Below are 72089 nucleotides of genomic sequence, written 5' to 3' on the forward strand. Positions count from 1 at the left end.
AGAAGAACATGTCATAATTTGGTTGGAGGGTTTTTTTGACTTTTAAAAAAAACAGTTTGGTGTGTTTTAGTAAATAAATATTTCAGTCAGTTTTGACTGTTTTATTAAGCAAAATATTTTACCACTTGTAAAATAATTTTTAAAATGCAACCATGATTGATTTATTAAGAATATTTTCCACGATTAGAGACATACTGCTCCATATTTAGTAAAGCAGCAATGATAACCTGATTGCAAACGTAGTCATGCTCTGAAATCTAATGTGAGTCTTAGCTTCAAAATGGACAAATAAATATTTTATACAGTGATTAGGTGAGGACCATCCACCCAGTGAAAGCATAGGCTGAATCCCAACACCTCCAGGCACTGCTAAGGTTTGGGTGTGGACAAAGATGCCAGGAAATGCAATTTCCAAGTTTTTAGCTGCAGCCTTTTATCTGAATCAAATATTTTTTTCCAACTTGCTCATGTGCTTCATACTTACAAGCATCTCAGTTATGACTCTTGGTTACAAAAATAGGATGGTTTTAGCACCTGTATTCAATCATGTTAGAGTTACAGCAGGGTTGGGGAGTGGAGGATTTACCTATTTTTTTCCAAACAATTTGCAAGGCATAAAGCACTTTGCATGTGAAAAAATAGTTCTTTCATTCTAATTATTTCCTTTAGCATTACGTTCTGGATGCAGGTGGGTAGTGATCTGTCTGTAAAGCATTCAGCATTATCAAAAGGTAATTTGATAAGTCTCTGGGATTTTAAGTATCTTGGATCACTGATGTGATGTAGCCTAAGGACATCTTCTTTGTAGCTAGCTCTGAAAACACATGAAGAGCAACAAAGCATCTCAGCTATATTGTAAATGTGTAACTATATTCTTATTTTAGAATAAAAACAATTTCTCTCATCTTTTTCTCTCAAACCCTGTTGAATGTTTTGGTAAAGGATGCACTCAAAATAGCTTTCTTTCTGGCAATTATTTTATTCTTTAAGATGAATAATTCTTTCATAGTGTATCAGATATACCACATTAATAATTTCTTGGTATTTTTCTTCTAATTGACTCTGTGTCTCTGTGTGTGCGTGTGTGTGTTTGTGTGCGAGCGCGCGCATGTGTGTGTGTGCGTGCACATCCGCATGTGCTCTTCCATTGTTTCCAGAATTTTAAGGAGGTGAGAAGCACACAAACTGAAGAGTCTCTAATGGTTTGCTTGCTGTAGAAAACAGATTTATTTTTATAAAAATACACACTGTTTTCTGACCTAGTGTGAAAGATGCTGTATTTATACAAACGCTAATGTCAGAAACGCAGCTGTTATGTTACTTTGTGCTTTTATTGGTGTGGTTTCCAGCTCCTAAACCCCTTGGATCACTCCTAAATGAAAGCCAAAGTTGCAGGCACAGCTTGGATGCATGCCCTTGAGTGTCCTGGACTGCAGTGGATTTTTGATGATTGCAGCCATGATTGATAGGTGGATTTTTGGGTTTGGTTTGGTTTTGTGCAATTGGTTTTGAGTAGTGAAGGGAAAATGCAGAAATTGCATATTGAGATTTCAGTGCCACAGAAGAGGAGCAAGGAGACCGCTGACATATCACAGTAATTTTGGATGATGACAAATCCTTCAATTAGGTGTGTGCAGTGTGAGAAACCCCATGGATAAGGCTGTTTAGAGTTTGCAGATTTCTAGAGAGAAAAAAATAATAAATCAGCCTTGGAGAATTGCTTTATTTTAAGGTGGAAAAGGGACATGGGATTTTCTTACCTGGTGCTTTAGTTTTCCTCTACTTGTTCTTTTTTTTTTTTCCCCCAACACTGATCTTATCTTTGTGAATCTCTCCCCTTGTGTTTTTCAGCACCTGATAGCTCTGCCTCGATGCTGATGGCTGTGTTCAGACCCCTGCAGTAAAATCTGAAGAGGTAGGATACATGGGATATTACAGTATTAGAACAAATGGTCTTTTTCCTCATTGTTTCGTTATGCAATTTGTAGACATCCAGAAAAGCTTGGGACTTGACAAGTATTTACATGCCCTGATACTACCAACAGCCTACTGAGTTTCACCTTCCCAGGGAGGTTATCCCTGTGCCAGAAGAGGCCTTATTCCAAGGCAGCTTGTCCTTCCTCCTCCTCCATGTCCCAGGAGCTGACAGCCTGTCAGTGTCTGCCTCTTGGGCTGTGGCAGTGGCAGCTCACTGACATGGATGTTGGCTGATCCCAGGATTGCCTTTTTATGCTGTGTTCTTTGCTTTTCCTCCCCAGCTGAAGTCCGAAACCAAGCAGTGTGCCTAGGCACTGGAGTTTGCAAAGGCTGATCACTGCCAGGAGTGCTCTGTGATGGAAGGTAGAGGAGGGAGAGAGAGACTATTGGAGTCAGTTGTTGAGAAGCCTCATCTCTGTTCACCTCTTGCTCTGACTAAGGCACAGTGGGAAACTGAAAAGACCAATTCAGTTGACAAACAGAACTTGGATCCCTGCATAAGACCCATATTTTCCTCCTGTCAATTCTTTGAAAGATCAGAAAAAAGTTTGCTCTTATTGCCTTTAATGCATCCCATTCATCCCCAACTTCAGGACAAGTATATGTAATCTTCACTCATACTGAGGAAATGGTGTTGGAAAAGCCAAGAACATGCCTGATGTAATGAAGAATGCCCTTGAAATGGTGACCATTTCTCATTATGAAAAGTTCTGGTTGTGCTTTCTGTCCCATGGGCCTCAGCACAAAGATGTACTGTCCCACTAAGCATAGCTTTACTCCTCATCTTGCCCCATGCTTTTATTTTATCTCAGTATTTTTTCATTGATCCATTAAAATAGGAAATACTTCTGAACAGTTCCTCTCATTGAATTCAGATTCTCAGAAAAGTAGATGCTGATTTTAGTTTTTGCAATGAAAGTTTTTAAGAACATAACCAATTAAGTTTAAAATAGTTACTCTTTAGAAAGTATTTAGCAATCTAAAACCTAAACTTCTGTAGAATTTTGCATAGTACTTCACTATTTGGTGCAAATCCATGTGGACTAACTGCACAATGAAATGTCTAAGCAGATAGGTTACTTTATACAACACTACCTGAAATTATTTTAATTACATTAATGCATAAATCATGGCACTGCCTGATAATACTTTTTCATTTCTGCTACACACAGGAGTTTAAAGATATTTCTAATGTGAACACAAGTAGTTCTTTCAGCAAGGGTTCTTTGAGGAATTGGGGTGAAGAACAGGACTCCTTTTGATTGCTGTTTGTTTGTCCCTTCACTGTAGTTCAGGTCGAAGGCACACACAAAACAGCTGCACCTGACAAAGGACATTTTGAATTCCTTGGCCCTTCCAGAGGTAGTGGAAAGGAACACAGGAACCCCGGGCCTATGCCCTATAAGAAGTATCTCCCTTACCAATATTGTTGTGCTGTATTTCACACCGGTCACCCCCTGTAAGAAGGGGGTGTTTTGTACACTTAACAATACCAAACCTAAACACAAGTGGGTTTAATTGTGACCGTGGTTCTCCTGTACCAGTTCACTGTTCTGTGGCACTCAGAGCTGGATTGTGTGCAGGAGCTGAAAGCCACTGGAGTGGAAGATGGAAGGGGTGCAATAGCATATGGGGGCCTGGAGATTAATTCAGGGTAGGAAACTGGTGAGACACAGGAGAAAAATTGTTTCTTTCCTTGTATCAAGGTCTAGGTCAGCCTGACCCCTCCATGCCCTTCCTGCTGTCGCCACATTAGCACCAGCTTTGACACTTAGAGCTGACCTGTGAGATGGTGCAACCACAGACTGAGAATGAGTAAATAAAAGTGTGGCATAGAAATATGTGGGAAAGGCAGTGAGGGGATTGCCAGCCATGTGCATTTCATACATAAATTGTTTTTCCTTAGATGGGAGGTTTGCACTCGTTGCGTTTAGTGGACTTGTATTTGCCTGACATGCAACTGAGTTAGGTGTTGTATATAGTCCCTCTGGGACTTCTTTGACATAACCAAAGGATTTTTACTTTGCAGGGAATGTTAGCCTGGAATGTAGCCCGGTCTAACCACTCTGTGTAAATTTTGGATGTCTGAAGGGGGAGATGCCATGCTTGGTTGGGCTCCTTCTGGCATGTCTCGTGGGGAGTGTTCTCTTCCCTTGGTGAGGTCAGAGGGCTGCTGCTGGAAGGAAAGCTCTAGCTAGGCACTTCTTATAGTATGGAGGGATCATTCAAAGAATAATTGCCATGAAAGATTAATACAGTGTTTTAATTACTTTTAATGGTGGTGACTCTGGTTCTGCAGTCACTTTCTTTCTCTGCGTGCATCTGGTGCTAGAAAAATTTAAGTTGCACAAGAAATACAAGTGAATAATTAGCTCTCAAATGCATTTTACAATTCTTCACCTAAAAATAGGTACTTCTAAACAATGCAAAAAAGAGCCAAAACCAAGAACCAAATGTAATTGGCTTTTTCCTGATGAACATGGTTCCTTTATATAAGCTTCTAGTTGTACATACTGATGTTGTCTACATGCTATGGATTTACTGTTGCTATCCGTTTAGCAGTATGGTGATATTGGCCAGAGAAACTGCTTTTCATGCATTTTTTGCATTAATCTAGCTCTCTTGTGACTTTCTCTAACTTGCAAAATTTTCTGTTTCCTCAGAAGGGAAGGAATCTAACAGAAAAGTAATTATCTACCACAAATACGGGTGTTTTTTCTAAATAAAGAAGTACAGTAGTTGCAGTATTCAGTCCAGAATCAGTGGCACAGTTTGAGGATCAGGTGATTTGGCAGAATAGCAACAGGGAGTCCTCAGGTGGCACTCACTTGAGTGCAGGTTACAGCTTCAAGTCTGTGTAAGTGTTGAGATACCAGACTTTGGAAAATTGCAGCTTTTCATTGCGTAAGAAACGTAAAATATTTTTAGGGAGTTTAACACTTACTAGCACTCTGATCTTTGAGCCGCAAAACCTTTGGTAACAAAAGTAACTGGTGCTAAAATGTTGAGACTAAAGTAGGTTGTATCAGCATTTCTGTCAGCATTGCATAACTCAAGGTGATTCATAAATCTGGCTATGCCACTAGCGCCTTGTACTTAAATGTACCATGGGTTTAAGTATCTGGAAGATCATTTCACAGGTATAATTCCCACTGGAAGTGAGTCAGGGCCAGCTGCACGCCTGGAGTTCTGGTACTGGCAGGGGAAAACTCTGGAGACTGTGTGATCCCATTCCTGCGGAGAAGTTCTCACCTGCCTCTACAGACAGCATGTCCTTCCAAGTAGTTCCCAGCTGCAGGGGCTGGTGAGAGATGGTGCCACACTTCACTGGAACATGTCAGATGTCCAAACACTGGTCTGAGTAAGAGTGTCAAAGGTTCTATTATTACTGTAGTTTATTAATTCTTGAAAGAATTTTAAAACAGAAAAATTAATTCATTTGCTAGCTGCTAACATTTTCTGAGCACTTCTGAATAGCTGCTGGCTACTGTCTTTGGATATAATGATGGAGTTCAGGCAAGTTCACCAAGTGTATTGGAAAACTTTATGGATGTATAAATAATGTGTGCTGTCCTTTGCTGATGGTGTGTACTGGCCTTTGAAGCCTTCTGAAAGCAGAAGATACTTTAGTAATGTTATTTTATAGATAATACACACAATAGACATCCTCTGGCACTTCAAAGTTGATAAATCTACACCCTGAATGGCAAGTTACAAATGTGTATTGTGCTTTTAGCGTCCTGATGTGCCTTAAAACTTCTATATCTTGGCTAATTTCTTCCTTCCAACTAGTAACTGGCAGGGAAGACTGGGAGCTGCTCTTCAGAAGCAATGCTTGATGGATCTATCACTATCAGGCTGCTCTGCAAAAATTGCATGTGAACTGGGCATGCAGGCCACCACCCTTCAGTACATCTGAGTTCTGCTTAGCAGAGGGCAAGTGGAAAAGGAGTTTGAAATGGCTCAGCTATCGCGGTGTCACCCCTGGTTCAGCCTCCCAAGAAGATAAAGAAACCAGAGGCTTGGGGAACTCTGTTCTGTAGAGTATAGGGTATCTCAGCAGCAACTCTTCTAAAGTAAAATTTTTCAAATTAACACTGTAAGTTGCAACCTCAGAAAGACATAACACATGATAAGGTAATGGGTTGCAGAACATAGAAAAAATAACCTGCATAAAAATTAACTTTCGTTCCGTAGTTTTGGGTGCACCAAAGAGCAAGGAGCGTGAGCCTAAACTGACCAAAAAGTGAGGTGGGAGAAAGCTTGGTTAGTAGCCAGGTGGTCACTAACAGTCTAATCCTTCTGGCTGATGATACTCTGGCCAAGGCCTCAAGGACTTTCATGGGCCTGAGCAGGTGGAGAAAGCTCTAGGACAGACCTACATATTGTGTTTATAGGCAGAAAACAGAGATCTTTGCAGGTTAAACATCATAACTTCCTTTTGTGAAATAATGCTATTTATATTAACAATCCTGAATTTTGGGGAGGGGATGTTTGAGGCAATAATGTGTTTTTTTTCAGAGACATTCTGTCACTTGGAAAATACAGTACCTTTCAAAAGCTGTTTTTATCAATTTATAAATGGTTACATTCAGGCCTTTCTGATAAGAAAATCATCTGATATATGAAAAAAATGACCCTGCTGCACTTTCCTTTCTAAATAATAGATGAACATTTATAGATTAAAGCCCCTCCCATTAGTTAAATGATAAAGAGTTGCACGTTTTCTTTCAAATGCAACATTTTAATTGTTCCTGATCATCCCAAGCAAATGCAACTGTTACAGTGATAGCTCCAAATATCAGCCTCACACAATCAACATAAAAGGGCATTATTTGCTCAACTGTGCTGAAAGTACCACTTACTTAAAAAGAATACATTAAAGAATAGAAAATATTTTTAACTGTTTTTATTTTATGTTATGTTCCAGCACTAATCTTATGATTAGTTATGACTTATATTTTAAAAAGAAAATATTCATATTTTCAGGGAGCACTCTTTCATTAGCTGCATGGTTGTTACAGCTCTGTTCTCCTTCCTCCCCTGTTTATATTTGCCAATATTTGGATACTTTAAGGTTGAAATAACAACAGGTAACACTAAGTCACACACCTCTTGAATTGAAGGGACTTCTGAAGTCAGAGATACTACAGCGATACTACTACCACATTGAGTTACTAAGCTTGTTTTAAAGGCATCATTTAAATTTATTTCTTAGCCTCTCCTTCTTCCCCAAAGATTAAATACATCTCCCAAACCACTGCTCTTGCTCCCAGCCTTGCCCTGTATTGTATTTCTCCTCATTAATACTTGTACATATTCCAAAGTCCACAGTACTACAGCAGTGCCCAAAAATTCAGAAGAGATCTAAAGTATTCCTGTAGTACTAATGAATATCAGTAAATTCTGGAGAGCAGGTAACAGACAACTAAAGACAAATAAACCCATTTTTAAAAATAGTGACTCGAAGTTGAAAATAAGGCACTGTACTTTGCAGTCTTTCATATCTGGACCACTGCCTTGGCCAGGTTTTTGTTGAAGTGGAAGATGTTTACCTCACAATTGATACACACAGCGATTTTTCCATTAAAAAGTTTATTTCTTTTGCACAATCTGTGTGAGTGTTCAAATATTCACCATGGAGCTTGGAACTAGTTATTGGCTGTTGATGACTTAGAAACAAGTATGAGCTTGCGATCCTGAACCACATGCTCTGCTTTTCCATACCAGATGGTTAAACTGAATGACAGCTCAAGCCTGGACACTGTCTTCCCTCCAGCAAGATAACCAGACTGTATCAGACCTGTCCTCAGAGGGGTATTTGACTCCAGCCTTGTCCCTGCACAGCCCAGGTTGCAGGGTGATGTGAAACAGCCTGATCCTCATAGAGTTACCAGTGTTTAGACCAGCCAAGCACAGGACCTCCTCTGAAACCTGGAAAGAAAAGGATGGGGAAGCTTCTTCTGTAGTTTGCTTTATACAGATTCTGCTTTGTCACTTTAGTAGCCTTTCCCTCTGCAGCTGAATGAAGGGTTTCATTGTATGAGAAACTCTGTCATGGTTTAACCCCAGATGGAAATTCAGCTCCATGCAGCCGCTTGCACCCTCATGACTGTAGGACACAGGAGAGAATTAGAAAAAAAAAGTGGGAAAAAGTGAGAAAACTCATGAGATGAACACAGTTTAATCGGGAAAGCAAAAGTGTGTGCACAATGAAACAAGGGATTCATTCCCCACTTCCCTTGGACAGGCAGGTGCTCAGCCATCCCAGGAAAGCTGGGCTCCATCGCAGGGCACAGTGACTTGGGAAAACAAACACCGTAACTCCAAATGTCTCCTCCTCCTCCCCCCAGCTTTGTATAATGGAGTGACACCTTATGGTCCTGGATGTCTCTGTGGCCAGTTGGGGTCAGATGTCCTGGATGTGTACCCTCCCAACACCTTGTGCCCCCCAAGGCCCTCACTGGGGGTGGGAGAGGAGCAGCAAAGTCCCTGGCTCTGTGCATGCCCTGCTCAGCAGTAACTAAAACATCCCTGTGTTATCAGCACTGTTCAGCACAAATCCAAAACACTGCCACTGCCAGCTGCTGGGAGGAAATTTAATTACCAGCCAAAACCAGCACAAATCCTGAGTCTTTTCAAGTCCTGAGGAGTATGGTCTGTGAGTGGGGAGAAGATCAGACCTGTGGCCCCGTGACATGCACATCCTGACACATCTTTTCCCTATATCCTCTTGGCAGCCCTGGGTATCCTGCTGAGCCTCAGGTGGTTAGTGCAGTGTCCTCATAGTGTGTGGACTGCTCTGGCAGGGTGTTCCTGGGCAGAGTTGGAGCTGACCCCTCTCTCACCTACTGCTCCTGGCACTGGAGTGGTTGGCAGAGGGGACAGAGCCATTTCTCAGGTGCTTCTTGAGCCACTGAGGTCACTTCAGGTGAAAGAAAACAACCTAAATTGCATGCAGCCTATGGAGTGGTGTGAGAGCTTGGAAAGGGAAAGGGAGAGGGAGAGGGAGAGGGAGTGACTTGAAACTCCCAAGGGACTGTCACACTCCTCATGACATCAGGTCTTCCCGTGCCCTTTATTAGGGAGGGTGCTGGAGGGTGGGAAATATTTCAGAGACTTTTTTATTTTACGTTTATTTATGCTTGTTTTCCTCCATGTATAACTTTGAGCCTTTTTGTACCAAAGCTCCCATGAAGTGCTGATCAAGGGAAGAGGTGACTGCACCCCACTGTAATGTTGAAAATACACTTATTCAGCTAAACATACTTTGAAATACTGGCAAAGCAGCAGCCTGCACAGTTCAGGTGGGAAGCAGTTCAGGTAGTATCTGAGGCTGTACGGTTCAATAAATCAACAGCTCATAGTGCAATTAATATTCTTTTGCCACTAAAAAACACTTCAAAAACAGAAGTTGTTGTTCCAAAGGAATGCAGACTTGCTTACCATGTACTCTGATGTAATGGAATAACTGACCAATAACTGGAATACTTTTATTAAACAAACCTCACACACATGGATTGTTTTAATCTTAAACTTTTCTATTTACAAAATGCTGAGCTCAATATGGTGAGAATAAGAAGATGATTTTTTTTAATTATAGGGAATTAGCAATGTAAGAAGAAATACTTTTAAATAATTTTATGTTTTAAACATTTTCATTGCAGTAAAGGCATACTGAGATTTTCCATTAGAAATAATCATGCATTAACTCAGAAGTTTGAGGGAAAATTCAGATTGAACTGTTATATGTATTTTTTTAAGGAAAATGTTTAATTTAGTCATTAAGGTGATGAAGTTAGTGTGGGTTTTTAAAATTAATACTTGTTAACTACTCTGCAGAGTAATAACTTTTAAATGGTATTTCTTCAACTAAAACTTGAGATTGTATATTACAAATATGTGAGATCTTTACTTATTTTGCAAAAAGGGCTGTTGCTCAAAAGGCATTAGAATCAAAGTCCTTGTTTTTGCTAAGCACTCATCATGATCAGGCCCAAGTTCAGAGTCCCTGTCCACTGCTGCCACCTCAAAGTTCAGGAATTCAGATAGCTTCAAACCACATAGTATGCTCCAGGTTCTTTACATGACCAAGGAAATAATTTCTAGGAATTTTTAAATGAGGAGTGGGATTTTATCTGAAGTGAACAGAAAGTATGGGCTATAAAAGCTTCAATGGACTTCTTCAGTTCTTGCCCTGGTCTTCCCCAAATAATGGCAATTTTCCGTTCATTTTGCTAATTGCATGTGCAGACAGATTTTTGAGCCATCTGTGGTGGCTCCAAATCAGAGAATTTCCTGCAAAGCAGTCAAGTTCCAGAGGATCTGGTCTGTGTTTCAGGCATGTCCTGGTTTGAGCTCGCTCCCACCCTGAGATCTGGGTCCCTGTCAGCATGTCTACAGAAGTGACACGTCCTGTGTTCTGTATGTGGAATAAATAATGAATGAATGTATGAAAACTGCAAGGCTTTCTGCTGTGAGGAACCTGCTGAACACAAATTAGTGTGTCTCCCATTGCTTTTCCTCAGTTAAGAAAAAAATCCCTCCCATTTTATAGCTTCGCATCTTGATGTTATAAAATGTAAAGGTGTGCAAGGCATTTTTGGGTTATGCTAAGCTGTGGTTGGTGTGTTCCCTCAGGCTGTGCTGTGAAAGAGCCATAATTCTCACTAGTCTTCATTGAATGAGATTTAATCATAGAAAATTCTAAATAGGTTTAGATAGGATGGCAGTTTTTGGATTAAAGATAACGCATCTTAAAATAGCGAGGCAGAAATACAAAAGCAAATCTAGAAAAGCCAATAAGGCATGAATCATTCAATAAAATAAGATATAATGGTAGGAGTGTATTACAGTAAAGTAATCTTTGATGGATTTTTTTCCATCACCTGTTAGATTTTGTATGTAAATTCAATAAGTTTGAGCTCCTGTAAACATACTTTGATTTGCTAGATCTCTTATCTGCATATGAGAGCTTTAGTCACAAATGTATTTAGATTGGGAGAAGACCAATACAGATTTATTTTACAACACACACAATCCTGAGAGTCCCATACAAGCTTTTGCACGAATTTCTGACAGATGTATCTGTATCAAAACAAGCAGGCAGAATGTGCTTGGCCACTTTTTCAAATGTCAGGATACCCTTAAAGGTGCAATTGCATTAACCCTAATTTCACCACTCCAGGTCATTTTTCACTCTATATTTTAAAATAATTCAAAATTTCATCTATTGAAACTAAAAGAAAAAAAAAAAAGAAGGTATCTTTGAGTGACAGCCTGCATGGTTTATGGGGAGGAAATGAATGACATACAACAAAATGCAGAAACATTACTCATCATACAGTCCTATGCTATAAGTAAATTCATCAACCAAAATCTGCGTTTCAGTAACAAAGTTGTGACAAAAAGAAACCAAAGCTAGGAAATAACATTTGGCTAGGTTGGTTTACATTTGGGGGTGGTTGATTTTGACTTTTTTAATCCATTGAACAGAGGAATGTCTGGGAGTTTATCCCACTTCTTCCCTTATTTTTCTGCTTGGTATCAGCCTTATTTTCTAAGAGTGTATGCCTTGTTCTGGAAGATATGAATACTGCTGTTACAAGGTTTACATGAGAAGAGTATGACTTTTATGCAGAGGATTACCTGCAGCTGAGTGTTGGAAATGACATTAAGAAGGAAACTCCAGTACTTTCTCAACTTCTAAGCTCCTTTTTCCCACTTGCCTTTTCTTTCAAAATTGTGAACATAGTAAGTTTAACTCTTAGTTTCCCTACTTTTAAAATCAATAAATCACTTACGAGGTTCATTTTTCTCTTAATTATGAGAGTAATAAGAGGTGAGTTGTACTTTCTCCAAAGAAACAGATTTCTGTAAATTACGAGTTTTATCAGAAGTAATCCATCATTCTGTAGGAAAACGAAAGAGCTGCTATCAGGTTCTTCTGTTTGTTCTTGTTGGTTTTTTTCATTGAAAATGCTCACACATTAGCCAACAGTTCCAGTTGATTAAGGACATTTCTTCTACCTAGGTCATTTAGGATTCCATAATGTGATTATAGCAGTTTTTTATAAGTATATTTCTAGTGAAATAGAAGTCCTGAGCTGAGGCAAGAATGAAAAAAAAAAACTTTGTAGGGAGGAACTTGAATTTTCCTTTCTCCAGATCAGAAGAATACCTTCAAAATACTATTTGAGTCCTTTACAGATTTTATGTGGAGTATTTTAACTGCTTTTCTCCTGGAATCATTTCTTCAGCCTTGGTCAAGCTTGCCCCAAGTGAGGCTGGTTTCAGGTTATAACAGTGTGCCAAGAATATTTCACCCCAAAAGGCCACCCCCATTCCGTTGAGAAGATGCTGGTCTTTGTGTCTGAAATAGCAACGTTATCATCAGAGTTTCAGTAATTTGTGTCTAGCATGTATTCAGGCAACTGTTTGCTCTTCACCAAAACATACCACGTGTCCTCCTGGAAGGTGCCAAGTGACCACACTTAGTGCAAGATCATTGCTGTTGGCATCATTATGATGCAATGTAGAAGCTTATTGTGCCAAAGACTCAGCTGTCCTTTGGGGCTCAAGGTCTCCTGTACTGGGCAAAAAGGAATTTATGGTGCAGTCTCTTTGCAGTGAAGTCTTGCCAGACTCATTCATCTTGAAAAACTATTTTCTTTCTAAATACTCTCCCATTTAACTATGCAAGGCGTGTTGCCTGTGATTTCTGGACTTATCCCATTCAGAGGTTTGCTTCCAGAGGTGTCTGAAGGATCCTGTAAAAGTTAGCATAAGCATTCATGTTATTGCAGGTTTCTTTGAGTTATGAGTTTCAGCTCTAGGCACATTCAAAACACTGAAAATACTCAAGAGGGATGAAAATTCAGAAGAAGCTGAAAATAGTGTTACTGGAACAATAATCCAAAATAACCTCAGACTCAGACAGACAGTAAATGCACTGTAGCCTTCCCTGCTGCCCTGACCTGGGCAGTGTGAAAGGAATGCGCATTCCCTGCAGCCTCCCAGTCTTACTTTTGTGCCAAAGAAAAAAGGAACCTGACTTTGGCCAGGCAGGTGGTTTCAGTGGTCACTTGGTAGTCCTTGCCCTCAGTTCAGCACACACAAGTGAGCCCATGTGGACCCTGAGCTGTTACCAGTTATGGGAGCTGTGGATCTCAGCTAGTGCCCACTCTGTCTGCTTGGAAACAAACCAGCAATGCTCAGCAGCCCATTACACCCCTCCAAAGCATTGATGGAATTGCCAGCTGTACAAAATTGATGTGTCAAACCTTCTCCAATCTTGATTCGTGCTTAAAAAGAAGATATTAAAGGATAGAAAATAGTTTTTTTAACTGATTTTATTTTATATTGTGTTCTAGCACTATAACTGAGAAAACAGTTTTATTAACCTGGGATAATGGGAATGCTCCCTAACCTCCTAGTGCGTCTTAGTGCTTGCTTTAGAACTGTGCCTTGTATAGAATAAAGGGCGTGCATTTGGCAGAAATCCACGAGGGCAGGTATTTGACTTTTTGTTTTTAACACACTGAAATTATAAGTCAGTTAATGTTGGTTCCTCACATGCTCCTTGGTTGTGAACTCTGACAAGGGTTTACCCCTGCCAGTGGGATCCAGGGGAAGGGTGCTTCCAGCATACATTGCCAGTATCTGTGGTGCTTTACTAGGAGTTTGGGCTCCCAGAATGGAGGGTATGCTTGTGCCAAAATACCACTCTTAAAATGGGAGTAGTATCTCTCCTTTAGCTCATGGGATTTTGTGAATATGAATTAGAGGATCTCGGAGAAGCATCCAAGGACCAGAGTGGTAAATAGTGCCACAGGAAAACCTTGTAATTCAGGCTCCAATGGGTAGTTTGAGAAACATCCAGCAAACAAGACATGGAACTGCACCTTGTTAGTGAGGAAAATACAAAATAGGGTAGCCACCAATATTGGTGTTGTTTTGTTTCATCCAGGTCCTGAAGCTGGGCCCCAGCAGGAAAGATGGAAGGCCCGCGAGTGAGAATTGTACCATACAAAGAAGGGCTGTATACAAGAAATGCTGCTTGCTTCACAGCAGATTTTATTCCTGTTTTTCTCTACTTGTTTCTATACACTTTAATCCTCTTCGAACAAGATTAACCCTTGTTTCAATATAGTTTTGATGTGTGTATGCATGTGTCTGTGTGTCAGTGCACATGCTTGAGCAAGTTGTTTTTTTCAAGTTAGGTGAGGGGGTTAATAGCAAATGGCATGAACAGAGATTTTATCCTGTAGCAGTCTACAAAGATCCAAATAAGTCATCAGGAGGAGTGGAATATTCTGAACCATCCCACAGTGCTATTTGAGCCATCTGATGGCAGTAAGAAGATAATTCTCTATATCAAGCGTCTCCATAAACGACACAGTTGTCAGTGATTCCCTCTTTTCCCTTGACAGTGCCCTGCCTTGTCAGCACTGTCTATTCTCTACCTGCTCCCATTTGCTTCCCCACCAGACAAGATACCCAGTTTCTTTTTGCAAATAGTTTTAGGTTCCCTGTTCAGAAAGAGTCTATTCCCACATTCTGCACACAGCTTGCCTCCCTTGCTCTGCCAGTCTCCATCACTTTACTGATGTCCTTCTCTCTTCTTTTCCTTCTCTTCTGGTTTAATAGTTTTAGTTCTTCCATACTGAAATCAAACAACTCGCACTAGGCTGTCTGGATGCCCCAGGAGAGACATTAAGAGCAGTGGATAGTGGTTTTGTAGTGCCCACGTGGGCAGATCTACCATCCCAGACAGAATGGCAGAGCTCTGGTGTCAGGCAGGTTTGTCTCATCTCACCAGCAGCATGGTTTGTGAAACTGAGGGCTTTCAGGTTTACTCTGTCAATACACAAGCTGAGGTTTTCTCACCTTGGCAGCCTGGCCAGAGTGAAGCAGCAAACTCTACCTTCTTACCAAGCCATTCCCATCCTAACCCCTGCTCCAAACATGGGCAAGCAGGAGCTTATCAAAGAAGAGGTTTCCGTCATTTAGCAGCATGTCCAAACAGTGTTTGATAGGCTCCTTCTCAGAAAGGCCTAAGATGTTTGGCTGAAGATTTTCAAATAAGTCATCCCTGAGGCGCACACCTGGTTTGAGCCAAACAGTTGAAGTTTGGCAAACTCTTTAACCAACTGAAAACGTAGTCTTCCAATAGGAAGTATCTGGCAATCATTCCACCTGGCGGTTATGCCAGCCCCACCTTTCATTTTTTGGATCATTTAATAAAGCAGTCAAGAATTTTAAAGGGAGTATTTTTTCTATTAGAATTTAATAATTTACAACCATGCTGCTTCCTCATACTCCTTTGAGTTACAAACAGTAGAGAGAATTTCAAACCAGCATGTGGAGTTTGGAATCACTAGCCAATTCCCATAGGCTTTTACAATAGGAAGTTTGTAATTGAACATGCAGAGAAGAAATGATAAAATATATGCTAAAATTTTTACTTACTCTTCCATCTTGAATACCTTCAGTATATGTTTAATTATTTTAAAAGCATGTTTTTATGAAAATTATTTTATAAATGAGAAATTAAAGTCTTACTGCTGTGTTCCATCATTGAGTTTGACTGTTTATTGTATTAGCTCTGACAATGCCTTGCTGCTTTAAACCAGAGAAAAGCAGTAAAGGACACTGAAAATTAGGAACATTTTGGTGTATGCAGCTTTCACTTTTTTTTTTGTATTTGGTCTTGTGACAACACTGAGCAAACTTTGTAACAAAGGAGAAGGCTTTTACTCACTTTGACTTGGGTATTTACTAGTAGTTTTGTAGCTAAAGGATTATATCCTCCAAGGAATTCTCCAGCCTTTAAAGCCAAACATGTATCTAAAGAACTGGGGCCTGCCTTTCCAAGTCTTTTTGGGCTGTGGTTTGTTTGGTCTGCACTTTTCTTCTTTGTTGGACACCAACTCAAATGCAAAACCTCCAGGTGTAACAAGTTGTTCTTCATCCTGCACTGAAGAGTATGCTTTATACTGATCTGTGAAGGGATGAAAATGTTCCTGACAGTGGTAGTCACAGCATGACTTCATTGAGTTGCCCAGTATGGCTTCACCTATTACAAGGATAAACAGATTATAGCCAGTAAAAACTTTTATAGAATGTCAACCATAGGAAGAAAAAACACAAAACTTTGTCAACCCTGATCAGCCCACTGGTCTTTTCTACTTCTCCAAGTCACCAAATGTTTTAGAGGAATGGGGAGGACTCTGACAAACACATATCTGTTAATGTGCAGATGGGGAAAATTGCTAATACAAATTATTATCTAGCAGGTCCTAAAAGTGGGGCTCTATAAAGGAATTTGTGTCTGTTTACAGCCTGTCCTTTCTGTTGTTGGGCAGAAGTTTCAATGGATGTGCTGATTAGTGCCAGTGGGATTACATCTGCTCAGGATGAATTTGGTACCATGCTGCAGACTGAGCATGCTGAGGAGATGGAGCATACCTGGCCTGATTCATGCCTGGATAAATTTGGGAGCCACCCAGCAGGTGACAGTCAGAATTCATAGTCTGCAAAAAAGGGGAGTTAATAAGTCAAATGAATGTGTGCTTGGCTTTGCAAAAGAAGGTGCTTTAATTTAGTGCTCAGTCCATCTATTCCACACCCTCCCCATCCAAATAAAGGCCCTGTATGCAGAAAAGACTGTAAGTAATAATCTAGGGAATTAAAGGTTAAATGGGAATAAATGGCCAAACAGTCACAGGAGAAATTTTGGAGCAGCTGGATGTAAAACAAGGGAAGGATTACAAAAGGACCAGGGTTAAGAAGGTGAGTTGGGCTAGCGGAAGGGAAAGGAAGGGAAGGGAAGGGAAGGGAAGGGAAGGGAAGGGAAGGGAAGGGAAGGGAAGGGAAGGGAAGGGAAGGGAAGGGAAGGGAAGGGAAGGGAAGGGAAGGGAAGGGAAGGGAAGGGAAGGGAAGGGAAGGGAAGGGAAGGGAAGGGAAGGGAAGGGAAGGGAAGGGAAGGGAAGGGAAGGGAAGGGAAGGGAAGGGAAGGGAAGGGAAGGGAAGGGAAGGGAAGGGAAGGAGGCCGGGGATGGTGCCGGGCTACGAGTCGGGGGCAGCGCCAGAGGAGCGCGGATCCGGCTCGCGCGTGCCCGCCGCGCGCCTCCGCGTCTTTGTGCGTGCCCCCGGGCCCCGCGTGAGCGCGCCCGCTCCCCGCTCGGCCCCGCCGCGCGCGTGCCCCGAGCCAGGGCCCCTCGGGCGCGGGCGCGGCCCCGCCGAGCGGAGGGTGCCGTGCGAGCGCTTCGCAGCTTCACTTCCCAGCCAGCGCCTCCGGGAGCGCTCAGACATCCCGGCTCTGCCCGAGACAAACCCCGGCCCTGTGACAGGGGGAGCCGGGTGACCGAGTCCTCGGGGGAGACACAACCGTCTGAAGTTGGAGCGCTCTGAAAAATGGTTGCTAAATATTTAGATTACTGTATAGAGCGTATGTATTACTCCCATTTCTGTATGAGGATCTGCAATTCCGCGTGCGAGTTAATCACAGCATTGCAATGGGAAATATTTTCATGATTTGGAGCACTCGGATGAGTTTAAATTACACATCTCGTAGGATTTTAATTGTAATATCTCTTTATGTTAATAACCTTGTAAATACTCCTGTAACCTCACTGTATGAGAATACTTTAATTTACAATCGCGGTAATATTTACAGATTTTTTGGGGGGTATGGTTTTTTTCCCAAATGAAAAGCTGATGATGAGCGGATTGCAGGAAATTCTGTTCATTAGTCGGCGGCTCTGGAGTGCCTGTGCCAGAGGCCTCACGTGGTCGCCTAACGACACGCAAACAGCAGAATTAATTAATATTCCCGGCGAGTTGCCGGGCGCGAAGGGGTTAAAGCGGCCGGGCCCGCGCGAGCCTCCCTCACTCGCCCCTTTCTTTTTTCCCCTCCTTAATTAATCATGCGCTGCTCCGCAATTTCAATATGGAGATGGCGAGCAATTATTAATGAGCCCGCGGGCTGTCCCGCGGCGCCTCTGGACGAGCCGCGGCCGCTGCGCCCCGGTGGGTGTGAAACCAGCGCGCACAAAGGCTCCTCCTCACCGGGAACACGCCCCAAATCCATAAATAAATTACGAGGGAAGGGCTTTTGTTCGTCGGGCCGATGGCACATGACCTTGGGGCTGAGCCGCGCTGTGCCCGGAGAGGGGAAAGCAGGGGGTGCGAAGCCTCTGAGCCAGCGTTCCCTGGCAGGAGGAGGGGAGGAGGGGGAGTCGGATTTAACGGGGAATAATACAAATAACCCCCAGATCCAGCCCTGCCGGGCGGTAATGTGCGGGGGGGCGGGGGTGGAGGATTTAGCAGGGAAATAACACGAGTCGCCCGCAGATGCAGCGCTCCGCCGCACAGAGCCGTGCCCCGCGCTGACCCCGCGCACAACATGGCCGTGTTCGCCCGGCCCCGCTCCTCCCCGGCCGGAGCGGCGGCTCGGGGGCTCCAGCGGCACCATCCCGCTCTCCTTATGTATTTTTTTATTTATTTATTTTTTTACTCCACCCACCCTTTTTTTTTTTTTTTTTTTTTTTTTAATCTTCTTTCCTCCTCGTGCCGGTATGCCCGCTATCCACACCATGCAGTGCACGACTAGGTAAAAGCCCCTCACGGGCAGATACTTCAATTAGTCAGGTTGGTTTTTTTACAGAGCCTTGATAAACGAGGAGCAGCCCAAGGTGGGAGGAGGAAGCGCGGAGCGGAAGGGAGCGGGGATGAGCGGTGAGGGATAACAAAGAGTCAGGTGCAGCGCCGCACGGCGCCCTCACGGCCGCTCGTGGACGGCTCTGGTCTTTAAGCACTCCCCACACAATTAAATATGAAAACGGGAAAGCCGCGGAGGCAAAAGCCGCGTTTGTGCCGGCAGCTGCAGCGCTGGGAGAGGCGAGTGCATTGTGCGGGGAGCGGGTGATGGGCGGCCGTCCCAGCGCAGCGCAGCGCAGCGCAGCCCGTCCCACGGGACAGCCGCGGGAAGGTGCGCCTGGCGCGGCCCCGCACGGCCGCATCCCGCGCTCGGACCGCGTCCTGCAGGTTTGCCGCATCGGAGCGGGACTCCCCGGCATGGATGTCGCCGCGGAGCGAAACGAACCGGGCGCAGAGACGGGGATTTCAGCGATGGCGAAGGGGGGGCGGCGGGAGGAGGGGGTAAAAAAAAAAAAGGCGGGGGGGGGAAATCAGGATATGATAAACAGCACTGAAAAATGGCAGGAGGATAATGTTTACTTTTGAATCCCTGGCCCGCTGCCAGGCTGGCGCTGGTTTTTAGGTTAGCAGAGGTTGGGAGGAAGGGCCAGACTGAGGCGGGGCTTGCTGCTGTCAAGGAAAAAAAAAAAAAAAAAAAAAAAAAGACTGCAAATTGCTGTTCTCAGCTTTTTTTCCCTCTCCTCCATCCCCCGCCCTCCCCCGAAAAAAGGCAGTGCTTTCTCTTAGGCTCTTAAAAATTATGCAGAATTTTAACCATCTGCTGTACCCTGAGCTCTTCCCTGGTGCTGCACAGCTGAATTTTTGCAAAGGGAAGAAATTGGAAAGCTTTCAGAAATAGAAAGCTATTTATAAGCCTGTAAAATATTTTAGATCTGTAATATTTACATCTTTAAAGAAAGAGTCTATTTAATTCCGGATTGAGTATTAACAGAACCGAAACGTTTTTAGCCTATTGTGGATTTTTTTGCCGGAAGAGACACAGGTTTACTGCTCCATCAGTAAACAGCTTTGCAAACAGCATGAGCAGCCAGAGACTCGGGAAGTGTACAGTGATGGGAGCTGATCATTTCTGTAACACTGTGATTTTTTTATTTCGAGGCTTGCTCTGGAAGTTTAGATGTAGCTGAATGCAGCGAAGTCATCCCTTTACCAGCTGCGTGTGTATATATGGGAGTAAAATTATTTAATGAGCAATATGGAGACTGGCAAAGGAACCATGTAACTGCCACAGCCTCCTGAACTACCATAGTATGCCCAGTGCACAAAGGGACACTATTCCTAAATAGTAAGGGATGGGGAAAAGTCTTTTGAATTGGTGAAGCTTAAAGGAGAAAGTAGAAGGAGTCTTTAATGTGGAATCCTTACTTCCCATAAATGAGATTAACCGTTTAAATGCCATGAACAGCAAATTAAATATTTCAGATGTTCATAAATCAGAATATGATATTTGTCTGGAGTAAGAGCTAAGAAAATTGAAGATTATTGGCTCATAATTCGTCAACATATCTAAGACCAATTAGCAAGAAAAGGGAAAAGAGTTTGTAGTGAAATATTTGAGTTCCTTTGAAAATGCAGTTTGGATTTTCTCTTTTAAGATCTGTCAATACCAGATTGTTACCTCAAGTCACTAGTTATTGTTCGTAACTGTGAGGACTGTATTTTCTTTAAATGAAACCTCTACAAATAAATATTAAGAAAAGCATTTCTTTTCTGAAGCCAGTGTAGAGGCCTGGCTAAGTCTCTTCATTCAGTTTAAATTTATTTTAAAAGGCTGTATTACAGTGCAGATGTCTTATAGACTACATATATTTGGGGATGTATTTTGTCACCTGTTGCCTACACAGGACAAAAGGGGTGGGGGGGCGGGGGGAAAGAAGATTTACTGATCGTGCAAGCTTTTGCAGGGAACTTGTTCATCATTTCATTACCAGCTGGTAAAAAACAGACACTTTTTTCCCCTCTGCTTTTAGGTGCCCCAGAAAATCGTACAATATGTGTGCTTCAGACAGTGCCAGAGAAGCATAATGAGGTGTTTAGTCACAGTTTGGATGTGGTATTTGTAGAAAACAGTGCAGGAACTGTGGGCTGGATTTTCAAGGGAATAGTCCTTGTAATCCAAGGCTGCCTAAATCCCAAACTGGTATCCAGGCAATAGCGGCACTAAATTCTCTGTTTGCTTTTTGTTAGGCACTTGTCTGCTGACCATTTTCCTTTTCTTGCAAGGACTGCAGCATGGCTGGGCATTTTGATGGTGGGATTTGTCGGTTTGGTTTAGGGTTTGGTTTTGTTTTGTTTCTTCTGTTAACCCTTGGATTTCTGTTCACTCCCTTTATTTCAGAGCATCTTCGTAAATAGGAATGCAGTCAGTCTGGAGTAAGTGTGCTTTTCTGATATGGAATACATGGATGGGAGGGCTTGGAAGGGTTGGAATTTGTGGGACAGTCAAATACTAATGTATTAGCATTTTCCCTTTTTGTGTGTTTGGATTTAGAAGTCAGTGGTATAGTGGAGCACTCTGGTATAAATGGCAGTCTTACCTAATATTCTGCAGTTTAGAGAACAAAGATTTATCTGGGAATAATCATGTCTGAAAGACTTCAATATTGATGTACTCTGCAAATCAATGATACATATTTTACTGTATGTGCAAATGCAGCATTATGCAGGCTTTGAGAATTCAGAATTGTACATTGGAAACCTGTTAGGATGTAGGACTGTTTGAAACTGCAAACACCTCGACTAGTAGTGAAGTGTATCACTTGCTTATAGCAGTGTTTTTCTGTGGATGTACAACTGTACATGAATAAATATATAGAAGACGCTGGTCTTACAAAATCATTTTGGATTTGGCATTATTTAATATACTACCTGTAAGGTATGTTGCCATCCCCTAACACACAACATAACCTCTGTTCTTATTTTAGTACTATTTTGTTTTTTCAGCAAGAATAATAACATGAATCTGTGGATTCAGGTTATAAATTTAGTTTTAAATTAACAAGCAACTTATTTTAATATGAAATTCACAGTCCTAATGATAGTTAAGCAAAAGTATCTTTGTGCAGTTCTTTGCAAAAAAATTGTGCTTAAGTTGCTTTACCCTGAATATTGTATTTCTGCTTTGTTGTTGAATGCTGGAGCTGGTTATATGAAAATAAGTAGGGTTTTTTTGAGATATGGGGAAGTTTGCTTTCTCACTTTGAATTCATATTGACTATTTTCTGGTTAAATAGAATATTAAATGCAGTATAATTACAGTGTTGTTTAAATTACAAATTAAAGCCAACAGATGACACAATATGCAGAACAGTTTATAGCAACAATCAGTTTCCAGATAGTTCTGTGTACTGTCGAATTATGGATAAAATAAATTGTATGAAATATAATAAGAGTAAGGATGTGTTGTCTGATACTTGCAATGCAGCATCATTATTACCTGGAAGAGTTTGAGTGATACATGAGCCAGGAAAGCCTTTTTTTAACTTTTTTTTTTCTTTTTTTAAAATGAAAATTCATAGATCTGCCTAAGTGTCAATTGCATAGAATCCCTGAAGAGACAAGTTCTGGGATGTCTCTCTCAGTTTGTCTTGTGCTGGCATCTATTACTGCTACAAAATATATAAGTTCATCTGAAGATTCCTGAAAAGCCCCTGTTCTGTGAATTTTTCCAGTACCAATGGACATGTCATATAAAACTCTAAAAAGAGATAGCCAGAGGGCATAGTTCTGCTGTCAGCACAGAACATGTTTTCATTATTCTTTTCCTGTGGTTTGAATAGAGATTCAGATCGGTCCTACCAAATTTGTTTGAAATGAAACAGAAAATACAAATATGGGGGGGGGGAGGTGTGTGCAAATATATTTATTTGTTTCTTATCTGCCTAATTAAATCAGCAGCATGGTATCTGATGTCCATTAAAAATGTGGGTTTGTTTTGGGTTATTTTTTCAGTGCCTGACTTGGAAAGTATTTAATGGTCAGTGGAAAAAAATGAGGAAGAAGAGGGTGTGGATGCCACTGGGGGGGCTCTGGCCCTGCAAAAGGTCCCTGGCGTGTGTACATGTGGTCCTGCATCAGCACAAAACGAAGACTTCTTATAGGTAAAACTGAATTCAGTTATTCTTCTTTTTGTTGTTGTTAAACAGAAAACAAGCGAGCATAAAATCCTGCTATTTCGTATGCCTATTTCTGAAAGCTGGTCAGTGGTCCTCACTTGAGCTTGGTAGCTTTATTCACATATTTTTCTGCTCTAGACTTTTCAAGTCTTTCCTTAATCAGTCATGACAACAACAAAAACTACTTTCAGCTCTGCAGAGTAATAAGAAAAGTGGTTTGATGTTTTTATTCTGAATAGCCAGTGCGGGACTGATCCTGTATGTGCTAGAGTGGATCTGTACCCACATCTGAATTTTCATTTCCAGTCTGCATTGTGCAGTTAGTCCCTGAACTGGCACATATACACACAGATACTTCTTTCTATAGGTCTTTATATTATGGACACAATTACAGCATCATAAAGTCTTGAGATGAGACTGAGAATATTTTCAGGTTACAATTCTTGTGGGATTAAATTTTGACAATATTTTTAGCAAAACTGGATGCTGGCTTGCTTTTATCTTTTTTTTTTCCTTTTCTTTTTGAGATCCAGGCCCCGCTTGTTACAAGGGCAGTTTGTTAATAATGCTGATTTACAATTTCAGTTCCGACCAGTTGATGTTAAAACTATTTTTATGCAGTGGTACAGTTTTAGCATTCCTTTTTTTCCCCTTTGCTTCTGCAAGTATAATTTGAAAGCAAGTGAGTTCTACTGAGACCATAAGTGAAGACAGAGCTGATGAAACTTCAGTAGTAAAACCACTCACCGGTGTGGTTACAGAATCTGCTCCCACATCTCATGTCTTATATTTGAGCTCATCATCTCTTAATTACGTATCCTTGTCTTCCTTTGAAGAGTGGCAGTGTGTGGGTTGTGGTGAGGTGTTCTCACAGCTTGGGTGAATTGTTAACCACAAGACCAAAGGCTGAGTGTAACAAACCACTGTATGAGTGGCAATATCCCAGGATCTGACATACAACTTGGACTCTCTTATAATTATTAAATGGGTGTTGCAAATAATGATGCATGGATGGGAAAAAAGATAGTAAGATAAAAGGAAGGAAATGTATTTATATGTTTCGAAGAAGAGCGCTATATGCAACATTTATGTAGTAAATCCAAGTCTTATGATTTAGGTTCTTGCTAATTATTTGTGGTGGCAGGGGGGAGAGCAGGTGGCAATGTAAACATGTATGTTTTTACTTGGTTTTGTGACATTTGAATGATGCATTGACACCGTTGTCTCAGGCACCATAGCTAGCTTACAGGATGAGGCATTTTATATTAGATAAAGTGAACTTGTCTATTTTTTTTCCAGTTCTTTTGACCACAGAAAACAAAAGTAGAAATTACTGCACTGGAACAGGCCCACGATGTAATTAATACCAAGTCTACCCTGGCATTTTTTACAAAGGGTTGATTGGTAAGAGAGTGATGGTGATCGGCATAACATCCTTTTGGAGTACCCTGTCCTTGTCAGAAATTGGGGCAGGCATGTCTCTTGTCTTTGCACAAAGGTTCACGTGGTCTTCCCAGCAAACAATCCCATCCAATGCTGTATTTCTGTAGGCTGTGGTTAGAATCATTCTTTCTGATTCCTGCTGATGTTCCTTAAGAAGGCGTTGATTTTCACATGCTCAGGCTGCACATTGAAAAATAATACATTCCCATAGTTTGAATTTACTGTTTGTTTAATTTAGCTGAATAATTTCCCTTCCAAGACTGGAAGTAGGTGAGAAGGTTGGACTGCAGATCCTGACTTTCAGACTATGTATCTCTTGTATTCCCTGTTGCTCATGTGCTCGCTAACATAAATAGTTTGATTACTGCGTGTTTTCGTATACGGCAGTCTCTTAAAAGCAACGTTGTAGACACCTGCCCTTGCACTCCTCTTCTGTAGCTTTAATGAGGAAAGGCTCATGGGCGTTCCCCAGGAAGCTGTTTCCCTGGCAGGCAGATATTGGAAGGATAATGTTTTCTATACAGCCCTCTGTTTCCCTGCTTGACTTACCTGACATTATTGCATATCCCTGAAAGTTTCTGTTGATTTGTTATGGTTGCACCCAGGTTCTCCCCTTGGAGAATGTTGCAATATCATTTCCTTGACAATTTAAAAAAAAATATTTATTGTGTTTCAGATTCACTCAGCTTGGTTAAACCCTTCAGTAGCCCCAGTACTCTTCCCTTGCTTGTCATTTTTGCCATTCTTTATTTTACAGCTGATCTTTCTAGATATGAACTAAAGTTAAAAACAATACCAGCATGGCCTTTGTATTCGACTCTTAATGTTTCTCTTGTCAACGTGTCTTTTCATTCGTACTTTACTCATATTTTACTTTTTACTTATTGGTATTTATTCATATTTTACTTTTGGCTCTTTAGCTTGTATTTAATAATGATTCCAACTTCCAGTTGTGACTGTTGTGTTTTCTTTATGGTCTTCATTGGTCACGTTGTCAAAGCCCTTTAGAAAGGCCAAATAAATAATAATGAATTCTGTGGATGCACTCAAAGTTGAAAAGGACGTATTTTTTGTTATGTTATCAATGTTGTTTTTCTCCCCATTATGTTATCCCTGCTCAGGCATTAAAGTTATAATCTTTTAAAGTAGCCTTCCAGACAGTTTACTAAATCACAGAATTCATTGGCATGTAATCTGGATCATCATTTGTGGCTATTTTTGAGGACTGCTATCCTTTCATTCCTGATAGAAGAGTGCAGATTTTTGTTGGAAGCCCTGCCTCCAACCTTGGGCTGGTTCCGAAAGGCTATGTGTGTCCTCAGAATAGCTTGCCTTTGATTTATCCCTCTATTTCAGCACTTTCTGTTTTGCTATCTGCTGTTCTTTCAGCCTTTACTTGCAAAATAATTGATTAATGGGATTTGCTATTTGAAAGGACCATAGGGGACAATTTTGTGAGTTGAATATCATAGATTTTTCCATTTGTATTAAGCCTAAAAACTTATTTTTAGCCTAAAAGCTACCTTTTGGTCTGTCTGGATTTTTGGGTATCAGGAGATAGAGAGACATAACTTAGAATATGAGGTAGGGTCAAGATTGCTCCATCCCCCCAAAAGATGGACAATGCGAGGATTTTGTGTCACAGAATCATGTTTCGTCTGTTGGCCTGTTCAAGAGAAGGGACATCTCATTCCCTCACTTTCCTGAGCATTGTTTTTGCTTCCCATCTTGGAGGGAGAATGCTGTTGGCTGCTGTGAAAGTGAAAGAGAACTGAAAAAGAAAAGACTAGGAATTTCCACTGGAAGAAATAGTGGGTATTTTTTTAATGAATATCCCAGATTAGGAAGCCAGCTAACAAGAAATGTTAGTGTGGTCATAGAGGGTGAGAAAAGGCAAGGTTCCTCTTTTGCATAACTAAATAGCTTAAGGTCATAATCAGCCATTATTTTTTCTGTGTTTTTTTTCGTCCTCTTTCTTCAGTCCCTTTGTTTCCCAGTACTGTTTCAGACTTGCCAGACAATTGTTGTGCAGTCTTCCTGCTTCTAATGTATGTCAATAAATTGTCCTTATGCCACTGGTTCAGTCCTTATGCTCCCAATCTCCATTTTTAAATCTAAATGTCTAAGTATATTCTTTGTTCTTGCTGTTTCAGTCCAGTGCTTTTTGGGGAAGGTACCTCTTTGCTTCAGCTTGATACAAAGCTTTGCTCACATTGCTCTTGCCCACCTGCTCCTTCTGTGTCTAGAGATTTTGTTACCCTTTTTTTTCCTGACGGATATATTATGCCTGCATAATCTTTTGTGCCAGAAAGCAGAGTGTTTCCTTGGAATCAATGGGAAGATCTGGTGAACATACAACATTGTTTTAAATACCTGCTGTACATTTTTGCTTTGTCCAAGACATAGCCTTTTCTAAACCTGTTGTCAAGGCTTTGTGACTCCACTTCCTCTCCTTGACTCCTGATATGTAATAAAAAGCCCAGTACTATCATATCAGATTTCAGGGAGCAGCAGTCACAGGAAAGTGTATTACTAGATTTGGTTGTTTCAGGCACAGAACTGGACAGGTGAGTAACCTGCTACCAGGTTACCCCAACTGCCAGTCGTTCACCCACCTGCATTGGGAATGCCGCCAATCACAGTGCAGACACACAGTTTGGAAATTTTGGAAATTTCTTCTTTGCTCTTGGCTGTGTTGGAATCTGCAGTAAGTTTCTGACTCCTACTACTGTGGCAAGAAAAGATCAGAAGCCACAGGAGCAGGAACTGCAGTGGTGGGTGAAGAAGGGCCAGTGCAGGCTGGGTGTAATGAGATCCCAGCTTGCTGCACATCTTGCATTAATTCATGCTGCTAGAAACTAAAAGGGTGAATGTATTGTTATGGATCAAAAAATAGCTATTTTGCACAAAGTGTCTGACAATGGAAGGACACCATCTCAGCTCTCCCCCTGTGTGGTTCATGTACCATGGGACTCTAGGACCTTGATTTTTGGAGTGTTGGCCACTCTTGGTCCTCTTCTCAAAGTTGCTGGTGATGGGTGATCTTGTGCTGATTCCAACTTATTTACCCTGTGTGGCATTTGTCTGTGGTGCTGAGATCCCTGCACCAAAGACTTGGATCAAAACCTTGCCCCCTTGCCTCGCCTGATTCCTATTATTTTCTTCTGGAAGCTCTAACATAATGTTCAGCTTAATCAAAGGTGCCTCTGCCTGAGGACAGAGAAGGGAAAATATCTTAGTCTGGACCACTCTCTTCTATGTGTTCTTTTCCTCCTATCGTGGCTGTCTAACTGATGGTAACATCTGCATCCCAGTGAACCACATCATCACAGATGAGGAAACCAAGGTACAAAGCAAATTTGGGATCATTCAGCAGACCAGTGGATTGGAGATGAGGATGGAAAGGAGACACTCCAGCATGCTGTCTGGCTGCATGTTACCAATGCAGCATTACTTCAGCTATTTCAAGTGATGCTTCTCTTAATATCCATATTAATGATGATGTTCTAAGATATTATGAGAAGTTGGTAAGAGAAATCTTAACAGCCAAAATGAGTGCTTATTTAGCCTGATAAAGTTTAGCAATCAGCATATGTGAAATTTTACAGGCAGCATATTTTCAGTTTGTTTTCCTTGTTCTCCTCTGTGCAAGTGAGCCATCATGGAGTTAGCAAATGTCTACAGCAACAGGTAACTTCTCTGTCCATCCACAGACTACAGGATATTTTAAGAATTGTATTTATAATAGTTACTTGCACTTTTTAATAGCCACTGTAAGACACAATCAATTTTATAAATCAACTCAGAATTTTTCAAAAGGAGATACAAAATAAAAAAAGCTGTAATGAGATGATAAATTTTCACTTAGAATATTTTGATAACTTTAAAAATAAATTTCAAGCAGCTGGCTACCTCTGCAGAAATTAACCTGGTTCTGAAACGTGAATTTTTACAGACTTTTGCTCTGAAAATAATGTGCCACTGAGTCATGACAGTTTAAGGTGTCTCTTTTTTGAAGGGGGGAGTAGGTGGGGAAGTCCAGTGATTTAGTGACTGAAGAGAGTTGCCACTTGCGTGAGCTCCATCCCTAGGGATATGACCTTTTTAATCCTCTTTAGTTAATGTATTGGTGATCTTTACTTAGGCAGAGTAAACAGTGCTGTTCTGAACAAAGAGGAGGTCATGCTTCCTGCATTACACTCTGACCCCGGGGTCACGGCCTTTGTTCACTTCTCAATGGGAATTGCTCTCCGAGGGCCACCACAAAATGGAGAACTAATTTCGGCACGTGCTGGCGGAGAATGGCAGAGTATCGGGTTTGCCTCAGCCGAACCTCCGAGGGCGCCGCGCTCGCAGCCAGAGGAAAAGTCACACGATTTCAAAGAGGACTTATTAGCTCTTTAATTACCAGTGGCCGTGGCACTTAAAACCTCGTTGAACTAAATATATTGCTTGGATCTTCCCCGTGTAATTCAATTGCTCACTTTTTAGCCTTTAATTTTTTTTTTTTTTAAAGCCCTGACTGGATTCTTCCAAAGGAGGAAGCACAGACAAGTGAAAAATAGTTATTTCTTCCCTTAAAAGAAAATGAGAAAGCACATGGCAATTGCAGCATCGAACTTGGGCCTCAGGTCTCAGAATGAGCCTTGTTTCCCAGCCCCTAAGGAAACGTGGTGCTGTGTCCCAGAAGATTGTATTCAGCACCTTCTCCATAACTTCTGTGTGCTGCAGCAGTGCACACACACACAGGGCCCTCTGAGGCCAAGCATGGCAAGCACGGGGTACTGAGCCAGAGAGAACTAAAACTTCCTCAGCTTTATCACTGATTTTATGCAAAAAGGCTAGGGGTTTTTTTGGTTTTTTTTTTCTTCTTGGCTTCGAAAGCATCTGATGGCAGAATGTGGTGCATCTCATTTTTAGTTGCTGTGACTAGGGAACATATATAAACATGGAAGCTGAGATAAATTGTCTGCAAGACTTGCATACAGAAAAACACCACCTTTTACCAAAAGTTGGGGTTTTTTTCTCATCTGTATGCTCTTTTTGCTCAGCAGTAAAATCTGTGAAATACAATTTTTGATCAAAAAATAATTAAACTATAAACACATAACTTCAGTCAGCATACAGCTTTTCCACATGTCTTCCTTCTATCAAAAAAAAAACAAACCAAAAAAACCCTAATTGCTGATGACAGCCAAGTTGTGTAAAACACAGCAGGGTTAGAACTGAGCACAAGGGATCTGAGTGTATTGGGGGGAGCCTATAATGTTGCCATCACAAAAATAAATAATACTACAATGGTAAACTTTGAGACTTCTATGGCTATCAGCATGAATAGCATTAAGGTAAAAATGTATCTTTGCATTCCAGTTACTTCAAGGAAAACATTATGTCCCTCTTTTAAGTTTCCTTGCAGTTGAATTATTTAAACAAACACTTCTAATAATCTACTCTTAGACTTAAAAGTACATTCTGTAATACAGCAGAATGAGCTCTTCTAACAAAAGAAGTGGCCAAGCAGCTGAGCCATCGTGCCTTTTGAGTGAAAACTTGCATTCAGAGCTGAGCCAAATGTGAGCAGTGATGCTGACTGCAGCAATACTGAAACCAGCCCTTATGTGTCCCTTATTTGTTGCAGCAAATTCACCAAGTCCACTACCTTTAGATTTTTTTATTGAAAGATAGAGTGGAAATGTATATTTACCTGTTTTCAAGTAAAAATAATACTGTAAGGTTGACATATGTCTATTACTCCCTTGTGTTACTTAGTTATAATTAATATGTTTACTAATAAAAATACAAAGTCCATCCCCTTCCATAATTTTATTTTCTGTTTATTATTTATTCCATAATTTTATTTGTATTGCCTTTCTGCTATCTGTGGGATTTTAGAGACTAAAAGGAGTCTCAAGACAATGCTATTTGTGTTATTTTGGGGGTTTTTTTCTTGCCTTAAAGCATTGATATAGTTGTGCTTTCTTTGGTGTTAATGAGCTGTAGTAGAATTTTAAAATGTGGATAACATCTTGGAGTTCAAATGAAAAAAAGTTAAGAAAATACTCCTCCAGTATTCAAATTTTAAATTACTTCTTTTTCTTTAGAAAGATACTGGAACCTTACAAAAACTATAGGAAGTGCCTGATGAAAGGGAAAACTATTTTTTTGATGGTGTTAAACATTTCAGCATGCAGTATGATAATTTAGGATGCCATTGTAGAAATGCCTCTTCTGAAAGATCCTTAGTGAAGGAAACCTTTTGGAATGCTTTTGCTTTGAATGTTCGTGACTCAAACCTCTCAGGTTTTTTTTTTGTTTAGGTTTTTTTTTTTTACTGTTTAAAAAAGAGCTTTATCTGTGGCAATGTTTAGATTGATAGAATGAGCATAGAATAGTCTGTTTTACTGTGTGAACTTAATACCTCAGCATTACTATTTCTGGCACTGATTTTTCTAGTTAGTGTACCTGGTAAAGCTTAATGGTGGGTAAGATTTCTCTCATTTCCTAGACAAAGATGTTGCTGAAATTAAAACATGAGCTTCTAATTTTGGTATCAAAATTGTTTCCAAATGTGACCCCTGCAGTGAAAACCAAGTAGGAACCGCTCATATTTAACAGTCTTCTCCCTTTAGCTACACTTGTCTGTGTTGCTTTTAATATGAAACCATTTCTGTTTCCCTGTTGATTTGCTTGATTCTCTGGACCATTGAAATAGATCAGTTTAAGGAGGGAAAACATGAAAAAAATTTAAAATAGTCCTGTAGAACATGGGGCTTTGTCAGGCTTTAGGTGTGCTATGGAAATTACAAAGCCTGTTCTTTACATTTTGAAGACAAATGTTTTTCTAAACACTAGGATATATATTCAGGCCTAGTGTACTCCAGCAAAATTTATTTGAAGTGAATGCTTATTTTCCTTATTTGTCTTATTTCAAAATATATTCTTCTGCCTCTTTCCATTAAATACTTGAGTAAAAAGAAGTATGTGAAAGTGTAAAAAATCTACCTGAGTGCAGATAGCCACATGTCGTGCGTTCATGTGTGTGTGGTTTTTAAATTAATACTCGGGTGAGCAGAAAATACAAGACAGACGTCAGTTGCACCTGTAAAAATAAAAAGGCAGCTTCTCTGTGAAACTGCATTGCTCAGTTTTTCTGTGGTAAGAGGATCCTTGCATTTTCCACTGGCGTTAACCCCTTTGGAAGGAAAATGCAAGACAGCCTCAAAATGGTGTTCTCTGTCAGGGAAAGGCAAAGATGACCTGGAATTGTGCAGTAGTTCAGTCACAAAAGGGCCTTTTCTAACAGATTTCCAATAATTTTCTTAGACTGCTTAGTGTTTTGGCCAGTAAAACCTGAACAATAATATAATAAATGTGATACTCCTATAGAAATGTTCTCCTGTGAGCATGGGATCCCCATTTGTTACAAAAACAATCATGTAAGTGCATTTTTAAGGCAAAACTGTTTTTTCAAATGCCCACGATGAGTCTGAAGTACCCGTTTTGCTTTCCTCTGTGAGCTGAACACTCAGGGCACTGTCAGCTGAAGGCTGGAACGTTTTGGTCTGCGCACACAGTGCTTTATTCAGTGAAATCCCTGATGTTTATGTCAGTCTCCCTTGTGCTTCTAGGTGTGGGAGCAAGGTCCTGCATCCAGGCAGTCCCAGAGCCTTGTTCTCTGGACGTAGGGATGAGTTGTTACGGTAACACCGAGGGATGAAATTCCTGCTGGTGTAGTGCTGTTATGATCTACTTCTTTCATGTAGTTCTTACTCTGTATTTAAATTGTGTTAAGGTTTTTAAAGTGTTGCATTTATTTATATAACTAGAAAAACAATGGTCCTGAGCCTTGCCTTCCATTGATTTTCCTGCTGTAATTCAAATGTAACCTTTCACTAGTAATCTGAAGGCTTCATTATAAATATATTATAATTTCTACTGTGCAGAATTACATAAACAATTTTAATTTAGAGTCTTATTCTAGTAGTATTCACACTTACTGGACTGTGGTAGCATGAGACTATAACTGCATACATACACCCTGTATCCAGGTGTCCCATACTGCGTCCATGTACAGACGGGATAGAGTATGTGATTTTGTTGAAATGATTGCTGGTGGAAGGTGGAATTGTTTAATTTTATTACAGATAAATGATACAAGTAATATGAGCTTCAGACATCAACTTTAATTTTGGCATTTGATTTTAATTTTTTTCTTTAAAAGCAGCTGTATTTCTAATTGAGTCAGGGAGACTTCTCTCCACGTCAAACCCAGTCACATTCTCCTGTTGCCAAGAGACAAAAGGTCCGGGTTTTTCTCCCTGTACAGTTTTCTTACTAAGTTACTTGTTTGCATTAGGAAAAAAACTGTACAGTTTTCATGAAAATTTTGGTGGATCAAAAAAATTCATTGCATTCTATTTCTGTTGGTAACTTTTTCTGGGAATATACATTTAAGAGTTGACCTTTTAATATTTCAGTGCTTTGATCAGCCATCTAAAATATTCAGTAAAATGCTTTTAGGCCCTAAGAAAAAAAAAAGCTAAATTTGAAACTTGAAATTTCCATGGATTAGTCACAGACATCCCCAGGGATGAACTGGAGAACATAGTTTGCAGAATAAGTCTGGAAGCAGATTTTCACAATTTCACAACCCCCCCCCCCCCTTTTTTTTTTTTTTTTTGCAATGCCAGTTTTAGTATTCATGCTGCACTTTATTAGTGTAGACAACATAGCAAAAACTTCATTTGGTCTTTTCCTTATAAGGGCTTTTGTGTTGGTACTAATCTTCAGTAAAATCACCTTTATTAAATTATGGCATACATTTAATCATGTGGATGCTGGTTCATCTTTGAAACAGCAAAGCAGGAAGTTAGGGGAGGGGAAAATATATTTTTTGCATTGAATTTCTGGTTTGCTGGCAATGTCAAAATGACCCTCCTTTCTAAAACCCATTTTACTCCAGTATGGAGTGACAGCCCAGGAGGAGCACGGCCTCATCCCAAGCCTTGGAACTGGCCCTTTCTGTCCACAGGGAGAGAAAAGACCTTTAGTTATATCACTTTAGCATCTGTGCAGGACATTTTGTTCACTAAACCTGGAACGTAGCAGAATCATGTTAAAGATGAGTTTATAACTTCAGGTATCCCTTCAAAATACATGAAACTTAATAATGCACATGTGCCATGACACACAGAAAGACAAAAGACTCAAATAAGACCATTCATGGAGCACAAATTCTATGAAGTACTGTCCTTTTTTCATAGCTATATATTATACCTGTAGCTGATACCAGGAGTGTAGAAACCTGTATTTATCTGGCTGGATAAATACACGAATACTTCCAGTAGATTCATTATTCTCTTGACATGATATTTGATGATAACAATAATGTGTGGATATTGTTCGTGCTAGGAGGTTTTTTTTGTTGTTGTTGTTGTTTTTATGGAGAGGGATTTAAATTTACTGGTGCCAATATACTGTTATTGTGTGAGATTCCAGTTATCCTTTAGATAACCAATCTAAGGTACACCTTATGTACCATATATTTTACCTTTAATGGGCTCAAAACCAATGACAACTTGAACTGTAGAGCTGAAGTTGGCCACATAAATACATCTGATACTAACACTCAGCTCACAAACAGAATTCTGTATCTACAACCATTTTGGATTTTCTCTGTGTAGTAAGTAATTGCAGCTATGCTATGAAAGTGATACTGTAATGGAAGTCCCTTTTTACTTTCTTAAAATTTATTCAAATCTTTCATCTTTGCTAACATTTCACTACCAAAAAAAAATCCACAAAGGAATTTGTGCTGTATGTAAATTTTGTGTGCATTGCAATTGGCTTTGTTCAGGACTGTATCACTCTGGTTTAATTAAAACAGAGATATAAAAGAACTTGGTCACTGGACAGCTCTTGAGTAGTTTAAAAACCTTTAATGTAAAGGGATTTTAAGCCCTTTTTAGACCTGAGAAATCGCAAGTTATCCATGAAGATTTCATCATGTGTATTTGCTTATTTTTTGCAGCTTATTATTTTCTAAAACCAAACTTTTTTTTTTTTCTCGGTCTGTTACTTTTCCTTTCTTTTTCCTCCCTCCTTCCCCCCCCCCCCCCCAGAGATATAGATATATAGATATATTTTTAGATCTCCAGCAGCTCTTTCTGCGAGGCAGCCGGTTGGAAGCAGAGGTGCCCACTGGATAGAGGGAGGGCTGGCTCTGAAGCCCCCCCGGCTGTTTGAGTGCGGTGCTCCCGGGCAGAGCGGAGTGCCCGGACACACCGAGCATTCCGGGCGGGACATGTCGGGAATGCCCGCTGCCATCAGCCTCTCTCTCCTCCGTGCAGGCAAGGGCCGCCGTTCACCTGCGGTCCCGAGGCAAGAGTGCAGTAAAAAAACCCCAGAAAACAAAAAATCAACAAAACCAAAAAAATAAAACAAAACAAAAAAAAAGGGGGGAGGGAAGTTGCAAGATAAACAAAATCGTGGTCGGTAGCACCCTTAAAAACCTGCTGTTGCAACCCCACCCTTTAATGCCTCCTTCCTTGATGAAAAAGAAAAATTAGATTAAAAAAATAACCTCTTGTCCTAGTGCCATAGTTTCACTTATGTTGATACCAGTTTAATGCCAAGTTTTCTGTGCAACACTGTTGTTAAAGTACAGTGTGCTGGAGGAAGTGTTTTTGCAAAATGCTTTATTATGTTTGGAGGGGAAGGGTGTAGAAATATATCCTCGTTCAGTTTGCTTTTACAATTTAGATAATTTCAGAATTGTCTATCTGGTATTTCAATGTTTTCCCCTCATAATTTAATAGGCCACTGATCCTTTGAAATTCATGCAAGTTATCCAGCAGTAAATAGAACTTTCCTAAGTGACCTGCACAATGGTGCTATGTGTAATTGCTGCTCTTTCTCTGAAGTGTGCACCCCTATAATCCCCAGACTGGTCTTTTGAGGGAATGGTGCATGAAACTGCTTTGCTTTTCTAGATAGATTTTAATTATTTTTATTTTTAGTTCCTAGAGAGTGCTTTAAGAAATAATAAAAAAAAAAACCTGTGTAAATGTTAAGTAAAATTATTCTTGGTGTTTTTTTTAATAATCTGCACTGGATTTTTTTAATGATACAATAAAATAAAAAAAAAGGAATTTACACTTTTCTGGATAACGTAATCTTAAAAAAAAAAAGTTTAATTGGATTATTAAAAAAAAAACCCTAAACATGTACCTGATCCTCTTGTATTAAATATTTCTGAAAGCTGTTAGATTACAAACCACCCTGTATTGCAAATGAGCTGCATTATCTGGAGAGCAAAAAAATCATCTATTTAGAGGTGACCTCAGTGTGGATGTCTCTATCATACCAAACTGAGAGTAAAGAACAAGAGGTGCCACTCTGACTTAAAACACAAGCAAATTGTTTCGTGTTCAGCAGGAGTATTTATGACAAGTTTCCAATAGACAGAACAATGTGATAAAGGAAAAGAAAGGAGATATAAAATTCTGTATTAGTATAAACTGTGGTGTGAAAATACTGGCTTGCTACTATTTGCATAATTTGAATTTATTCAGGCACTATGAATCTTAAAGTAATTCTTCCACCTCCCTTTTTGGAATTCCATTTCTGTTAAGTGAAGCTTAGAAGTTGGACTTGAGGTAATTGTTTTCCTGTGTCCCGAATCCCTAATTTTTTAGTATTGCGGTAACCTAAAGTTAGACAACTTTCAGTCTTACTTCACAACTGTGGTGACAGACAGAATGCATTTATGTGTCTCCTTGAGGGAGGGTACCTTTGGGTGGATGAATACGAGCCATAATTGTGTAAAGGTGAGGCACTTTTAACCCTCCAAATGTACCAGAATTACCCCCATTAGGAGCAGGCAAAAGAAGGGATGAACCTCAGCTCCTTTCTCATTAACAAAAAATGAGAAAGGAAGGGGCAGGTATTGAGAGTAAAGACCTCTATTTTATATAGAAAGTATAAAAATAAATAGGGAGCTAAAAATCCTGTCTGAGAAACAAGGGGGAAAGTCATCCAGAAAGCTGATTAAATACAAGTAAAACACTCTGAGCTAAGCAATTTGTCCACGTAAGTCCGATCCTTCCCTAAAAAACAGGTCTGTCTTTTATATTTCATTGGCATTAAAAGCTGTTGACTGCACTATCACGTGTAATCTCTTTTTTTCCATGCAAGGTTAACATTCTCATCTGTGCATGTTCTATTAAAATAAATACTATCAGGAATGTCATGCCATTAATTTAAAACAAAAATGATAAGAGTTTTAGCTGGATATGATGGCTGTTTCCTGCTAAGGCTGTCGTCCAGAAATTTTGCTCGCTTTTACTTTTTAACCACCCAGAATTTATGCACATTGTCTGCATCCACAGTCTATATGCAATAGAGACCAGTTATTAGAAGAGGTCAGAATTACTAGGTGTCATTTTACCAAAATAAATATTTGTGGGAAAGTTACTGTTACTAAATATCTTGTCAACTGTGTCCTGATAATCTCTAGTATGCTTTTACTGTAATTCCCCTAAAAATAAATATTAGAAACATTTTGTGGTTTCACACCATTAAAACAAAAAAAAAAAGTTGGTAAGGGAAAACCATGAAACATCTATTTTGCTTACAGAAGAAATGTGTATTCTCCTCAGAATGCTGGTGGTTGAGCATTTTCTGGAGATCTGAGGCTGGATCAAAATGGGTAAGAGAGGTTCCCTGGATTTGCCACGGCAGGAGTCGTTGGGGCTGCGGCATGGCCAGGCAGCTCCGAGAAACCCACATGTGCCACCCCGTGCCCTCTGGACTTGGCTGAGACTGCATTTTGAGAGCAGGACTCGCTCCGTGTCGGGCCTGAGGCCGGAGCTGGGCTCCGTGGCCAGGCTGCTGTTCCAGCCTGGGCAGGGCTGGCCGTGCCAGGCACAGGGCATGCAGCTCCACGGCTGCCTCACCGGCCGGGATACCTGGGGCATAGAACGGAGCCTTTGTCACCGTCTTTACAGCAGCTGGGCACTGAAATGCTGCACTTGTGAGCTTGTGGAAGGAGGAAATATATCTTGGAAAGAACCTCTGACTCTGAGACCCTCTGCTCCATTTTGCAGGATAGTGCGTTAGAGAGCAGCCACTTTGGATGGGATAGAAACGGAGGTCTATGGGTTTTCTTTTTACAATGCAATTTTTCCTATTACCTCATGATCAATATTTAGTGGGATAAAATGCCAATTAATATATTCTTTTTCCTGAAGAATATTTTACAAACTTAGACATACATGGTATTGACTTTTCCAGTCAGTTGAAGCTGCTTGGCTGCTTTAAAACTACATCAGGAAAGCAGTGATAGGGTAAGCAAAATCAGTAGTAAGTGAGAGGGACAACTATGACTTTCTTTAAGTAACTATGTAATCCTTTTTTTCTTACGGTAACATATTTTCCACAAAGAAGACTCTTCAAGGTTGAATTTTGTACAGTCTCCTCCCCCTCTCCACCCTCCCTCCCCCCTTCCCCCCCCAGTGCAGGGCAAATCAAATGCTTGACAACGTTTTTTGTTAGGAAAGCACATGAAAAAAAATTTGAATATACCAATAACAGAAAAAGTCTATATATTTTTATTGCAAGAAGGAGATTTCATTGGCTGAATGAAATGGCGAGATGTGACGCAAAAGGACACTTGGACGGTGGAAATGCTGATGTATGCCAAAGCAGGCGCACCAAGAAATGCTGTTGCTATGAGAGAAACAGAGGGAGAGGGAGGGAGGGAGGGAGAGACCGTGAGAGAGCAACTTGTGGAGGCCTTAGTTTTCCTTTTCGGCTTATAGCAGAGAGACTGCAACATCTCCCATTTCTAGAAGGGAGGGTTTGGGAGCTTCCAGTGGGCATTTTCATGAGGCTGAGCATTTAGAGGAGAGGAAGGGGACGAGGGAGATGAGAGAGATGCAGGTCACCTTAGAGCATAAAAGCAATTGGAAAGTAGGAGGCTGTATGTACTGAGCCAATGATCTGTGCTATGATAGATATACAAATTAGTACGGCAGATGAAGCAGCTTAGCTCATTATCCACCTGATGGTACTGAGACCTACAATTCAAAATGACAGAGTTAAAATGCAGGCACACACAGACACACACAGACATATATTTATAATGACCCCACCTTTTCTTCTTATGAATTATCCAGCTGGGATACCGACGTCTCTTGTGTAACATTCTTAAAGAGCTGCAATAAATTCACCTTGTGAGTCCATTACCCAGAAAAGGGGGGAAATAATTTGCAGGATTTTTTTTGTCTCTCTTCTTCGGCAAGGGGGAAAAAAGTTTGTGCTATGAACTTAGTCTAGCAGCTTCTGGAACGTGAGCCAAAAGGGGCAGGAAGTTGTTTTACAATAGCGTTACAGTGATCTGCCACAAATGGAAAAAGCCAAATGTTGGACTCGGCAAAGAGAAAAAACATCCTTCTCCCCCTCGCTTCCCTCCTCTTGCCCCTTAAGAGAGAAAGAGGGAAAGGAACGCTGAGCTAGAAGTTCTTTTTTAATTACTTCTTGTAAGTAATGGAAAGATTATCTTACTTGCATATTCCATGGCAAGCAGGAGGGAAAGAAGTATCAAAGGGACGTTTAAAAAAATGCACTTGGTAACTAGCAACGGGACTTTTGGCACAATTCCTTGAGTTTGCTTGAGGTTATGGAGGGGGGATGGGAAGAAGAAAAGCAAGTCCACGCAGCACGTTTTCTTTAAAGAAGGGGAGGTTGTGTGGAGGCAAAACGATATAATCTTTTCCTTTTTTTTTTTTTTTAAGGAAATGTATGTTGATCTTCTGAAGCTGAATCCTCAGGCATTTGTGGCCCGTCCTTGCAGCCTGGTATGTTTTTTGTGAGTGTGTGCGAGCGCTCTCAATCAAACAGCAATCATGGCAGCTGTTTTTCTTCCAGCACAGCAGTTGAGCTGTCTCGCCCAAATGCTTATCAGCTTTTGACTCGGTGCCAAGAGAGTTATAAGGGCCAAGCAGCCTGAGTTTGGCTGTGCAGCTGGTTTGGAAGTAAGGGCATGAGAAAAGAAAATCACGAAGTTTTTCTGTCACATATAGTATTTGCTTCTTTAAATAGCCATTTTCAGCTCGGTAGGTTTGGGTTGGTTTTGTGCATGTGTGTGTGCTGTAGTTCGTGGTCCTTGCGGACCGCTGCGTTACGCAGAAGCGGTGTAGGTGTGTGAATGCAGAGAGGAGCCTCTTCTCCCCGTTTAATCCCGGGAGATATTTCCGTAGAAACCACCCCCCCCACACACACACCCCCACCTCCCCCAATTAAAAGCTTCATTAGCCGCACTGCCCTGTCAAGCATATTGCCATAGCGTGGGTGCATTTACATTCCAGCGCAGCGCCTCTCCTCCCATCACTGCCTCTCTGCCGGGTCCCCTCCCGGCGGCGCCGTCCCCATCGCGGCCCGCGGGGGTACCCGCCGGGGTCGCAGCGGGGCCGGGCTCGGTGCGTGTCCGTGTGCCCGTGGCTGCGGGGGATGGAAAGGAGCCTGTCCGCGCAGGGCCGTGCCGCTTTCATCATCAGCTCCAGCCCGCTGCGTTTCGCTGGCTCACGTCCTCCTCCTCCTCCTCCTCCTTCTTCTCCTCCTCCGCCAGACTGCTCCAGTCGCTCACAAGAAGGAGGTTGGACTCTGGAAAGGCGGCTGCTGCTCGCATTCCTGCTGCAAGGGCCTCCCCTTCAGACGGCCTTTGCCAGAGCAGAACTTTTAAAAATGCTGCAAATAGGATCTTCTTTTTCTTCTGCTTGCCTGAGCCTTCCTCTCCCAGCGTTCCCGAGCGGGGCTGGTTCTCGCCTTTCCTGCGCTGTACATCCTAATGCAGAGGGCAAAGCGCCGAGGGCTCGCCCCTCCGCTCATCCCTTTTCCTCACTCCCTTTTCCTTCTATTAAGGAAATGGATTCCTTTTCCTGAGCAATGATTCGGGCTTTGCAGGTTTGTGTGCTCTGAGGATGAGGGCTTTTGCTGGTGGTTTTCCTCCCCGGAGTCCCAGTGCACAGTGCTGCTCAGGGAACAAGCCTCTTGCTTTCTCCGCCTTTCTCTTTCATAGAAATATATCTTTAATGGCTGTAGGTATATGCGCCATGTGAAATAGGGCGTGTGATATCCCTCCAAACCCCTTGTAACTGGACCATGACTGCAAAGGAAATATGGGGGAGATGTCTGGGAAGGCAGGGGGTGCACAGGCAGTTTCGTCCTTGCAGACCTTCCCCCCCGCCCTTTTCTCCAGTGAGGAGGGAAAAGGGGATGTGCAGTAAAATGCCGTCTCTGGGACAGGTGCCAGCTCCCAGACAAAAGAAGTAAAATAGGCGGCAAAGAGGGAGGGGGGTGGAAATTAATAGGCAACAAAAATAGGAATCGAAAATCTCCGAGAGGCAGGGCTGGCGAAAGGGCTGGTGCCCGACCGGCCTTTTTGCTGAATATTTTCTGTGCGATGGGTGGGAAGGAGAAAAGTTGCGGCACACTTTTTATTCCCGTCTCTGCAGACGTTTGGGAAGGGAGGATGCCTTTTTTTTTTTTTTTTTTTTTTTTTTTTTTTAAAATCTTCCCCCCCACCCCCCCACCCCGCTTCTTCTTTCCCTCCTTTCTACTGAATTATTCATATTGTCAGCGGTGAAGCCAGGACTATTAGCATGCATCAGACATGCTGTTTGTCTGTTTGCTAACATTCTTCATTCAAGACTTGTTAACTACCAGACAAGCTTAACACGCTTCTCTTTTTTCCCCTCCCCTCCTCTTTCCCTCCGTCTCTCCCCCCTCGCTCCCTCCCTCGCTCCCTCCCCTCTCTTCTCCCTTCCCTTCTGCCTGCTCTGCTCCCTTCCCTTCGCCGCCGTCCCTGCCACCCCTCGCAGCCGCCCATTGTTGCCGGCGGGGCCGGTGCGGGGCGAGGCCGCCTCCCGGGCCTGCCCGGCCGCGCAGATGCGCCGCTTCGCCCGGAGCCTCCCGCCCGCCTTCCCGGGGACTGCGGAGCTGCGAGGGGAACACCCAGCGCCGCATCCATCGGCGGCTCCCGGGCCGCCGTCCCGCCCTGCCAGGGTAAGCTGCTCCCGCCGGAGCGCAGGGGATGCCAAGTGGGAAAATCAAGTTTCGGGAACTACGTGGGGATCGGCACATTGGCTCGCGTCTGCCTGATAATTTATGATTAACCAGGAGTGCGTTATCAGCCCGGCGAGGTCCAGGCTAATTCGGGAGGATAGCTTTGCTGCCTATTAAGGATGTGATAGACTAATATTTGCTATTGTTGCTGTTTTTTAGGTTCTCTTCTCCCTCTCTATCGAGTCTGCCCCTCCCTTCGCTAGCCTGTTTAAAACCAGCAAGCTTCATTTTCTTAGCAGACAAAGGTCGATCACAGCTTTTATTTCTGAATGCAAATGTTCTAGGACTTGTGCCAGTCCTGCCTTCATTGAGCACAATATAGCTGCTTTCCTGAATGGCGCTTTCCCCTTCCCTTCTAAAAAATAAAAATAGAAGGGAGCTTAAGAGAAGAAACAAAGTTGGGCGGTGCAAGTTTCTTACATTTATTTAATATTTCAGTCTGTGTGAAGCATTATTAAGCATTCCTGTGCAGAGCAGCTGTAACGTAGCCACCAGCCAGTGCATGGGGTTTATTTGTAGGGACACATACGAGAGAAGGGACCTGGTGGCATTGCTCAACTCCTGGCTTTACAGGTAACTGTCTGATGCTCTTCAGTCATTGTATCTCATCACAATTACGTCTCCTGATTTTCTTCGCAACGTGAATTTGAACATAAATATTTTCAGCATTCATGTTTAATTTTTTTAATACCTGGAATTGTTCAGGATTTATTTCTTATTACCATTTTTATAATGTATTTTTAAAATACTATTTTTCAAGGCCTTTAAAGGTCCATAAGCACCAAAAGTGTGTTTTCTTTTTATCTTTTATGTGTGCGCCCTGGCACATGCTCACGCACACTCCCACTCTCTCTTCGGGTGTTAATGAAGGAATTTATTTTAAGTAGAATACTTAAATATTAGAGTAATGCCATTTATAGACCGAAGTACTATGTGGATAGAGATGTACTGAGTTAGGCGCAATTTGACAGACAGTTAAACACTTAAGATTTATTACTACTGTGAAATTGCCAGACTTCTGATAATAGGTATTTTCAATTCTTTATATAGACTAATCTATGTGGAAATTAAAGTATCTGAAAATAAATATATTTTAGGACACTTCATGAGGAAACTAGTGCTTTCATATATATTTCTACACCAAAATGCACGCAGGAAAAAAATGGGAGGTTTGTGTAAAACACGTTAATCTTTTCCTGTTAATTTTATGTATGTCTAGAATTTAAAGTAAATAACAGACCAAATACAAATAAGTTTGGGGGTTTTCTCTAAAAAAACAAAACAAAAAAAACCAAAACCCCAAATCAAACAAATACCCCCCCCCCCCAAAAAAAAAAAAAAAAAACCAAAACCCCAAATTAATTTGAAAATACCTAGAGACTTAAGCAAAAGTAGTTTGAAATTCAGGCCATTGACAGCATTGTATCAAAACCATATCCGTATTGGCATTGCATTAGAAGTGTTTTATGGCAACATAAACTGAAATACAACTCATAACTGTAAGTAGTAAAGCAGTATTTATTGGCTGATCATGCTCAGAGTAACTAGAGAATGTTTTAGTGAAGTGTGTAGATTAAGAAAGGAATTTAGGAGCATACGGCTTGGTGATAGCTAAAATTAATTTCTTCAAAGCAGTTTTTAGAGGCCTGTAGCAGCTCCACGGTACAATCCAAATAAAATATTAGTTGAGGGTTCACAAACTGCTGAACACTCCTCACTGAGAAATTTCAGCTGATTTGACGATATTGCTCCTAATTATGCTATTTATCTAAAGAAGATTTATTTTTTTTATCCTTAGATTGTAATACTTGGGGGCTGTTTTGTAGATGAGGGCTAGCTTAAATGAATATAAAATTGTTTCTCACATATTAGTTCATTATTTTGTGGAGGCTTGCTAGAAATTACCTCTGAAAATAAAAGAAATGGAATTGCCTGGTTTATTTCACAGTGAGGGTTTTGTAAGTATGCTGAAAATTAACATAGCAGTGTATAAAGACCACGTGCATGTTAATTGATGAGGGATTAAAATCTGTTCATTGAATTGGCAATTTCCAGGGTTTAAATTTAAAATTATTTTTAGTCTGTAACTTGAAATATAACTGCTGATAGAACTATTCAGCCCCTGAGATGAATGTCTTCAGAAATTATGCATGTGAGCTGGAGCATTTACATTTTGAAAGTGTTTTGTTTTGGAGTGCCAAGATTCTCATACAAAATGTTTGGTGCATGGAATGAAAAATGAAAAGCGTAGACAATACTTGGCTTAATGAAAATATTTTTTTTATAGCTGCCTAGGATGAAGTTTGGCGTATTTTCAGATAATGATTATGAAGTTTTGCATATTTTCAGGTAATAATTGAGTGAAATTAATCTAGGATAGAGCAAGTTGAGGGCAAAATGAGTGTTTCTCCCTCATCTCAATCCTCGAAATGCAATTTTGTCCTCCAAAAAGAAATTTAAGGAGTTGCTGATAAATGGACAGTCTCTTCTTAACCTCCCATCTATCTTGGCTGAAAATCTGGCTTTTACCTACCAGTAGAACAAGGGGAACACAAGGGCAAGGTCTGTGTGTTCTAGGCCTGGGAGGGGTGCAGGGTGCTGGGCAGAGCCGCGATCTGAGCATGGCACAGCAGTGATCCCACAGGAACAGGATCTGCAGGCAGGCAGGCTACCATGGGATCCTTACTGCCAGAGATAGCAAGTGGGCCGTCTGGCTAAACTTCTTAAAATTAATTGTAATTTCGTCCAGATGAACGTTGCCAGGTTTGGATCAGGGTGAGAGAGATTTTATTGTGGGTAAAGGGAGGAGGAGGTGGAGAGAAGAAAGGGAAAGAGAATGGAGCAGGAGTTAGCTCTTTGAGATGTGGGTGCAATCCGGGGTTCTTGTCTTTGTTGAATACGTAAGATGAGTAGCACTGTGAGGCTGGATTGTATTTTATGTGGCTCTATGGGTACAGCACTGTCTTCTCATAGCACACACCGGGTATTCATACACCTTTTATACCGGCTAAGGAGAAATAAAAGGCGTGGAAGGAATGTCTTGTTTCATCCAGTTTTCTTGGGGGGGAAAAAAAACTTTTTTTTTTTTTTCGGTGGGGGGGGGGGTGGGGGGGTGGGAAATGTAATTCACATCCACTCAGTGCTTCATCAACTCCCCTGCAAGCAGAATGGGTTCTGTGCTGCACTCGGCCTCTGCCCGTGTGCCACATGTTCCATAAACCTTGGCAGGGCCTTGGTGCTCAGAGTCTGCCGTGCACATGGGTGCTCAGGGCAGGGGCAGGCCTGTGATCGTGACACCTTCCCTCAGGAAAATGGAAATGTGCTCTAATTAAGCATTTTTCCTGCTAAATGCGTCAGTCCCTCGCAGCTTGAAGCAGGTGCCGGTAATCAGCCCTCCCTCCTCCCCCCGCAGTGGTGGTGCTTGTGCAGGTCTGAGATGCACAACAAAGCCACGCTGCCACAGTTCTAATGCTGATTTATGGTGCCTGTACCTGTCCGAGAAGGGGGGAAAATAATTTAAAAATACGATTGCATGTCTTTTGTTTCTCGAATAAGACACGCTGTGGAGCATGTTTTTTCATAGCCGCATGCGTGTTCGTGCAGCATGTGCTCGCCCAGCGCGTTTGATTGTTGCAGAGATAAGTGTTCATTTATTCAGTATGCATGCAGCTAGCTAGACTCACATTTGCTGCCAGAAGACAAAAAGTTGGAATCCCTGTAGCCAGCACAATAGACATTCCCCAGCAGTGATCCCAGTAGATAGAAAATGGACGGGTAGATGTTTGGAAGTACACATGTACTTCTGCAAGTCCTGAGTTTATCTGCTGTAAACTGTACTGGGCTATGCAGATCTGTACTTGTTCATGCATCTGACTCCATATCTGAGCCACAATTCATTGAATTCTATTGAGCTGAGTTTGATGGACTTTGGAGCAATCCCCCTCCACCAGATATTCACTAACGTAGTCTGTGTGCACATTTGTAGAATCGCTAATAATTCTGGCCTGTAACTTCTCACTAGAGAGCAAACCAGCCTGTGATTCTCTTAGGAATGGTGCAGAAATCTGTCCACAGGTATTCCTCTAAACTCACAGAGGATATTTTAAATCTTCAATTCTATTTTAATATTACTTATCTCCAAAATACATTATTCTGTTCAAGATGCGCTCAGTTGTAGAGTGATATGTAGGAATAAAATGCCCAGGATCAGGCCCTTTGCTGCCTGTCTTTTAAAAGAAATATACCATCAAATATGAGACCTCATCATTTTGAGTTGTCCTTTATAAAAACTGTCTTTTTTCACAGATTAGTGTTACCATTTTTTTTAGTAGTTGTATACCCCTCATTCTTGCATACATTTGAAATTTGCTGTTCTGTACCTCTGGAAACAAAGGATCTGATCCAAAGGCCTCTGAAGGCAACGGGGTTTTTCCACCGACTTCAAATGGGATTTGGATTAAGACTATACACATAATAGTTTCAAATAAAGACCTGACTGCTACAGTGGTTTTCAGGGTCTTCCACAAAACTTTTCAAAACTCTCATAGAAATTGTCTAGGTATGATGCTCCAAAATACGCATCTAAGGATGAATCATATTTTGTTGTTTTGCTTTAAAAATAAAAAAGGGGGGGGGGGCAGGATGATCTCCGAAGAGCTTTATCTCACTGATGCTCCAAATGAGTGTTCTATGAATAAAAAAGAGGGAATGTTGGGTCAATATTTGGTATGTAGCTGATGCATTACCTTATGCATTCTTTATTTAAATTAGGGCAGCCTTTTTGGAAGGAGTCTATAGATTTGAGATGGCAATGCCTGTTTATTTTTACACACGTAAATTTAAATTAACTTCAACCGTCGTATCCTGTTATCTGCCAAGGAAAACATTTAGCTCCTGTCCAATCTGTGTGGAGTTTCGAAGTGATTTGCTCTTTTCAAATTTGTAAAGCACAAATAGAAAAGTAAATTGCTTTGCATACCGATCGAACATTTTGCAAAGGGAAAGGAAGAGGATCTAAGGAAAAATGAATTTTTTATTATTATAATAACCAATATACCTTTATCAAATATTAATTAAGTCATCATTTTCTACAGCCCTTGATTGATTGCATTTGAATTGCTGACTGATATTTTGCCACACTTTAAATGTGAGGAACACTTAGCATGTTGCCCATTTATTCAGATACCTTCACACAGATATGTTTGCTGTGGCATTCATTCAGCTCCTGAAGTTCTTTTGTCAATGTAAGCAGACATTTCCAGAGGAGAGGGCTGCTACAATTTCAATTATAAAAGAGTTCACATGGTTTTATAACTACAGTGGCAAATATTTTTGGAGTGCCAAATTAGGGAAAAAATAGTATTATTTAGACTGGTCTTGTTTTCTTTATTTTTCTCTGATTTTTTTTTCTCATTTTATGTAGTTTTGAAAGTAGGAAGACACCCTGCAAACAGTTGATCTCAGGAGATAGAAAATAAGTAGCAGCAACACCTAGTCTACTGTTTTAATGCTGAGGGGACAGGCCACTGAACTGAGTAGCTTGGAGAAATATGTGAGAGGAGAGCGTTTTTGTTTTTCACAGCTCTGCTAGGCCAAGGTGTTTTACATTGGAGTTAATTCCTCAGAGAGGAGTCAGTTTGAGGGACCTGTAAAAGTGCTCACCAAATGCTGGTTTTTGACACAAGTTACGTTATTATTTCTAAAGCACTGCTTGCAATAACTGGTCTCATGGAATCACAGTAGCATAGGTGATGGAGGAGAGGCTGTTCTGTGGGAGAGTTCATTTGCATTTTCATCTGCAGGATGTAATAACCATAAAGCAGCTACAAATATTGACAGTGTCTCAGATGGACGGTTGTTTCAGTTCAGGCAGTTCTGTGTTGGTGAACACAAAGCTTTGACATGGACTTCTAAATGCATTGGCAATCTTTTCAGAGCTGTTCTTTCTTTTTATTGGAATGCAGTCTGCAAAAGGCTAGGAAGGCTGTTTTGTTGCATCCAAGAGATTTTGATCGCTGTATTTGTTTTGCTACCCAAACACAAAGAGCTCTGGTATATTTACTTCTACATTTGTATATACAGCAAGTATAATTTAAAAAAGATTTTCCTCTTTGATAAGTCGTTCTTTATTTTCTTCTTTTTTATGTATATATATTTATTTTTCTCTGGTTGAAGATTTTTTTTCTTTCTTTTTTTTTCTTTTTTTTTTTCTTTTTTTTTTTTTTTTTAGAAAGGAGAGCTCTCATTATAGCTTTGTTACCTTTGGCAGATAAGATGTATTGTCTAATTTGTCTGTAGGAAACAAAATAGTATATCCAGTCCTGAGTCACTGGAAAGTCTCCCACAGATATCAGAGGGTTTTGGATTGTACTCTCAAACCCAACTAACAGTAATTTAAAAACCTGATGCAGGAAGCCTGAACTCAAATGACTCTTAAAGTACATTTAAAGAACACAGCATTCTGCACAACCTTCAGATTTGGGCAGCAAGCTTTTGCACCTTCTTGCTTTATCCAGTTTAATCCAAGGAGTGTCAGACTCCTGCTTTCTGGTTTTAAGGGACACGGCACCTTCCTACTCCAGCAAGCATTTATGAATTGCAGGGTCCACAGAAGGAATTGATCACATCCCAAAATGGATGGAAACTCTGTTACAGGCCCAAAGGATGTATATAATTTTGCTGCAGGAGTTCATCATGAGGTTTAGTTTTGGTTTAATGCAGTGTGACATATAGGGTTTTTTTTGCTTGCTTAGTTATTATGTGAATAAATAATTAACATTTAAAAAATTATTTTTATTAGTAACCATTTTATAAAAATAGTTTTTTAACTTGATCTGTTATGAATATAGCTAGTTACTAGTTTTTAATTGAAGGTTATATGTTTCTCATTCTATAATTATTATAGAAGGAGGAATTAACATGATCACATGGAAATTTTGTTTCTTAAATGGAGATTTACATTGATGGATTGAAGGTTTAAGGTGCAGATTTACATTTAAATTACATATTACATGACATTTACATTTTAAATTATACTAAAACAATTATTTCTACTGTCTTATTGGTGCCTTTGAATGTCTCTATAAAATTATTTCATTTAAAATATAACCTATTCTACTAGTATATGCCTCATGTGTGAGATCTGAGTATTTTTTGTATGAGTGTGCTCTTATTTGTTATAAATGAAAGTGAAGCTGCATGTACAATATTCACATGTATACATTTAAGATGCTATTTAGCACTTAGAGTAGTGATTACTTCTTCTGTAACAAAAAAATGGTTTTGGGGGTGATATTTAACAACATAAAAATGATATCTATCTGGTGCTTGCATTTTGTTTTCCCCAAAATGCTTTCAGGAATCAAAAACCAGCAATGTTGCTTAAGAGAAGAGTAAGGATTTCTATTTAATTAATTAATTAAAATCTGTTAAGGAATAGCGTATGGCTACAGGTGCAGCCAGCTGGGAGCAGGGAGTGTCGAGGGCAGGGCTGATTTGGGACAGAAAAGCCAACTGGAAGGTGGTTGTACCTGTTGTAAGGAGCAGGCCAGAATGGAAGTCAGGAATGAACGTAGAATAAGTGTTATTTTCTAAGGAGACCTTCATGTTTGTGGAAGGTACCATACATGTATGTATGTCCTTGCAGGTGCAGGTCTTTGGACCATGGCACTGCTGGCCATGTCTTGCAATCAGTTTTATCAAGTTGGAAGGAATTTAGAGTATTAGCGTAATTCTCTTCCCAAAAATAGATTTCTTTACAGTGTCAGTTGTATATGGCTGGTTTGCACACATATAAGGTTCTGGACTGGACACGGGAGCCCTAAAATCCCATCATTGTTGAAATAATTGCTGCAAGCTTTTTAACTTTTGAAGCATGCTAGGCGGAATACACCAGAGAGTCCACACAGGCCTGGTGGTGGGTTGGATTTCACCTGGAAAAGGGTGCACTGTATCCAGTTCCTGAATTTTGTAACTTTCCTTGTCATCAGTATGTTCCACCTGAGATACAATCTAACCTAAAACATCAAATGGAAGAGATTGAAGGTTCAGTAGGAAGTGCTAAGGAGCTCTGCTTAACATTAATCCGTGAAAAACAAGGCCTACACCTTAACTGTGTATATTAGTTTTAAGGTTGCAAGTAGTGGAGGAACAAATAGAAAAGTCTTACAATTCAATTAACACCTAGAGATCAAGCTGAAAAACCACTTTGGCAGTGCATTTGCAGCCCCTGTTCCGGCTCTGTATGAACATTTCTGTAGAGCGCTCAGGACAAAAAGATTTCCACAGGTGACCAGTGGCTGTCAGGTGGGTATTGCTTCTAATGCAATTTAAAAAAAAAAAAAAAAATCTGAACCGCTCTTCACAGAGCGAATTTCACCTTTGTGCTGATGGCTAGTTCAAGGCCTACATGAAGTTCAATCCCTACTTAGATAGCCCCCAACTTTTTTCTGTCTGCCGTGTACCATAAGCTACTACTGTAGAAGGCACTGGAAGAAATAATGGGTACAAAAAGTAATTAACACTCCTGGGACTGCAGATTATTTTGATCACACAGTTCATTTAGTCATTCTTCTATATTTTCTTATAATATCCTTTAATTTGTAAAATATTCATTTAGACATGCTATTGTCCAGAAATTAGGCCTTGATGAAATGGGAATTGTGGTGTCCTTGTCTGGAAAAGTGAGTGAGAAGTTGGGAGATTGTTTTTCACTCAACTTTGAGTACAAGAGTAAGAGCCTCTTCAAGTTTCCCTCAACTCTTTCTGTGCCTCAGCACCTCCTCTTATAATTTGGAGATAAATCTGGTGTTGCCCATGAGATTTCTGCCGTGAGAAACAGCTGATGTCTGAATAAACCGTGTACAGCAAATGCACAGCACAGAACACTGATCTGGGAAGGGAGAGTTGCTCGGAATGCAGAGCTTGTGGAATTTGAGGGGTGCAGTGCTGCCCTTGCACAAGGGGCGTCTCATAGTCTGGATCTGGGGTGTAGCTGCTGTTCTAGGCCTTGACTGCCTTTGAATAGAGTTTTTCTCATAGCAAGCCTGGGCCTTGCCTTCCAAAATTCATTAATATTCTTTACCAACATGGAAAGGTTATGTATGGCTTGCCATGAGGTTTCTTTCATCACCACTATCTTGTAAATTAATCACTCTGATTTATGCATTGATCAATAATAGGAGAGACTAACCCACTCAGCATCTGCATCAATATACCCAAAGTCAAAGCCCAGGTCAAATCAGAACAGCTTGGGAGAAAGATGCTGTGAAATTTCGTGGTGTCTTATCCTTCCAGTTTAGGATTCTGCTGTTCAAGTAATTAAAGTCTGGTATGTTGATAGCATTTTAAGATTTTATGGGGAGGTCAGGTAGATCATTGCATAAAACAATCCATAAAACAATCCTCCCAAACAGAATACTAAACAATGACCATGAAAACTAGAACTTACAAATCATAACATTTTATGTGCTCCCTGCAGAGCAGAAAGCTAGGAGGCAACTTTTAAAAATAAAGACCAAAGCACATTTTACTTGTATTGTTTGCCGGCTCTTTTTTTCCCTCTCTGATAATTCTATTCTTTTTATCCTACTGCTTGCCTAAATGTAATTGAGTTTAGGATTTCTTTCTCTTTGCAGCAACCTCTCCTCTGTTTGCACTAGGAGCTTGGTTTCTGGGGGCCAGAAGGCAGGTTTGTCCACACTGGCACTGTGGCTCTGCAGTGTCTAGAGCAGCAGATGTCTTGGTCACTCTGTGTCCAGTGTCCATTCCCCAAGAGCATGGCCACCCTGGAGTGCCCCAGGCACACACGGGGTGCTCAGCGAGGAGGAATTGAGTGCACAGAGCCATGCTGGTTCCACTGTGTCGACAGATCGAGCAGGCCAGGGTGTTTCAGAAACACTGGGAAAGCTGTTTGGGTTTAGTTTTCCCTTGCATTTTTAATAAATGTGCCTGTGAAAGCCAAATCCTGCTGTTGCTTATGCAGAGGACTGACCTGTGCACCCACATATAGTCCCAGACTGAGACTCTCTGTGTCCTGTCTCCATGTCCTCTCTGCCTCTCCATGGCATCCCCTCTCCCCTCACCCGCAGCTGTTGGTGCTGACTGGCAAACCAGTGCTTTGAACCAAAGGTAGGAATACAGGAGTCCTGCAGCCAGACTTCTCTGAAATGTTTCCTAGTATTCTTCTGCCCAGTTTAGCAGCTTTATAGTCTGATTATTAATGGCTCTGAAAATCTTTGAGTGAGTGCTGCTGGTCCTCTAAGTTGTGCTGCTGGTGTTTATTTTGGTGTCTCCAGCTGGCTACGGGAGTGCTTTTGGTAACTGGTCGTCCTGGACTCTCATTCCCACTTCCAGGCCCAGCTGCATATGGATGTCCTGAGCACCAGGGGAGTATAAGCTGGCTGGGGCAGGCAGCTCCACTCCCTTGTTTGCAGTATTAGTTGAAATCAAATGTGAGAAATTAATGTGATAAACCTAAACAGAAAAAGAGAAGGTGTAGATGTTCCAGTCTGGACTGTGGAGTTGGGCAGGGTTTGTAGCTATCTACATGAAGTGAGTGCTCCAGGTCTTTTTCATGCTCTTTGCATGAGACTTACAAACTTCTGTGTTTGATTTTTTGGGTTTTCCCTACTCTTTCTTTCTTTACTCTTTAGGTCAATTGACATCCAGTCTTTCCAACATTCCTAGTAGGCAAAGCTGTGTTTGCAGGCATTGTTTCTCTTGTGCACCTCCCGTGTGGTCAGTGCCTGCCTTTGAGTGATATGCAGATTGGAGGAAGGCAAAAGAAGCTCCCTGTTGTCCTCTGTAAAAGGTGTGCTCAAAGGGATGAGTAGGTTTCATCTTCCTGAAGCAAAGGCCTGGGAGCTCCTGGTGCCACAGCCAGACTGACATGGTTTCAGTGCACTTTTTTGAGAAACAGGTGTGTTGATTGCTGCAGGGGTTCATTGACGGAGATAATGACAGTTGAAAGTACGTGAGAGATCTTAGTTAGGAAGAAAATCAATGGTAAAACAATGTTTAAATCTACAGCCTCAGTAAGTAATTTACTTCTGAAATCTAGTTCTGCTCAGAGGTGAAACCGTTTCCATTCATGTTTTGTTGAATCATATTGGAGTCGTAAGTCAGTGTTGGGAAGGTTTGGTTTTGTTTGTATAAGAAGCCCTTCCAATAACTCCTCAAATTCCTCACAGCAGTTTTCTTTGTGTCTGATTTTAAAAAGTGGAATTTTTTACAAGATGCATTTGAATTTTACTTTGCAATCGGTAAAAGGCTCCTCTTAACATGGAATGTGCACATTGCGGACTATTTAACTGGAAGCCAGTTTTTGTTTTAAGCATATATTTTATGAACAAGTTACTAGTATCACTTACTCTTATTGTAGATGTACTGCTGTAAATAATGTGATGATTTGTATGACTTGTACCTCTGTAGGAGTTTTGCAAAGACTAACACCATGAGGCATTAAACCTCTCCCTAAAACATATGAAAGAAAGAAATGACATGAAAAATTTTCTTTGAGAAACAGACAGAGAAAAAAAATAGACAGCTGGGTGAAACATGTTTCTGTTGATTTGAGAATTCATATTTTATTTTGTCTAGCAATCAATATGCATTTTTTTCTTTTTAGAAAATAAAAATACATAATCTGATTTCCAATTTGAAAAAACAGATTACCTATGTTTCCATATTCCACACGGTTTCATTTTGTACTCCAGTTTTAATTTTGCACCTGTATGTCCTGTTTTCAGTATGAACTTCAGTGTTGAAATCCACTGCTTTTGTAATTTTTTCTTTTAAAAGGAGAAAGGTGCTGATTTCAGTTCAGATATGTAAAACAACAGACGTGACTCCATGGCTGCTCCTGGTGAAGGGAGAAGCATGATGGCTTCTGGAATGGCAGTGTCAGACCCCAGGTAGTTGTCTCTGCCGTAGCCCTGTGCTGGTTCTGGACTGCTAGGCATCTTCAACAGCACATGGTGCTCTCCTGTACCTCTATTTAATTTGTCTCATCTGTGGCACAGTCTCCGCTAAAGAGCTCGAGTGTCAGATGAAAATGTAATTCTCAGGCAGAAAGGAATTGCAGTAAAAGTAGTTGTACTACTAGTTTGTCCTGTGATTAATAGCAAGACTTGCTTAGAAGTTAGTCTTTGATTTTCTCTGTTTAATTGTAGCCGTAAGTGAAATGGGTTTTTGATTTATAGAAAATGCAAAATTGGGTACAGAAAGTTTTAAATTACAGTAACAGTAAAAAATTTCCCACAATAATCATCCCATATTGTTTTAATTCAAAAGAGCTAGGGCTTGATTTGTGTGGGAAAGAACCCATAGCAGCCAAGTTCCACATTTGAAACTGGGGAAAGGGGAGGATCAATTACCTTCTTTTGAGAGTACAAAAATATGCCTGAACTTCACTATGTAATACTTTTATCATATATTCCCTTTCTGGAAGAGGGTGTGTTAATTTAGAATAGCTCTTTTCTTACACAGATACCATGTAAAAGCAAGAATCAAAATTGCGTTCAAACATACAAGAACATCAGTTAAAAAAGCAAAAACTTTAGGAGCAGCAATGGCTTGTAATCATGATGGAAAACGGATCTGTTTTATAATATTTGCATTATGCAGAAAGGTTCAGTAAACTGTGAAAGTTCTAACAGCCGTAGCTCACTAGCAGTAGCTTCAGTAATAGTGGTTTAAATTCCTAAGCTACTTTTTTGGAAGTTCTGCATGGCTGATCTCACTTTTGCTGCACCGTATTTGTGTTGACGTTTTCTTTCATTGGACTGCAAAGCCTATGTGTGTTTACAACACTAATCCTAGATGCTGAAATTCTGGATAGTTAAAATATATTGAGTACCATTGTTCTGGAGTAAATGACTTTGCTTTAATGGATGAGACCAAATTCTGCTCTATTTACAGGGGTAACTGCTGAAAAACACTGATCTGACCTATGCAAGTTTGCATGCGAGTTCCTGAGAATAGGAGTTTTGGCCCTTTATATTTGTTTTTTTGTCTACCGCAACGCAGTTAGAAATAACTCTTAAAATAATGCAGTTGTTATTCTGTTGGCCATCTTGGTGGCTTTTAAAATCCCGCTTCAGTCTCCCCTCACATGCAGTTTCATTTGGAACGCACTAAGTTTACAGTTCGAATGTAAAGCGCTGCTTCTATTCCACTTGATTTGGCATGACCAAGATGTAAAATCTAAACATAAAGCATATTATTGATCCATTTATAAGCATTTTCAAATTGTGCTGCACTTCTTGGATAATTTATTGTTGTAGAATTTTAAAGTCAGGTGAGATGTGCATTTCTGCTGTAGCCTGACAGTTTAATCAAGATACAAATTTAGAAACAAATCAGCACCGTCTTTTATATAGTGCCTCTAAATCCATGGTAATTTGTACCAGACCTCAGTAACAGGAAAGGATCGCAGTTTCATGCTACCAATACCAGTGGGTGTTGCTCCCCAGCTGCATCTTGTAAGAGAAGATGCAAGAGAAATTAAAGGATCCCCACATGGATTTTTCTGTAATGTACCTTTTGCAGAGTATGAGATTGATGGAAATTTCCCTTGAATTCAGTGTGCAAGCCAGCTGTAAATAGTGCCATATGTTCTGCACGCTTTAACTCCTACCTTTTGAGAGCACTGGGCAGTTTTTAAGTCAGCTTTCTTTTCTTTGTAGTTTTGAAACGTTTAAAAAACGTGAAAGCTTGTACTCTGCAAACTCAGAGCAGGGAGGGGAGAGCTCAAGTGCTGCTGGTGCCTACCCTGGCTGCCTCGGGACTCTCCCAGAGGCCTGTTTCGGGGAGCTCTGCCGTGCCAGGACGTCCCTTGCAGCACGAGCTCGTCCCTGCACGCTCAGCTCCAGCGTATCCCAGCTATAGGCTGAGGCTGTGTGCTCTGGCAGCACAGATGGAGTGTGCTCTCATTAGGACTGTTTGTTGCCTGTTGGAACACACAGCATATTTCTACCGTGGCATCAACAGTTTCTAAGAACTGAGGTCAAAATAAACAGGTTGCAGTTGGATTCAGGAACAGTCTGGGAAACAACTTAAAATTCCCTGCTTAGGCATAACCATATTCCTAGGTAGGTGGGTAAAAAGGCATTCTTACAGCAGGGACTCCTCTGAATTGATGCTTAGTGTACGCAGATCAGTGTGGAGTTGCAGGGGCTCAGCCAGTACATTTTCTACAGATTTTCTGCATATTTACAGATTCTACAGAATTCTGCACAGGTATGCAGAATTGACCTTATTTTAAATAAATGAGCAATTTTAAGCACAGCACTCCTGCACTGTTTCTCCCGGTCTTTGTAGCACTTGGGCAAAGTGAAAATTATGTCCTCATGCCCATTTGGAAAGTGCCTGTTTTCACCAGGTCTCAGCCTCCTGTGCAGGAAAGATGTTTCTGGAGGCCCCAGCATGTGCAGGCTCTGTGCAGAAGCAAAGCTGGGGCACTGGCAGACAACCTCTGGCAAGCCTCCTGGAAGCTGCTTTGAGTTGCTACTGCCCCAGACTCACCACCCCACCCATCCCCTGGGGATTAGTGCTCCCTCAGCAGAACCTGCACCTGAGCTGACTTTTTGCAAACCCACAGGTTCAGCTCTGGACCTTGGAAGGGCATCGCTCACTGCGGAACTTGCTGCAGCACCCGAGGTCTGAGCCCGTGGATTCAGCATGGAGAGCCCTCATCTCCAGTACCCAGGTGGAAAGACTGCTGGGAAAAGGGACTTCAGTATGTGACAGCGAGATTCACCTGTGCCCCTTCCACCACTGGTAAGTATTTACAGGATCAGCCCATACAGATGCTCACATTCCAGGTGACAGCCTGGCTCGACAGGCATGAGTGAGTTTTAGCCAAGGATATCAGTGAATGCAGGGCTTAATCTGTAGTGTTTTGAAAGCCAGAAAATTTGATGAAACAGGACAAATACTTGTGATGATTTTGATTCCAGTAGAGATGTAAATAGAATTGCTTCCTGATAGAATCAGCAACAGTCACTTGTAAGGGTTTACTTATATTTACCTGGTCACAGTTCATTTGCAGCCAAAGGAACTATCCTGTTTGTTGAGCTGCAAACACACAAAGGTGTAGCAATCTGCTCTATGTTAGGAAATGTTCTCGTGGGATTTGGGGGTTTTTGGGTGGGGAGGGTTAAATCTAACCCTAGTTTTGGTGGTTAAAATTTTTCTTAAAAATATATTTTTCCTTTTCAGAAATGAAACATTATTGAGCTGTATGGTATGCGTAACAGTAAATGGCTAATACAGATATGTGTAATGGAGTAGTGTAAAGAGGTGTCAAAAGAATTATGAAAATTTTGAAGACTGATGTGGAAAGATGTGTATAATTCTCGAAAAGAAAGGGTGGAAAAGAAAGCCTTCCCATATTCTTTGCTGCTACCAATTTGTAGCTGTTGCCATTCTTCCTTCCCATGGCATGAGGCGTTCAGTGATCAGTATAACAACCACAGGAATAATATTATCATCCCTTACTTTTCCGCAGTGACGGGGAAACAGCACTCCTAGAATACCTTGTTTATGGGATTATCTTACTGTCTCCACGAGGTTTTCTTGGTTCTTGCTGCTGTTCTCCATATGCCTCTACACACAGTTTGTGTGTAACAATGTGCCTTTCCATCCTTGACCCTGGCAGGTCTTGTGCAGCCTCATTCGTCCTGACCCACCACCTCTTCCCTGCTCACAGACAGCTGCTGAGTCTCAAGCTCTTCACTGACTGTGAATGCAGTTGGGAACACTCTCCTCCCCCCACTTTTAAGTTGGCTCTCAAAGCCCATCGCAGATGGTCTGTACCTCATACATAATAAAGATTTTTTTTTCTTCTGAGGCGGGTTTCTGTGAATGTGAGAGGCAGACAGTCTGGCAAGCTTAGACCTGTGTTTTTATATTTTTTTCTAAGTGAGCCTTGAGGGATTCGTTTGCCATAATTTGAAACCCCTTAATAGCTTATGGAGCTCAGTAATATCTTGGTTCCAGAGGCTGGAACCTGATTTGTCCATTTGATATTTTCTAAGGGGAAATTATCCACATTGGCAAAATGGAGTTAGGGCCCAGCTGGACAAGACAAAGAAATGAAGCAGAAGCATTCCAGGAACTAAAGCAGTTGTTTTAGGAAAGTGGTCTTCTAATAACAGTATGGTAGATTAGTGCTGTGTGTGTGAGTTGCTTTGGGGTCACCTGTTATAGCTGTGTATTTCAAACCACTTGTAAGACTTGTTTCAGTTCCCTCTGTCCTATTTTCGGACTTGAGCAGTGAAGTCTGCAAAATGTCCCCAGGACCTCATATAAGAGCCTAAGGAGCATTTTCAAATATCAGTTTGGGTTCTAGATAGCTCAACAGTGCTGCTTTTTAGTTCCCTTGTGTATGGTTATATTGGTGGTGTTACGCTCAGCATTCCAGTAGCCATAAAAACAGGTCCATGTGTGGAAATCTGCTTCATGGGCCAGGCTGCCAGTGGGCTCTGGGTTTCTGTTCTGCATGGAAGTTGCCACAGGGCTCTTCCTGATCTCTGCACTATGCTTTAGGAGCTGAAAATGTAGAACATATGCGGGAGGAAAGTAATGGAAATACATTTATACCAATAGTTTCAGCAGTGGTTTTGACCCCAGTGAGAAAAGATATGTCACGGTGAGATATGGAATTGTGTGTTTTAAAGGATAAGGAAAAAATTGTCCTAAACTAAATTGGATTTTGTTATGATGAGGAAAAAAAATTACACATATTTCACTTCTTTGTTGTGCATGTTAAATGCTGTTTGTGTGTGTGTGTGTGTGTGTGTGTGCTGTTATTCATTGTATAGGAACAATTAAGTTCAAAACCAACCTATGAACTGTAGAGTATTTGCTAAAATACTTTGGGGTTCAATTGTCTGAAGCTCTTGGCTCTTAGAGGGAAAAAAGTCCCACAGGTGTTAGATAAGACACTTCTCCAGGGCCTGAAGGGTGTCAAGAGTAAGGGTCTCTGAGAAGTGAACAAAGCAAATAAAATCTTTTGAGAAGAGAACATTCCAGTTAGGCAGCAATGGTCAGTAGCACAGGGCAGTCATAGATTCATCCGTCAGAATGGAAGGACCTTAGAAGGCATCTAGTCCAGTGTCCTGCTCAAAGCTGGGTCAGCTGAGACCCGAGGTGGCTCAAGGTTTTGTTCAGTTAGGTCATGAAAGCCTCCAAGCATGGAGACTGCACAGCCTCTCTGTGCAGTCCCTTCCACTGCTTGACTGACTTCATGGCAGAAGGGTATCCCATTGTTTCTAACTTGAACCTTTTGTATTTCAAATTCTGTCTGTTGTCCCTTGTTCTCCCACTATGCCCCACTGTGAATAACGTGGCTCTGGCTTCTCCTAGCCTCCCATTGGGTGTGGAGAGGCTGTCAGCAGAGCCTTCTTAGGTTTCTTAGCCCCTTCTTACAGGGCTGATGGTCATCCTGGGGGTCCCTCTCATTCTGCCTATGTTGCAGTATCACTCAGCAGGCTGAGGAGTAGCACAGGAGACTCTTGGGGAAGTGCTGGGGCTGACCCATGCTGTCCCATGGGATGCTGGCACCAGGACACCACATCACTCTTGTCCAGCCCCTTAGGGGTGTGGGTATTTTTGTTGACCATCAGCTGGAAGCAATGCCAGGAGCTGATGCTGTTGGCTGGCCTTGGCCTTAACAGCAGATTCCTGGGTTAATAGTGTGGCATTACTTATTTCAGGTATTATTATAGAAAAATATTAGCTTGGATTTGAAAATCATGTCACAGTTTAAATGCTAGAAGATGTTAAAGCACTGTAGAGTTTCTTTGCAGAATGGTTTTTGAGCTGCTGAGATATAGGTTTTAAGCATAAAGCACAACAGTTAGAGAAATACTTAATCTTAAAAATTGTTAGGTGTCATGTAATTGCATAACTGCAGAACCCAAGGCTTTAAGAACAATACTGAGTATCATGAAATTGTGATTTGATTTTAAAATAAAGCAACATCGATAAGATCAAGAGTCTGCTGCTTTTGTAAAGCAAATGTTCATCTAAGAGGGTTTTTTTCAGATAGTGAACCGCGTCTGTAAAGTTCTGAAATGATAGCTGCTATTATGTGCTCATCTGCTTGGCACAGTGATTAAAGTATACATTAATGCTCTGAGACACGTGTTTAGAAGTATGGATGGAAATTATTCACCCTGTCCCTATAGAAATTGCTTGATGAATCCAACAGCATATATGTTGCTATAGAAAGCTGTGAGTTTGTGTATTGTATATGGATACAGTTACATTTAGTATTTCATATGTTTTATTAAGCATAAATACAAAAATACATTTATTTTATTAAAGATAAGGAATGGGGTTGTTTTCCCAGTGTTTATCATATTTATCCAGAGTGGGACAAGCATTTTTACAGATAAAACTTGCACTGTAATAACCACTAAAGATGAAATTGTTAAGCTGCTCAAACACTGCTTAAGGAGTCTTTGAGGTGTCTGCAAGCATTGTGTGAATGGGCAAGAAGGAATTCGTGCCTCTGTGAGATGTGACTCACCCGGGGCCAGGCTGGCACATGCACCACGGGTCCCCCATGCAGCACCAGATGCAGGACGGGCTTGTGCCGAGCTGAGCTGTGTGGAGGACGCCCTTGGCTGCTGAGAGAGAGTGAAAACTCTGCAGCCACTGATGAGTTTTATCTTAGTTTTGAGCTTGCAATGTCGATTCCGTCTCTGGCTTCCTGGACGTGGGACACAGTTGTCCTGAGGAAGTCTCCAGGGTGAGTTAACAGCCTGTGCAATTACCAAGTGAGCTGCCACCTCAGCCTGTACCATGGCTATTCTGCCTGCCAGAAAAACTTGGTGATAGGTATTCCACAAGATGCTTGAGAGACTGTGATGTCACCCCTACACCGAACAGTTCAGCGGGTCAGGTCTGCTCTGTTATTTTACGGGCTGTGTGATGTGTAAGTCAAAGAGCAGGTGCGGGTCCTTCCCGCTGCACTGAAATGCATTTGGTGTGCAGCTCCAAGCACTGCTTCTGTCCCGTTTCATAGTGCAGGGATCTGCTCTGCTTCCCCAGCCTGTGCAGGGAGCAGCTGGAGAGCTGCTGCTTTTCCTGGTGGCACAGGGCAGTGTCCCAACAAAGAGCACCGCTCCGTGCAGTGCCCTCGGGAAGCACATGGATTGAGAGAGAGGAGCAGCGAGCGGCAGGTTGGGGACACAAAAAGAACAAAATTGTTGTCTGGGGGATTGTTTGAGAATTGCGAATTTAAAAGGTGTGCACAAAGACAGTCTTGTTCTTCCCTGCTTTCAGCTCCGATATAGGACCCAGTTAATAAAAATGGTTGTTTTTACAAAACTCTGGCTTCTATACTCTCATGGGTCTACATACCTCTTTGTGTGTTCAAGATCTAAGTGTGGTATGCAGGCAGCCTTTCTCTTACAGCTAATCCTGATATCCTGCCTCAGAGTTACAAAAGCAGAGAAAAGAAAACCCTTACAGACATTTACTGCTTCAGTTGATGCATATTTGCCTACTTCTGGGTGGTGAAAGTTGTTATTTTTGTTATTTTTGCAGCATATCAGCCTGGATGTAGTCACCCTGTCAGGAATGCAAAATTTAAGGAGAAATTATTTTGACACTGGAAAAGCTCTTACTCATCTTAACCATTATTCAAAATGCATGATGAAAGTTGCCAAGCAGAAGTTTTCCATCCCACTGTCTGCAGGACTCCTGCAGTTCTTCTGAAGCTTAAGGTAATATTAAAAATAAAGAACAAACAACTTAGTTGCAAAGTAGAAGCTGGTGCAAAGTGTGAAGGTATAATTCTAGGGCAGAGTATCCTGTTTGTGCGTTTACCCCTGTCTGTGGGAGCAATGGCATTTTTAGAAAATTTCAATGCAATATTTGTTTAAATAATCAAAAGCAGAAAGAATTATAAGCTCAACTTTACTACCAGGATTAAATATATATAAATATACATATATATTAAGAAATTGCTTAGTATTAAAAAAATGAAAGAATGTATTGTGTTTTCTTTATTCTTTTGAAAATATTTGTCAAAGTACAGAAGTGTTTAACTATGAAAAATAAGTGTTAGTGTAAGCAGGGAAGGACAGTGAGTAGGACAATGTATTTTGTCTCGCATAGCTTCTGAGAAATAGCTGCAGATTTGCACTCCGTATAGTTTATGCCATTGCTTGTCCTTAATGCTTTTGGTTTGTGTTCTGTAGTGGTGTCCATGATCTTACATTTTGTGAATTAAACTCTTTCACTGTATGTCCTTATTTCTCTTACAATGTAGTACAGGCAGCTGAGGTGTCATCATGATCCCTTCTTCATGACTATAGTCATAGGATTTTATATAAAGAGCATTTTCCAGAGGCTATCAGTATGTTCTCTTATACAAGACTTTTTTTCTCTGGCTTGTTTTAGGTCAAATATATAACTAAAACACATTCCAGAATCTTTGTTTTCTAAACAAAGTGCGTGTTGGACTTGATTGTTCCTGTTGCAAGTGTTCACATCCAGGGCAGTATAAAATGCTGCTTATGACAAATGACGAATAATGGAATGTTCACTTTATAGCCTCAGGAGTTTGGTCTGGGCCTACAAACAGACATTATTTTTCATTTGTTTATAGACAGACAAGTTTATAATTAAGACAGTAATGGGCATAAGCACTCTTGCAGCCTTTGTAGCTCATCTTTCTTGTAAACATCAAAGAGAATATTTGTGGTAGAATGCACAGTAATAAGTATGGGGGAATCAACAGCATGCAGATTAATTTGTTTATTTATTTATTAATCTGGTTATCCTCTATCCTCCCATCATCTGTGCCTCAGCAATAAAGGCAAGGCATGTCTATTTTCCCTCTTTGCTATCACTCCAAATGCCATAGATAAGAACGATAGCTGGGCACAGGTACCACACTGTGCACCCCTGAACACCAGAGGTATTAATGAACACAGGCAAAGACTTGTGTAACCATTACATCAGTGTCCTATTTCTGGAAATGACTACTGTAAATTACCATTTGGCTGAGGAATCCATCGTGCTGATCTGGAGCCTGCATGGCCCAACTGGGGATTACATCAAGCACATGAAAAAGCTGTGCAGGAATCCTGGCACAGAATGATATTATTCTGTTTTGCATAGGAAACCTGTGTGTTCATGCATACACATATATAAATATGTAAAGTGGTTTGGATTGCCTGTGTCTGAGGGCAGAGCCCTGTATGTGGCAGACCTTTTAACTTCAGGGGTTGTACATATTTTGTCAGCTCTGAGGCAGTGGAGATGAGCTGCAATGTCAGGCTTTGGCGATCACTCGTGTGTGAGAGTTGCCACAACACAGTTTCTCTAAGGGCCCTTAGAGAATCTGTGCTTTGATTCCTCTCACAGCTTGGTCCAAACCAGCTTTTGTTTATTGGCTGTGTAGCCCATTTATCTCTGCAATACCTGGGGACACCAGTTTGGGGCTGTGTATATGATTAAAAGGTACTTGGGGGTCAGGAGTTTTGAGGCCTGTAATAACTATCTAGAGGGATGACTTCTACTGAAGAAATCTTACCAGTCTGATGATTTTTGTCTTGGTTTATGTCTTTAGTTAGTGACAGAATTGTTTAAAAGCTGAGATATGTGTGACCATATGTTTTGCATTGAATTTAAAACACAAATATAAGAATCTTCTTTTTTAAATTGGACAGAAAGAAAAAATATCAGTCTTGTTAAGAGGTGGTTGTTCTTATAAAGAAAATGGTGAGTTATTACTGCTACCTCTGACGTGTCCAAGTCTAGTAATACATGTACCTCTTTAAGACTAGAACTCAGAATAAATTGCAAGATCAATTTTAATGAAATTAAAATCTTCTAAAACTTGATCTTCATGTATTTTTAAGGAAGTGGTCTATTCCAAGAACTCTAATGTATGAAGTCTTGTTAAGATTAAAGTCTCTGGAGGCTGAAGTTCATATTTTGAGGAAGAAACCCAGTTAGCAATAAAATCAGGTAATACCCAATGTTATTGTCACAAATAATTAAAATAAATTTGTAGTCAGAACATCGTCAGTGTGTACAATAAATAATAGCTGAGAGGAAAGGCTGACCCCATGCTTGTTAAATTGCTTGGAAGTTAATTTAGACATGTTCAGGTGAAGAAAGAGGTTTGGCTGTGTGGGATTATATTTTTTCTCAGCTGCAGTTTTCTTTGTAATTCCACAAGAAATGGAATAATTTGGGCTTGTCAGACCCACCTGTGAAAAGCAGATGCCCTTGTACACAAGCGATCTTCACTCAGCTGGTGAGCAATGAATACAGAGAATGGACAGTGCAGTTGCTCCAATATTAAATTGCTCTTGCAAGCCTTTCAAGCTGGATTTCTTTTCAGCCCACAGGAAATGACTGATAATCATTTTTTCTTTTGTTTTTTTTTCCCAGAGAAGGAATGTGCTGGGATAGAAATATGGTATGTAACATAAAGATTAATACATATCCTAAAGTTAGATAATTGTAAAGGTGTTGACTTTCTCCCACTAAAATGAGAGTAGTAAAACAAGAGGAGTTATTTGGGGGATAGCTTGATTGCCTCTTACTGTTGTTGTTATCTGTTCCTTAGAATATTGCCAAACCTAAAATATTTGGGGTGAACTTTAAGTGCTGAGTATATTATTCAGATTTGCTGCCATAGACAAGTTCAGTCATAACAGTTTGCTTTTCCTGAGCAGAGGACAGCCTTTCCTTTGGCATCTTTTAAATTCTGAGAACTTTGTGCTTTAAGTATAACCTTTTTCTTCTCTAAAGAAAATCTTCATTTGTGCAGTCAGCTGGCTGATTCAATCTCCAGCTGAAAATTGATCATGAGATGAGTGTATGTTCTTTAGAATTCAGTCCTGTTTCTGATGGGCTTTAAAAAGCACTGACAGCTTTAGTTGAACACAGCAATGGTTTTCAGTATGTGACTCTTTGTCTCTGTACAAGATTCCTATGCAGGAGATCCTGTGAGAAAAAGCTGTATCAGGCATTGAAAAAAAAAAAAGAAATATTATTTTAAGATTTTAGGGAACAAAATGATCTGGCAAGAAATAGCATAAGAGGATGCTTAAACTCTCTGGGTAACCAGGAGAGAGGTAGAACAGGAGTAATGTTAATTTAGAGTAGTTTGGGCAAGCCATGATCTTTCTTGAAGATTTTGGTATAGGTCATGTTCTTAATTTTTCTTAAATATCATATTTTTTTAATTACCACACAGTTTACCACGCACTTCTGTAGTCTCATAATATTATTTTGCTATTTCCACTAACTTGCTTATATTAGTAATCACTTAAACCAAATTTTAGAATAAACAATGATTAGTATATGTGAATTCTTATTCCTGGAAGCTCCATACCCAACTGAAGCAAAACTGAGATAGATAGCTAGCTAGCTAGCTAGCTAGACAGACAGACATCAAATAAGTTGATATTCCTGTATTTAAAGCACGCAGAAACATAATTTCTCTGTAGGTGATGAAATGAGATGGATGGGTTTCTCTCCCTACTTTACAAACTTGCTCTGGATGGAAGGGGGGTTTCTACAAATGCCTGTATCCTCATCAGGTATGATGAGTGCCTGCTCCTGGGCATGCCGTGGATAGCAGGTTGAAGAAGTCCCAGGAGATGACCCACACACCCACATTGCTTGGTACTGAAACCAGTGCCTATTAAACTGGTTGGTAAAAGCTGTGCTGTTTTTAACAGGACAATTTCAGGACACCTCTGGTCAGTCTTTAAATTTTCCTTTAGGCTGATCCACAGGATCACAGAACCATGGAATGGGTTGTGTTGGAAAGGACGTTAAAGACCATCCACTTTCACTCCCTGCCATGGGCAGGGACACCTTCCACTATCCCAGGTTCCTCAAAGCCCCATCCAGTCTGGCCTTGGACACTTCCAGGGGTGGGGCAGCCACAGCTTCTCTGGGCAACCTGGGCCATGGCCTCAGCACCTTCACAGGGAACGATTTCCTCCCAGTATCCAATCTAGCTCTGCCCTCTGTCAGTGTGAAGTCATTTCCCCTTTTCCTGTCCGTTCTCCTGTCCTGTCTTCAGGTGACCTGACATGGGGGACATTGGTCAGGCTTCTAAGAAACCCAGTACAGATTCTGCATAAAACCCAACCAGTTCTGTCTCCCTTGTATCACATTTTCAAAGCCTTTAGGCACTTCCAGCCCTATGTGTCTGTCAGGGAGTTGTATCAATTCTTGAGAGGGGTAGCAGAATAGGAAAAGCTGGAATGCTAAAGGAAGGTAGTGGAGCCTTTTTGCAGTAATATCTGGTATTCATTGATTAAACCTAGACATGCAATACTCAGGATATGATTCTTATATTTGGTTGAAGATTTTAAAATTGCTTATGTTTTTGTTTTTTTATGGGAGGGAACTGCTTGTGCTCTGTGAAAACTCCAGAGTGCACACAGTTGTTGAAAAGTAGGTTTTAAGGACATGTTGTTTTCAGTGTAAATGTGAAGCTGCTGGTCACAGCCCCACAGAGTGCCCTGAAGTCATAAGTTCATGCAGCATTACTACAAATAGTGCTTATAGGATAGTAGTTTAAAGAAAATACAGTGTAACTTTCTCCCATTTTTAGATATGGTGTAGCAGCCTGCCATGATCAATCAATACCATGTGACCACTCAGCTGTCTTTGGAAGAGCTTCACAAATCACAGGCAAGTTTAGGGCTCCTGGGCTGGTTGATGTAATCACGACATGCATCTATAAAACTGGTTTCATATGGCCTGGATTCAAGCAATTACGTGACCTCTTTGCTCTTTTTTAACTTTTTTTTAAATTTCAGGAATAATTTTTTAATAAGGAAATAGTGTGTCCACAAAATTCAGATTTAGTAAACTGGCTACAATAAACAATCATTAATAAAAGGCATGAAAGACTAAATAGTTTTAAGTGTACATAGATTTAATTGTAATGGCTGTGCCATGTATTATTCTCAGACTCTGGAATGAGGCATAGCAACTGACAGAACTTGCTCTGAGTATTCCCTGGATTAAAAATTCTTGCTGTTTGGATTCATGAAATGGTTGGCATCCCAACAGTCGTGACAAGTGTATATGTTGGCAAGGAATTAAAAATGGTGGTGCCTCTGAAGTTTAGCAGGAGGTTTCCTGCCTGGGGATGGCAGGCAGTCATAGCTGTTACAAATGCCATTCCCTTGTCTGCATTTCAGCTCATTTCTAAAACAAAGCAAGCTTGGGCACATGTTCCACTTTGTAATAGGAAGTGCTACATTTGGTTTTCTTTGAGTCTTCTCTGACACTGGTGTTCTTCATGAGCCCACTTCTCTTTTCTTGTTGTTTTGTTAATAAATCAAATCTGACTACAAGACCTCTCTGCCTCTAAACCTCAGTAAGGGTGGCTTGAAAAAGTGTGAGCCTCCCAATTTTTTTACCCTCAAGAGGAAATAAGTGATTTTTTTATTTGTCTTTGATCCAGTCTCATCAATGCAATTTTCCTTCTTCAAACAATTGAGCCTGCAGTTCATTATAGTGCAAGACCGGAACCCTTCTATTACCTTATTTTTAGCAACAATTAAATCGAGCCTTAAAATTGCATTTGCAAAAAGAAAGGCCTTCGCCAGTCCTAAATCTTAGAACTCAGCTCTTAAAATTTGCTCTCACTGAGGCTTCAAGAGGGGCAGCAGCAGACTGAATCCCAGCACTTTGCTCTCCTGGATATGAATCTTATTTTGGGATGGTGTGGCTTAATGGTATTTGTGGCTAAATGAAGCATTTGTGGCAGCTCCTTGGACCCGTCTAGATGTGCCACCTGTCCTGGGAATCCTTTCTGGCCTCCTCCAGCCCTGAGTTGAGGGTGCAGGGTCAGAGAGCACCAGGATGCCTCAGGCAGATGCATCTGTGTGGGAAACTCACTGGAGCTTTTCAGCCTGGGATAGTGAGGAGCAGTCACCTTCCAAGCCCCCTCCCAGCATCAAGGACATGGGGTGCTCTGCTCCTGTGGGGTTGAGCATCTTCCCAGAGCACAGCCTCTGACTGTTTATCACAGCTTATGTACATGACTAAAACATACCTTACCTTCAGTTTATGGAGCTTAGAAGCTCTTAGAGGCATGAATTAATGCAGAGAACAGGTTGTGTCTGTTCAAAGTCAAGGAGCTGTGCTGCAGAAGAGAGAAATTGTTTTGCCAGGTGATTTGTTGGGGTCAAGCATTGCCTCCAGAATTTTTCAAGGAAGAATGCTTATCTGTAGTTGGGACTGAAGGACACCATCACTTCTTTGTAGGACATTTGCCATTAGAGAATATTGTAGTTTTCTTAAACATGGCTGTTAGAAGTCTAGGAAAAGAAATTCACTACTTATGTGGGGCGGAGGTGAAGAGGTTTGGAAGTGTCTGCCAAATTTGTGGAAGCAAACTCCTGTCACAGTGACTGTAGGAGCCCAACTGGAACTTAGAAAGAGGAGCATAGTTTGAAACACTGGATATTTTACTGTTGTCATAACCAACTGAGATATCCACATGGTATGGGTACTAAAGCTCTGTGAATACCCATATTAAAGTTTGCTTCAAAAATATGGAGCCCTTATGTTATTTACCTAGCATGGTGTGCATGGAAGTGTGGTTACCATCAGTAAGGCTGAGAGATCGACAGGGAGAAAAAAATCTGATTAAGGTCACCTAGAAGTAGGCAGAGTAAACTCCTGCAAGGAACCAGACCTCTCAGAATGCAAAACTCCCAGACCAAGATTTCAGGCCCATGTGGAAGAGCTGTGTCTGTGTATGAGCCTGACAAAGGGCATAAAAATGACAAGATGAAGGTAGAGCTTTCTTATGCTTTCACCAGACAAAATGAAAGAGTGAAATAAAATTGCCAGGAATGAATACACAAACCCTGGAACAGCTGGGGAAAATATTTGAGGAAAACATACAATGGTAGCAGAGGGATACTTTTCTCTAAATCCCAAAAGCAAGAAGCAGAGAAGAGGATAGATGCTTGCATTGTGTGGTGGAAAATTCTGGTGTGCACATGTACATTAAGAGACATAAAAGATCTCCTAATTAGAGACAGGATCATTTGTGGGACATGTGATTCCAGTTTACAGGAGGAATTGCTGAGGAAAAAAACATCTAACCCTAAAGGAATGAATCAAAGAATAAGAGTAGCTGAACTGTCCAGGAAAAGGAACAAAACAATGGCCACTTTTGCAGGACACTGCAGAGTCCAGGAGAGGGGGAAGAGAGGGATGAACCTGTGAGCAATGCAAAAAAGTGAAGTAAGATTTGAGACTGGTGGGAAGGGAGCCACGAGGGTTCCGTTCAGCACTGGGCAGTTGCACTGTGTCTGGCTGAGCAGGCTCTCCCCTCCTTGGCAGGGATGCAGGAGGCAGAAGGAAACCACGGGACAGTGGCAGGACATCGGTGCAGTGGGCAAAGCAACAGGCTGTTCTGGAGCTCAGCATGTCTGAAGGAAAATGGAATCAAAGAGCCAGCCTTTATGGGTTTCTGGATTAGCAATCTTTAGTTTGTCACCAAATGTTTGCATACAAAGCACAACAGTCAAAAGGAAAGTTGGGGTGATCCATTTGCATTTCTGAGAGAGGAGAAGGAGGAAGATAAGGTTTGAAAGAGGCACCAGGAAGTCAATCTGTCTGAGCATGACCTGAATGTTACCCCGGTTTTTTGTGTTTCTCTATGCCGTTCTCTAAAGAAAAGCCAATTATATTTCAGAAGAATAGGGGCCTCTCATGTTGTTATTCATCATGTGGCACATGAAACACCAACACTAACTCTGAAACTGTGAGTTAACCTTGTCCTTTCATCACGTATGGTCATCTCACCACTAGACTGGTGACTGCTCAAAGCTGCCTGAAAGTGGTTGAGCCCCAGACAACTAAACTTTTATACATCAGTACAAAAGCAGCAAAGAAGATGAGAAGGAAAACTGATTGTCCCTGGGGACTCAGCATAGTGGTTTGGGTAGTCCTGCTTAGAAAGTCACTTGTGGCTTTTATAATGAGGAACTTAAGGTTTGAATTTTCAGACTTATTAGCTGTACATTTGTTTGTTTTTTATTAACTTAATATAGTACGTGCTGCATTTTCCTTGGGGTATTGAGTCAAGTGATGGATTCATCCAGTTTAGCTCTAAATGCATGGGCTCTCTTTTTCATAAAACTTTGAAAATATTTGGGTCTCAAATTTCCTGAAGGATTTTATTTTATGCCTGTATATTTTGGTACAGCAGCTAATGTTTTCTGTCCTGTTTTCTTTCTGACAATAAGTGCTTCTGTCTAATGTAGAGAGGGAATGTAGTTTTTGTTTGTTCTCTTTCTTGACCCATGAGAATTAGAGTTGTCTTCTTATATGAGCAGAGTTAAAGCACTTTAGCCTACAAAAGAATCACTGGAAGTTTCCAATCCTCTCTCTCTCTGCTTCAATGGAAAGAAAAACAGGTTTTAGAAAGTCTGAGAAAGATATGGCTATTAAGCTAATCCAGAATACTTCATCTAGCTGCTAAAAATCTTGACTCCTAACAGTGATTAAATATAATTGCATCAGTAAAGGTGGTGTAAAAAAACCCCTGGCTTTCATTAGAAGCTATCTTTAGGAAATCATGATTCTTTGACTTAAAAAGTTATATGTAACATCACTGTTTTATTTTGGGAATGCTTTGAAGGTTTCTTAAACACAGTGTTATGTGAAAAGAATAAATAAATCCCAGCAGAACAAATTCACAATTCTGAAGTATTCTTATATATTTCAGTATGTATCTGCATTGCATGCTATTTATTAAAAAAGAAAAAAGGGCATAAAGCTGAAAAATTAGTGGATAAATATTCAACTATCTTGAAGATCTGATCAACTAATAAAGATATTTAGAAGAAAAAAAAAACAAATTAACAAACCACCACCTATGTGCTGCATAAAATTGTCATACAATGGAATGGAAGGACTCCTAGTAGTTTAAATTAAATTTAATTAGTTTTTTGTTAGGTTGGTTGTTATTTTTTCTTTTTTTTTGTTTTGTTTTTGTTTTTGTTTTGGGGGTTTTTATTTGTTTGTTTGTTTTTGTTACTCTTCAGATTGGAAGGGAATCTGTTCACTATTTTAAGAGCTGAAAATCAGTGTTGCTAAACTTTTTCTCTTATTTTCACAAATTTGAAATCTGAGCTGTGTCAGAGCTTTAACACTTAACATTCTCTTTAGAGAGAATTTAGTTTCTCCAGGTTATGTGATCTGAAAAAGCTCTTCCTGGACAGTAAGATGTTAAAAAATTCAGCCGTTTTGGTATAATGCAGAACACCACATGCTGCTCTGTATCCTTGGGCTGAACTGGATATTTGCACTTTTATGTTTGTTTTGTAGATTATGAAAAATTATGTAAACTGAAAGAGGACTGCAAAACCTCCTACACTGAAATACTGAAAAATACAAAATAATCTAGTTCTTACATAGCTTTGTCACTGCCAATGTTAAGTGTTACTGCAAGTATTTATTGCAAGAGCCTGAGTTACTGCAAAGACAGAAGTACAACAGTGAGCCTTGTTTGCTTAGAGAAATCATATACTCCCAACGAGGTCCAGGGGAATAATCGTCTATTTTTTGTGGGTATTTCAGGTGAAGTGATAATTCTGAAGCAGAGAATGCTATTGATAATGTTTCCACTGGGATACTCAGTAAAAATATATTTAGCTGTTTCCATAGACAGAGTTTAAGCAAAGTTTAAGTCCAGATCATGCCTGGATGGTGAGATGCTGAACTAAATGCTGATGTGTCTTCTCCACATACTTTCTGCTTTTAAGTTGAGATATTAAAACCATTAAAAATATGTTAATATTTTAATATTAGGACATTTAATGAAATATTCAAAACATAGGCATATATAGGTAGATGTGCACTATACAAAAAAGATAGTTTGGATGATGAAAAAGTAGTCCCTTGTGAATTCATTATTTCTATTCTGTTTAACTATTTGCCATTTATTTTGAGAATCCCAATGTAGAAAAATATTTTTATAATTTGTGTTTGGCATTTTGGCCCTCTTGCAGTTTTGATTCACAAGTTAAAATCTTGTTTCCATGGAAATCAGATGAATTTTTGATAAGCTTTGAATTTCTCCCACAAATTAAGGCAAGTGAGGAACATCATCTAGGCTGATTCTGTCCTTAATGTCAGCCATAGTATTTTCCCTTTTATTCCATATAAATGGGTGCTGTATTTTGATGATGATTTAAGTGAAGATTCCTAAATGTTACTGCAACAAGTTCTCTTTTCTCAAGGGAAACCAGGAAACCAGGGTATTTGATAGCATAGAGTTACTTTTTGTGTGACAGCCATCCACAACTTCCTCAGCAAGAGAAGTAGATCTGCCCCTGCCCCACACTATAAACACCAGCAATCAGTGTTGTTTTTCTCTGATTACTTTCAGAACAGCTGAAATAAAATTGAACACTATTCTTGAAGAAGTCAAAAAAAAAAAAAAGAGCCTATAATATAAGCTTGATGTATAGCTTGAGAGGAGGGGTTAGGCTAAACTTATTTTATTAGAATAGTCAGGAGAAGTGAAACTCCAAGCACCAGCTCTGTGTTTTCCTAGTTTTAACTAGTAACTGGAAGTGGTGGATGGGGTAGGAAGTGGCTTCTATGGGCAGGGTGGGACAAGAATGCTATCGTTTGTTACTCTGTAAATGTCTGTCCCAGGCCCTTGGAAGCAGACCCTTC

This window comes from Cinclus cinclus, chromosome 4, assembly GCF_963662255.1.
Source record: "Cinclus cinclus chromosome 4, bCinCin1.1, whole genome shotgun sequence".
Lineage (NCBI taxonomy): Eukaryota > Metazoa > Chordata > Aves > Passeriformes > Cinclidae > Cinclus > Cinclus cinclus.